This window comes from Musca autumnalis, unplaced genomic scaffold (genome assembly GCF_047663935.1).
Source record: "Musca autumnalis isolate F117 unplaced genomic scaffold, ASM4766393v1 scaffold_4, whole genome shotgun sequence".
Taxonomy (NCBI): Eukaryota; Metazoa; Arthropoda; class Insecta; order Diptera; family Muscidae; genus Musca; species Musca autumnalis.
This window is the reverse complement of record NW_027411977.1, coordinates 46,660,213-46,732,301: the sequence shown is the minus strand read 5'-3', so window position 1 is coordinate 46,732,301 and position 72,089 is coordinate 46,660,213. Positions and strand designations below refer to the sequence as shown.

The following is a 72,089-nucleotide window of genomic DNA, read 5'->3' as shown; positions in this document are numbered from 1 at the left end:
ATCCCCCATAGAACGGTACCCCCTCGAATTTCGGTATTTTGAAGGTTGTGGCCACAGCAACCCACGGAAGTGGTTGAACTTTGGTCTTTTGTCTTTGTTGGAGTTAAAAGCCTTTCTGACGGAAATTCGTCGGTATAGGTCAACGTTTCGATATAGCCCCCATAGAACGGTACCTCCCGATTTTCCTAATTCTGAAGGTTGTGACGTCAATATCCCACCGAAATGACTGAAATTTGGTCTTCATTTGGGGTTTTAAATCTTACATATGAAATTTATTTGTATAGGTCCACGCCTTAGTACAGCCCCCTTAGAACAGTACCTCCCTACTTCCCGTATTTTGAAGGTTGTTGCCTCAATATTCCTCAGAAATGGCTGAAATTTAGTATTTAGTCTTCGTTGGGGGTATAAAACTTTGCCTCAGATACTTGACGGTATAAATCCACGTCCTAGTATAGCCCCCATAGAACGGTACCTTCCTGTTTCCGGTATTTTGAAGTTTGTGGCCTCAATATTCCACCGAAATGGTTGAAATTTGGTATTTGTTCTTCATTTGGAGTATTAACCGTTCCATATGAAATTTGTCGGTATAGGTCCACGCCTTAGTATAGCCCCCTTAGAACGGTACCTCTCTATTTCCGGTATTTTGAAAAGTGTGGCCTCAATATCCCACCGAAATGATTGAAATTTGGTATTTGGTCTTCATTTGGAGGCTTTAAACCTTCCATATGAAATTTGTCGATATAGGTCCACGCCTCCTCCCACGGTCCTCCCTATTTCTCATATTTTGAAGGTTGTGGCCTCAATATTTCTCAGAAATGGCTGAAATTTGGTATTTACTCTTCGCTGGGTATAAAACTTTGCCCCAAAGACTCATCGGTACAGGTCCACGCCTTAGTATAGAACGGTGCCTCCCTATTTCCGGTATTTTGAAGGTTGTTTCCTCAATCTTCCAACGAAATGGCTGAAATTTGGTATTTGGTCTTCATTTCAGGTATTAAATTTCCCAAATGTAATTTGTCGGTATAGGTCCACGCGTTCATATAGCCAACATAGAACGGTACCACCCGAATTTCGGCATTTTGAAGGTTTTAGCCTCATTATCACACGGAAATGGCTGCAACTTGGTACATTCTGCCAGGAATTTTTCGGTATAGGTCCTCGCTTTATATAGCCCCCATAGAACGGTACGTCCCGAATTTCGGTATTTTGAAGGATTTTGTTGTTGTTAATGGTTGAAATTTGGCATTTAGCTTTTTTTAGAGGTGAAAGCTTTTCTGACTGAAATTCGTCGGTCATTTCGATATAGCCCCCATAGAACGGTACCTCCCGATGTTCCTAATTTTGAAGGTTGTGACGTCAATATCCCACCGAAAGACTGAAATTTGTTATTTAGTTTTCCATGTCTTCTCTTGATTTTCGGTATTTTGAAGGTTTTACCGAAATATCGGATTTTTCGTATTTAGTCTTCTTTGAGTCTAAAAACTTTTCGCCAGAAATTTGTATGTACAGATCGACATTTTGATATAGCCCCTATGGAACGGTATCTCCCGAATTTCGGTATTTTTAAGGTTAGTCACATTGTTTTACCGAAATTGCTGAAATTTGGTATTAAGTCTTGTTCATAAACGAAATAAAAATAATTGTTCTATTTTATTTCAATAAATCTTGTGGTGCAGGGTATAAAAAGTTCGACCCGGTCGAACTTACCGCTTTTTTACTTGTTTCACAATAAATTGGTCTATCCGTTTTCTTTATTCACCCGACTGTCGATACTAAGATAACAAACACAACTGGCCGGTGTAATGGACAATTCATAAATTCTCTTCAAAATATCAAGAATACTAACAAATAAAAACAATGGTCATGACACTATGCTTTTTATTTATGAGAGAATAAATTGCTCAATCTCAAAATCGTAGAGCTCTCTGTTTATTGAATACCGCCAATGCAGTGGGTATTTCCCCATAATTTTAATATGTAAATGAAGTTCATCTTATGGACATCAATTAAATCTCGATATGTGTGATGCATTCATTGATAAATGTAATTAAAAATGTGTTGTTGTAAAATCCAGTTTTCATAATTCCTGATTTTTTAACAAAAGGAAATTATTCTGTACGAAACGTACCGTGTCGCACGTAAGCATACACACAAAATTACGCTTCACGTTCTTGTAAAGTCAAAAATGATCTGCTTGAGGCTGAGCGAAACCAAGGTAGTTAAGAATGAATTGTTAGCGGCTAACCAAGAGGCAGAATGCGAAGACAAGGCTATGAAGGTAGAATTAATAAAATTAAAAAAATGGCTATCTTAGAGGGACAGAAAGCGGGTCGTTCAGCTGAACGTTAGTGGTTGATGAGGATGGAGCGATAAAAGTGAAAATCTTGGAAGCTGAAGGGTATTAAAACAAAATATATTCAGCTCGGAGAATACCCACCATCCAATCCAGCCTGAACGTGAAAACTTAGTCGATGATGCTGGTCGAACAACAGGAAAATCTATTGACCAATAAGGTGTCCGAAATCTGAAAAGCGAAAAGGATAGAATCAGAGAACATTAAAACGAAAGAGCCTGACAAGGATGACTTTCTTCTACGTGGGTAGCAGAAGATGCCCACAGAGCTGGTTTTAAAATTCAATATCGAGAGATAGTTTTGTCTATCGATATTGTCGGATTAAAATTTTTTATACATTTTTTGTGTCGAATATTTAAATTTTAATATCGAATGATTCGGCAATATTTAAGAAATACGGTCGCTATTCCAACTGACACAATGATTGAATTGTGTTCCCAGAGCCGTTGATATCATGACTTTAGAAATTCGATGAGGAAGTTAGAATCGGGGATTTATATAATCGAAGGAAAACTAATTGAATTGAATTTATAATCCTTCGTTACATTTTCCAAAAAAAACAAGTAAAAAAAGTATCAGTCGGCTTTGCCGACAGAGATATACCCTCAGCCTGTGTATATTGAAAAAATGTTTTCCCAAAATACGTATGTACTTAGGGGGTTTTAAGAATTTTGGTTGTTTGAACCGACAAAAATGTTGATTAGGATCGGTGCCATAGGGTGTTTTTACACTCTTCGGGCTGTTTGCTCAAGAAGTATGGACTTGCCCCTAAAAAAACTTTTGCCATCGTAATTGAGGCAGCGAATGCAAGTTGCTTCAACAAAAATCAAAGTGATTCGATAGCAGGTCTTAAAGTGAACTTATCCGAAATTTTGTGTGGGAGGTACCGGATGGAGTGGACAAATATAGTCCATATTTGAACCTGATCTATATCTGGTAGATATATTAGGATGTGTAAAGTATACACCAATTCGGCCACTCCCTTCAAGAGTTACCGAACGAACAATTTTTCCGAACATTATTGAACTTTTGTGGGGGAGGTACCTGAAGGAGTGGACCGATATGGCTTATCTTCAAACTTAATATATGTTTGGACAAAATATTACTAAGACCATATTTTGGACCGAATCGGCAGATCTGTTCGAGAGTTATCTTGCGCTCCAACCACCCCACACGGTGTCATACGGGTTTTTTGCAACTTTCATGCTATTTTCTCAGGAAGTATGGACTTGCCCCTGATGAAACTTGTACCGTCGTATAGAGGGCGGGGAATACAAGTTGCTAAAATCAAAGCGATTCGAGAGATGGCCCTAAACTGAACTTTTCCGAAATTTTGTGTGGGAGGTACCCGAAGGAGTGGACCTATTGAGACCATATTGGAACCTCATATTACTCTGGTAGAAAGTTTTCGCTATACAAAGTTTGGACCAAATCGGTCACTCCCTTCAAGAATTATCGTGCGCACAAACTTTCCGAATATTTTATAACTTCTGTGGGGGAGGTACCGGAAGGAGTGGACCGATGTAGCTCATCTTCGAACTTAAACTAAGTTTGGGCAAAATATTACGAAAGCCAAAACTTAAACCGAATCGGTTCATCCGTTCGAGAGTTATCGTGCGCTCCAGCCAGCAGGACAGACAGACAGACAGACAGACAGACGGACGGACATGGCTAGATCGACTCCAAATTGTCTGAAACACATTTCGTCCAAACATACTTGGGGTCTAAAACCATTATTTCGATGAGGCACATTTTCAACGTATCAAAGTGTATATACCCTCCTTAGCCTAAAGGCTGAGGGTATAAAAAAATGATTTTTAGCGTTCCATAGAAAGAAAACCAAAACTATGTAGGAAAAAGTTAATGGCGATTGATTTGATTTGGTCTAATGTGGACAATAATTGAACTATAATAAAACCATACTTGATGTTGAGATGGTTGAAATGCTTTACGATTTACATACCCTCCAAAATCTGATGGTTATCATCGAAATAATTGTGGGACCATAAACAGAAGACATTAGGGCTAAAAACACATCAGAACTACGTGGGAATTTTTGCCCTAATAACAGAAGTGCGTGTTTAAGGTAGTTTGAGTGATAATGTTGCCTCACCGAAAACGATTTTTAAAGGTCTTATGATATTTTCGTCTGATTAAATATTTAAGTTTAGAGTGAAAAAATTGAGGTATATTTAAGTTAATTAAATTAAAGTAAACGCGGTTAGTTAAAAAATTTAACTTTGATTAATGTAGAATGATCCCGTATAAACAAATAGGTTATGGTTCTATAAAAATAGGTTTTATTAACTGCAATGGAAAACTTTCATGAATCGGTGCGGGAACTTTTTTAATACAGTTAAAAGTGACACCAAATTTCATAATAATTTTCCATACTCTAACCTCCATTATTATAAGTATATTTATACCCTACACCACTATGTGGTAAGGGGTATTATGTGTTAGTGCATTTGTATGTAACATACAAAAGGAAGCGAGATAGACCCATAGTTCCTTCTAGGGATATACATAGAATCACTTTCTGAGTCGATTTATGCATGTCCGTCCGTCCGTCCGTTCGCAACATACAGGTCGCATTTGTTGACCGATTTCGCTGAAAATTGGGGAATACCATTTTTTTAGCCGTCGGAAGATCAAGTTCGAAGATGGGATATATCGGTCCACGTTTTGGTATAGCCCCCATATAACGGTACCCCCCGATTTACGGTATTTTGACGTTTTCAGCTACATTTTCAGACCGATTTGGCTATAATTTGACATTTAGGGTTCTTAAGTGTCAATAAACATATATAACAAAACTTGTGGACATAGGTCCACGTTTTGGTATAGCCCCCATATAACGGTACCCCCCGATTTGCGGTATTTTGACGTTTTTAGCTACAATTTCAGACCGATTTAGCTATAACTTGACATTTAGGGTTTTTAAGTATCAATAAACTTATATAACAAAAGTTGTGGACATAGGTCCACGTTTTGGTATAGCCCCCATATAACGGTACCCCCCAATTTACGGTATTTTGACGTTTTTAGCTACATTTTCAGACCGATGTAGCTATAATTTAACATTTAGGGTTCTTAAGTTTCAATAAACTTATATAACAAAAGTTGTGGACATAGGTCCCCGTTTTGGTATAGCCCCCATATAACGGTGCCCCCCGATTTACGGTGTTTTGATGTTTTTAGCTACATTTTCAGACCGATATTGCTATAATTTGACATTTAGGGTTCTTAACTGTCAATAAACTTATATAACAAAAGTTGTGGACATAGGTCCACGTTTTGGTATAGCCTCCATATAACGGTACCCTCCGATTTGCGGTATTTTGACGTTTTTAGCTACATTTTCAGACCGATGTAGCTATAATTTGACATTTAGGGTTCTTAAATGTCAATAAACTTATATAACAAAAGTTGTGGACATAGGTCCACGTTTCGGTATAGCCCCCATATAACGGTACCCCCCGATTTACGGTATTTTGACAGTTTTAGCTACATTTTCAGACCGATTTAGCTATATTTTGACACTTAGAGTTCATAAGTGTCAATAAACTTATATAACCAAACTTGTGGACATAGGTCCGCGTTTTGGTATAGCCCCCATATAACGGTACCCCCGATTTGCGGTGTTTTGACGTTTGTAGCTACATTTTCAGACCGATGTAGCTATAATTTGACATTTAAATTTATTAGGTCTATAAATAAATGTACCAAATTATATCGAAATCGGTTCAGATTTGGATATAGCTCCCATATATTTTTCCGCCGATTTGGCGTATTTGCTGCACCAAACACGCTATATACGTCCGATTTTACGTGCAATTTTGATGAAATTTGGAATGTGTGACTGAATTTAGTCTAGAAATAAGTGTAACAACTTATATCGAAATCGGTTCAGATTTGGATATAGCTCCTATGTATATTTTCGCCCGCTCTGTCTAATTTTGATGAAATTTGGGATGTGTATATATATGTATATAAATCAGTTCAAATTGATACATATCTCCTATATTTTACATATTCACAGTGGTGTAGGGTATCATATAGTCGGCCCTGCCCGACTATGATCCTTTCCTTACTGGTTTTGTTATAGTTTGGATTTACCGAACAGATTTATAGCGTTCCGGTTAACTTAAAGCTTAAAGTGATCATTGAATTTCAAGGAGGAGCTTCTTGGAATTAGCTTTCAATGTAAAAATTATATTTTTAATGCCTCCAAATTTGTTTATTTTGCGTTTTCAAATCCATCAGATAGTAAAAGAACATATGTAATAATGGCTCTAAGAGTTGGTATTTTTTATGTTTGCACAAAATACCATAAACCTACATATTAATAATCAGCATAAAATGCTAACTCGACGTAATAAAACGATGTCCATCAGTCTGTTGAAATGAAGATAAAGTTCACAAAATTTAAGATAGAGCTTTCAAAGAACATTATACAACACCAAGGACTTAAAACCTATGTAACTTCTACATGCAGAAAAATATATGTTAGATATTCATATGTTTGGATCCAAACAAATATTTGTTTGGGACTGGTTGCAAACAAATATAAGTTTGGATCCAAACATAATTTGTTTGTGACCAAACATAATTTGTTTGTGACCAAACAAATATATGTTTGTAACATTTTGTAACATATCTCAATTTTATTTGTTTGTGTACCAACATATTTTTTATGTTAGAACATATTTTTTGTGGGTGGAGAGAGGATTTTTGTCATAGAGAGTAACAAAAGGGCTCTCGCGGATCCGGAATGCTGTTTTATAACAAAGAGCTGTGAGTAGGGTGTAATAGGAGACGCAGAAGCATTGGTCAAACACGTGTGTTTGGTGCTTTGTTGGTGTTGGAACGCATTAGTAATTATGAAGGACTTGGGCCTCAATTTCTTTCACCCTAAATGCGCACGACAAAGTACAAAGGAGTTGGAAAACATGCATTTCCAGTAGTGAGAAGCATTTTTGGATATCCGGAGTGGTAATTTCATCACGATTTTATAACTTGTGTACACTTTGAGTCATCAAAACTTAAATTTTTTAAAAGAAATGCGGTTAAACTGTATGGTCCGCCTTATTAAATATTATCTAAAATGTACGGAAATGACTTTTGCGTAAAATATACGATTCTTGCGACAATACGCTTCCAAAAATAAACTTGTTGAAAGAAAAAAGCAAGCTTTGTTAGGCGTTTCAATCGATTATTTAAAGAATCCTTCCCAATGCAGGATATACGGGTGTATCCTTAATCAGGAGGGATATACTTTTACTGAATATTACTTAAAGTACTTCGTTTTCAATATAGAGTGAATATGCATCGATATTCTAATACAATCTTTCTGTAGTTTCAAGTTTTAAAGGGGGGTTCTATTCAAATGAGCTTCATTTTGTTTTCCTTGTATAATCTATATATATAAAAGAGTAGTGAGGTGAGTGACTGACTGACTGACTGATTGACTGACTGATTCATCAACGCCCAGACGAAACCGCTGAAGCTAGAAAGTTGAAATTTTGGGTGTAGGTTGCTGTTGGTGTGTAGGGGTGAGATAAGGCTGGGTTTTTGGAAATTCGACCTAGAAGTATACGAAAAGTACTAAAAGGTACTAAATATGGTACCCTTTGTATTAGGCAAACGGTAAGAGCTAGAATTCTGAAATTTGGAATGAGGGTCACTTATGAAGAGTTAGAAAGATGTACCAAAGGGTTTTTGGAAATTCGAACTACAGGGGTACGAAAAGTACTAAATGGTACTAATTTTAGTACAATTTGGATTTGTGTGAAAGGATAGAGCTGGAATCCTGAAATTTGAAATTAGGGTCACTGATGAAGAGTAACAAAAAAGGTTTTTGGAAATTCGAACTATAAGTGCACGAATAGTACTAAATGGTACTAAATTTAGTACAATTTTGATTTGGGTGAACGGATAGGGCTGGAATCCTGAAATTTGGAATGAGGGTCACTGATGGAGAGTAAAAAAGAAAGGTTTTAAGAAATTCGAACTATAAGTGAACGAAAAGTACTAAATGGTACTAAATTTAGTACAATTTGGATTTGGGTGAACGGATAGGGCTGGAATCCTGAAATTTGGAATGCGGATCACTGATGAAGAGTAAAAATGAAAGGTTTTTGGAACTCGAACTATAAGTGTACGAAAAGTAATAAATGGTACTAAATTTAGTACAATTTGGGTTTGGGTGAACGAATAGAGCTGGAATTCTGAAATTTGGAATTAAGGTCACTGATGGAGAGTAAAAAAGGAAGGTTTTTGGAAATTCGAATTATAAGGGTACGAACAGTACTAAGTGGTACTAAATTTAGTACAATTTTGATTTGGGTGAACGGATGGAGCTAGAATCCTGAAATTTGAAATTAGGGTCACTGGTGGAGAGTAACAAAGAAAGGTTTTTGGAAATTCGAACTATAAGTACATGAAAAGTTTTAAATGGTACTAAATTTAGTACAATTTGGATTTGGGTGAATAGATTGAGCTGGAATCCTGAAATTTGTAATGAGGGTTACTGATGGAGAGTAACAAAGAAAGGTTTTTAGAAATTTGAACTATAAGTGCATGAAAAATACTAAATGGTACTAAATTTAGTACAATTTGGGTTTGGGTGAACGAATAGAGCTGGAATCCTGAAATTTGGAATGGGGGTCACTGATGAAGAGTAAGAAAGATGTGCCAAAGGTCGAAAAGTCGTAAATGGTAGTGAGTTTAGTATGATTTGGATTTGAAGAGCTGGAATCCTGAAATTTGGAATTAAGATTACTGTTGGAATATAGAATTGAGATATAGAGGTAGCCTTGGAAAATCGTACTAATGTGCACGAAGTAGTACTAAATGGTACGAAATTCGCTATAATTTGTATTTGCGTGAACAGATTATTGTTGGAGTGTAGGATTGACGTAGTTTTGGAAATTCGTACTTATGGAAAAGTGCTAAATGGAACTACATTCGCTATAATTTGCGTTTAGGTGAACGGATATAGCTGAGATATGAAAATACATTTTGGAAAATCGTGTACGAAAAGTGCTAAATGGTACAACATTTGGTACCTTTTGGTAGTTGCTATATGGTATAGAATTTTGTACAATTTGTGATTTTGTAAAGGGTAGAACTGGAATTTTGAAATTCGGTATTAGGGTAGCAATTGGTGTTTAGAGTAGAGGTAGGAAGGACGTTTTGAAAATTCGTACTTATTTATACAAAAACTACTAAATAGTCCTCAAATGGGTTTCAGGGGAACTGGTAAGACTGGAAAAGTGAATTAGGGTTAGGATATGTGTTGAAGTAATTTTTGAAACGTTTACCTATGTGTACGAAAAGTTGGGTACCTATTTGTACAAAAAATACGAAATGGAAAAATATTTGTTATGAAGGTCAATCTAAAATTTGAGACAAAGTTCTGAGTTTGAAAAATTGTACTGAATATTGTTCCATTGATTTGATGTTAACGCCAAGGAGATTCTAAATAATGTACTGAGATTAAGTAGTCAAACGTAAAGTATCTTTTCAAAAAATGTTTATTGTTCTGACCGCTTTGGTATGTAAATTTGAAAACGTGGTCCAATGCGACAATTTTGTTAACTAGAAGGTATTTACCCCCTGATATTAAAAAATCCTAAATTGAAATGCCTCCAAAAAATTTTCCGTTATATACGGTTGACTTACCCGTTCACATTAACTACAATTTTTTGTAAAGAAGTTTTCTAGCCCTTCATGCCACAAATTCCGAATTTCGGTTGGAAAATGTGCAGAAGATCTTCAAAATACTCTAAATCTTCAAAATATCTTTTCTAATAAACGTGGATTGAAGTGGAGATTTTTTAAATTAAACTTTTATATCCTCTGAGTATTCAAGGTCCAAATTTAAAGAAAATTGGACAATATAGATTTGTTCTTCTTTTAAAATACACTAAGTCGAGAGGTACCGTTATACGGGGATATACGAAAACGTGGATTTTTATGACCATTTTGAATGCCGAAAATTTAACGGACCTATTCGGGTTCTGGGCGAAAGGGTGAGATAAAGTTTAGTGTTTGGAAATTCGTACTGGAAGGGAATGCTGTGTTAGTGAAGGGTTAAAACCAGGAGTCAAATCTGAAATTTGCAATATGATACTTAGTTTTGGAAATTCGAAATAAAAAATATGGTAGTTGTGTAGGGATGCGATACGGCAGATTTTTTTTTTTGTAAATTCTGACTACAATCGAAAAAAATATTGGTAATAAAAATAGGTCTTAGTACAACAGAATCTGCAGTATTCACCATTCCGGTATTAAATATTGTTTATATATATTTCTTTTCCTTTCCGCATACGAAGTAGCGGGCATTTGCTAGTTCTTATATAAATTGGATTTGAATGGAAATGAATGACTAACGCTAGGGCCACGTTAGGCAAATATTTGCTCTAGCGACCGGCAATGTGCGCTAACTGAGAGCAAATGAGCGTAAATAATGCATTGAAATTTATGCTCAATTGGTCTCAGTAAACACACACTTCTTTCCTTTTTTAACTGAGGATCTCGTGTCTGTTAAAGTCATTTTACAAAGCAGGGTGAGCTTTGCGGGGATACCAAATTCAGACATGACTTGGAATACCTTTCAACGCAGTGGGCTGTCGAAGGCTGCTTTGTAATCGCAAAAAAATGCAGCAGGGTAAATATCTGTTCAATGGTGGACTTGCTAGGTCTAAAGCCGCATACATATGTATGTAAAAATTGGTATATAGCACCGAAGTTGACAAACATTGATGTGTGATCTCGACGAACAACATATTTGGAGATTCATGAAAATTTCCGAAATGAAGTAAAATTGTTTGCACAATAAATGAAAAATGTAATATTATTTATTTTAGAAAACTAACAAAGCGCAAACAGCACATTCAGTAATAAAATTTTATACGTTTCTCTTAATATCCTTATAATATATTTTCACTTCATTTACACGGTGTGCCTTAACCAAATTTAAATGGAAGGTGCTTACACCTGGGAAGTTTTTGCAGATTTTGAAACTACAATGCTCATAGATGAGAAATATCAAGAAACAAAAAAATCGCCGGAGGGATTTTCAAATAAAACGAGATTTAAGTTCACATTTTTAAGTGATCTTTAGTTTTTTACGATTTTGCTTGGAAACCTCGAGTCCTCTTTAAATGGGGCTAAAGAAAATGTTGTAGATGTGAAGATTCTCCACAAGATTGGCCTTTATGATATTTTCGTAGGTTTACCGTTTTTGAGATATAGAGGTTCAGTTAAAATTTTTAGGTTTTTATCTTAAGTCTTCAAGACTTTGCTTGGAAACCACAAGTCATATCAAATGGGACTTGAGAAAATGTTGAAGCTGTGAAAATTTTTCACAAGATTGGATGATTTATTTTTTCCTAGGTTGTACTATTTTCAACATATATAAGTTTAATTTGGGAAATTGCAGTAATGACATTGTTTTATAAGGAGGCGATACAGTCAGTGCATTGTCTCAATTTGAACTTTTATATCTCAAAAACGGTATAACCTACGAAAATATCATTAAGGTCAATCTAGTGGAGAATTTTCACAGCTACAATATTTTCTTTAGCTCCATATAAATAGGACTCGAGGTTTCCAAGCAAAATCGCAAAAACCTAACGAACCCCTAAAAATGTGGACATAAATCGCGGGTTATTTGAAAATCCCTCCGGCGATTTTTTTGGTTTCTTGATATTTCTCATCTATGAGCATTGTAGTTTCAGAATCTGCAAAAACTTCCCAGGTGTAAGCACCATCCATTTAAAATTAGTTAAGGCGCACCGTGTTGAATAATATTTCTAAATCATATACAAAACACTCACATACATATTTCAATAAAAAAAACTATTTTTAATCTGTATTGATTATCCGTTTTTCTTGTACCATTAACCGTCAGTATTAAGTTATTGAATTGATTCAATTGCGTATTAAGAACTAGCAATCAAATAAATAAAATGTAATGGTCAAGTCATGTTGGGATATTTATGAAAGATGAAATGTATCAATCTCAGAATAACAATCTTATTGAGCTCTTTGTAGAAAATACATTTCCATGCCTAGGATAGATAGTTCACCCTAATTATACCCTACACCACAATGTGAGTTCGTTTTTGTTCAATATTGTAAAAACCTCCTAATTATGAAACTACATAGCTTTTTATCTTGGGCTTTCATTATTCATTTGCAAAAATCCTTGATCATTCAACTCAATTCCAAGGAGAAATGAATAAAATTTTATATTAAATAATATTTGCCCTATTAGGATAAATTACGAACAAATAATAGTTTTTGAACGGTAACAGATTAACCGATGATTATTTAAGATGACCCCCCACCTACTCCAACCTACTTTGGACCATTGAATGTCCCAAACCAAAGCTGTGATATTCGTCATTAAAATTAAAATCGCAAAAATGAAAAGTTGGATTTTATTTGCGACTATTGGATATCTTCGTTGTTTGACCACCTACGACAACCTACTTTACATAGTTGCAAATGAGATGTTTTCTACTTTCAGGTTTTGCTTTTGGTATATCCCTTATAGAAGCTGAGATATTCGCTTTGGAAAAAAACATTGAATTTTTCTCCAAATAAGTTTTTTGCCCATTCCGACCCCTAAATATTATCCGACCATCACCAAAATAAAAAAGTCCCCTCCAGGACCCCCATCATCGCCCAAAAATTGGTGACGATCCGATCAATATTGCGACCTGTAGCGTGATTACAAGGTTTCGATGGACAGACGGAAGGACGGAGGGAGGGACACACATAGCCAGATCGACTCAGCTCGTCGAGACATTCATTTTGGTATATATAAATATGGGTCTACTACCATTATTTCGATGCGTTACAAACTTTTTGGCCAAACCATTTTATAATACCCTTCCCACATAGTGGTGTAGGGTATACAAATCGCGGTGCTAAGTGGGTTAATATGTAAACGAAGTTCGGTTTATGGACATCAATTAAATCTAGATACATATGTGTATACCAGATGCTAATTATTACGAAGTAACTGTTAATATGTAAGTACGGGTATGTACATATGTGTGTTTTCGTTGATAAATGTAATGAAAAATTGATTATGACAGTAAAAATGCAAATAAAATAGAAATAAAGAACGCTGACGAACATGATTTTTATTACATTTTATTATATGACTAGCAGACCCCGGTCCGCGTTTCTGGCCCGTCGTAATGTGTCGGATTCTTACGCCCATTGATACTGTTTAGGATTTATTATCGTCTATGTCCCCTGCCATTATTCTAAAGCGATCTAATTATAAAAGTTAAAAAAATGGTTAAGGGGTTGTAGCCACATATTGAGCACGAAAAATTAAATTTTTCATTAATTTTTTACAAGAAATCTACCAATTATTTTCTGAAGATTTTGTTTTCATCAGATAGATCACACCTTGAGCTACTTTCTGATTTTTTTGTTGAAAAATAGTGCACAATTTTCCGACAAATGGCCGCCTACGAAACGCTGTTTTTACTAAAGCAGTTTGTGGTGCCCACTGTAGCTCAAAAAAAAAATCAGCATATGTTTTTATGGGATCATTAAGAACCTAATAGCCTTGTACTTAAGCGAAGCGGAATAAAAAATATTAATTTTTAAAAAATTGTGAACAATCAAAGTCAAACTATTTTTTTAACTAAAAATTTACAGGTTTTTCGCCATAAATCCGTCAAAAAATTTTGTTTAAAAATTTTCTCGCTTAAGTACAAGCAAAACCGTTTGAAGTTCGGATCCTTCGTTTTCGAGATACAGTGGGCACCGCATTCCAAAATATCATTTTGAGAAAACCGCGTTTCAAACTTCGATGTTACATACAAATCACAATAAATTTTCTCTTTCTAACGCTCATGTCTCAGCTAATTTTTGTTCGATCGACTCGAAATTGCAACATAATCTATTCTTTGCAACATATTCTCTTCGACCTGTACTTTAAAATGAGCCAAAAAAAAATTTTTCGAATTTGTAAAATTTGTAAGTGGCCATAACCCCTTAAAGCGGAACTTTGTTCCAAATAGTTCCCCCAAATATTCTAGTGCACTAAACTTGGAATTTAACCAAAATTTAGTACCTGAGGAAAATAAAATAGCTCACTTCGTGTAAACAAAAAACAATGAACACAATATCTGTAAAAAGAAATTTGCAAAAATTATTTATTTTCCAAATTTGGGCAACATTTTCATCTTTAGGAAAACGCCACACACACTTACTTACTTAGCTGACCCCTTACAGAACATTTGTTCCATAGACCGAACTATGAAGCGTTTTGTATAGTGTTATTTTTGTTTGACGAGACGTGGCTTTGTTTTTAAATTGCTTACTTAAACCATAGTAGCATCTGTTGGCTAATACAATTCTTCTTCTTATTTCACAACTGATGTTGTTTGTTGTGTTTATGGCAGTGCCGAGGTAGACGAAGTCTTTAACTACCTCAAATTATAGGTACCAAGTTTCACAGTTGGTCCGAGCTGTATGGACGCTTTGCGCGTCGACACCATCAATTTGGTCTTTTCGGCAGACCCAGACCCACTTTCGCAGATTCTGCTTCGACCTTTCTAAAGGTATCACTTACTTCCTTTACTGATCCTCCCATGATGTCTATGCCATCAGCATAAGCAAGTTACATGTGGCTATTGGTGTAAATTGTGCCATTTCTTTTGACATTTGCATCTCGTATTGCCTTTTCCAGCAAAATGTTGAATAGGTCACACGAAAGGCTGTCTCCTTGTCTGAAACCTCTTTTGGTACTGAACAGTTCGGAGAGGTTCTTTCCAATTTTAACTGTGGACCTAGTATCAGTTAAAGTCATCTTACAAAGCCGGATGAGCTTTGCGGGGATACCAAATTCAGACATGGCTTGGAATACCTTTGAACGTAGCGGGCTGTCGAATGCTGCTTTATAATCGACAAAAAGGTGATATGTGTCGATCTGCATCTCTTGGGTCTTCTCCAGGATTTGCCGCAGGGTAAATATCTGGTCAATGGTGGACTTGCCAGGTCTAAAGCCACATTGGTATGGTCCAATTATTTCGTTGACCATTGGCTTTAGTCGTTCGCACAATATCCCTGACACTATCTTATAGGCTACAGGGAGAAGCCTTATGCCCCTATAGTTGGAGCATACAGTCTTATCTCCTTTCTTGTGGACGGGACATAGGATGCTCAGGTTCCAATCGCCGGGTACGCGTTCTTCCTGCCAGAAGGTGCTAACTAGCTGATGCATACACCTTATCAGCGTGTCGCCTCCGGTTTTAAACAGCTCGGCTGGTAGGCCATCAGCTCCTGCTGCCTTATTATTCTTCAGCCGGTTTATTGCTGTCTTTACCTCATCTTGGCCGGGTGGTATACATTCAATACCATCTTCTGGGATTGGATCTGTGGTATCTTCGTCGACTTCGCTGCTATTGGATACCAACAGTTTTGAAAAATGTTCTTTCCATATCCTGAATACACTATCTGTATCAGTTACCAAATTACCTTGCTGGTCTCTACAGGAGGATGTGCCTGTACCAAAGCCATCAGTTTGATGATTGACTCTTTGGTAGAATTTTCGGTAGCAGCACGACACTCCTGGTCATACCATGGATTCCTTGATGGAGGTCTCTGGTATCCAAGTACTGATTTTGCGGCTGTTTGCATGGAGTGGGCAATCTTTTGCCATTGTCCTGATCAGGGTTTCGGAGTTGAGGTATTTTTGGCTCGACTCCGACTCCAGGCGAGTTTTTTTCACGACTCCGGCTCCGACTCCGGGTCGACTCCGAGAGTGAATTCCTATACCACTAAAAATTAATAAAATGTGCACAAAATTGTAATTTTTTTCCTATATTTTGGCCTATATAGGCTAATGTGTTAGTTTTTCCTTACATATTCATTAGAAAGGGTATTTGTTCGAATACATTCGAAGATATCAATGCTGTTTCTGTCGAATCTTACATTGACAAATAGCAAAGTTAAAAAGTTTTTGTCGGTTTTCCTTATTTTGCACAAGTATATTCTGGACGGAATTCTTCCGCGTGAGAAAATCTTTAAGTCTTCAAATATGTGAAAATTATGGGGCAATACAAATCGTAAGGACTACATGCAATAAAAACTATAAGTGTGCTTAGCCTCACAAGGAGACCCCCAGTTGCAAAACTACGTATTGACAGATTTTTTTCTTCATCTGAAAGAGAAAAATATTACCAAGTTTTGAGGTCGTCTACGAAACCTTGTTTTTATTATACCCTCAGCCTTTAGGCTATGAAGGGTATATACACTTTGATACGACGAAAATGTGCCTCATCGAAATAATGGTTTTAGACCCCAAGTATGTTTGGACGAAATATGTTTCAGACAATTTGGAGTCGATCTAGCCATGTCCGTCCGTCTGTCTGTCTGTCCTGCTGGTTGGAGCGCACGATAACTCTCGAACGGATGAACCGATTCGGTTCAAATTTTGGCTTTCGTAATATTTTGCCCAAACTTAGTTTAAGTTCGAAGATGAGCTACATCGGTCCACTCCTTCCGGTACCTCCCCCACAAAAGTTCGAAAATGTTCGGAAAGTTTGTGCGCACGATTACTCTTGATGGGAGTGACCGATTTGGTCCATACTTTGTATAGCGTAAACTTTCTACCAGAGTTCCAATATGGTCTCAATAGGTCCACTCCGTCGGGTACCTGCCACACAAAATTTGGGAGAAGTTCAGTTTAGGGCCGTCTCTCGAATCGCTTTGATTTTTGTTTTAACAACTTGTATTCACTGCCCTCTATACGACGGTACAAGTTTCATCAAGGGCAAGTTCGTACTTCCTGAGAAAATAGCACGAAAGTTACAAAAAACCCCTATGACACCGTGTGAGGTGGTTGGAGCGCAAGATTACTCTTGAACGGATCTGCCGATTTGGTCCAAAATATGGCCTTAGTAATATTTTGTCCAAATATAGTTTAAGTTTGAAGATAAGCCATATCGGTCCACTCCTTCAGGTACCTCCCCTACAAAAGTTCAAAAATGTTCGGAAAAATTGTTCGTACGGTAACTCTTGAGGGGAGTGGCCGAATTGGTCTACACTTTAAACATCCTAATATATCTACCAGATATAGATCAGGTTCAAATATGGACTATATTTGTCAACTCCATCCGGTACCTCCCACACAAAATTTCGGATAAGTTCACTTTAAGACCTGCTCTCGAATCACTTTGATTTTTGTTGAAGCAACTTATATTCGCTGCCTCAATTACGATGGTAATAGTTTTTTAAGGGCAAGTCCATACTTCTTGAGCAAACAGCCCGAATAGTGTAAAAACACTCTATGGCATCATATGTTGTGGCTGGAGATCCACTTCCATAACGGTCAATGTCGATCCATTCCTTTTAGTATATCCTCCGCAAAACTTTTGATCTTTAATCCTAATCAAACGCCCAAAAGTTTTAAAACCACCTAAATACATACGTGTTTTGGGAAAAAAATGTTTCAATATACACAGGCTGAGGGTATATCTCTGTCGGCAAAGCCAACTGATACTTTTTTACTTGTTAATAATGCATTTTGCGGTGCCAACTCTATCTCGAAAACCAATAAACCAATTGTCATATATGTTTGTGGCCAATTGTCATATATTTTTGTGGCCGATTTCGAGAATAACACAGTTTATGTGCTGCATACAAAATAAAATAAATTGTTCCCATCCAACGCTCATACTGAGGCAATATTGTTCCGATCGACTTAAAAATTTGACCACATATTCTATGCTACTTATACTTTCTACTTTTTTCTGGAATTTGTAAGTTGGGATCACCCCTTAAACTAAAATTCAGTGCTCACATTTTGAACTTTGGTGTGGTGTGAATAATTTTATTGACATATTTGAGATATATTATGTACACCACTCAGCACGTAGGCAGATGGATGTTTTCTGGAACTGAAAAATTAGCAAACGATGAGATGTCGTGCATGAAAATACTCTACAAAAATGTTGCTAGGAAAATTTTATGTAGGGTCGGATCACTAGGACAAGAAATCGATATTGTCATGTTTTCATTGTCCTTTATCACTTTTACCCGATCCTTTCTCATGAAAACTTTATGATTATGTATTTCATTGGATTTCGTATATGCAATTGATTGTGTAGAAAACTCGGATACACATGAAATATATCTGTTCCTGGCGGACAGATCCGGCTATTTGAATGTCTACATCTAAAGCTTTCATTGAGTATATAATGAATCCTAGAAGAAAGATTCGCCGTTTGCCAGACTTCTGAATTATGGCGGGATGAATCTGTCGTTGACCAACAACCCTAATTCAGAAGCGTAACCATCCGAATTTCATATATAGTTAATAGCTTATGCGAAATTTACCGAAATACATAAAAATACGGGTTTTTTGAGAAAGTAACGGGTAAAACTGATAAAGGACAATGAAAACGTGACAATGTCGATTTCTTGGATATGGGAAATCTATAATAATTTTCGGTGGAACATTTTTGCAGAAAACTTAATTTTGTTTTACTTTTTGGGCTCAATAACAAAAAGGACATGGAAGAAACTTTGCTAGAAGGACAGCATATTTGACAGAAAGGTTCCTCATTCCATTTAACTGAAAACATGTCATCTAAAAATGATGAAACAATATCTCCAAACAGAGATATAAAACTATTTTCTCAATGATTGATGGGGGGCAATCAAAAAATCATTATGTCATGACTCAGAAATGTCAGCTATGGTATCCTTTGGGGTTCTCAATTGGGGCTTTCATTCCCAAAAGGAATTTTCCTCCCCCAGATCTTAACTTCCATTTTTTGTCACAGGGTATTCAGTAAAATTTCCCATAGAGACCACAATATCTTAAATAGAAGACAAGGATGACTTCTCATAAAAAACAAGATGAGAATACCAATAGACCTTTGTGAGAAGACCAGTAAGACTACTGACGAAAGAGGCTAAAGGTCCAATCTTAATTCGATTGTAATAGAACTTTACTTGGGTTTGCAAAAATGTAACGAATCAATTGGATCAACAAAATAGGGATGAATAGACTACACTTCAAAGGATAGTAAATATCCTTTGAATTGTCCTTTAAGTTAGTATAATATATAATTTGCATATATATTTTCTTATACCTTTCTTTTAAAATAAATAATGATTTTTAAAAAAGTTCTTGTTCCAAATTTAATGTTATATTTCTATAACGTGGAAAAAATTTTGCCCGGAGTCGGAGTCGAGTTATTTTTTTGCGACTCAGACTCCGACTCCAGCAAAAATTGCTCGACTCCGACTCCGAAACCCTGGTCCTGATATGTTATCGGGACGAGGAGTGCTATCTGTTGTGTTTGCAGCCTATCGATGTCCAACTTCCGCGTTCGTGCTTTATTTGCAACGTTTATACGGGTACGTACCTTTGCTGCAACAAGGTAGTGGTCCGAATCAATGTTTGCGCCTCGGAACGATCGTACATCCAACACGCTCGATGAATGTCTTCCATCTATCACAACATGATCAATTTGATTACTTGTTCTTTGATCTGGAGAAAGCCAGGTGCCCTTATGAACATCGAGATGATTAAATCTGGTACTGCTAACTACCATGTTTTTTGCAGCTGCAAAGTCTATCAGCCTCATACCATTGTCAGATGTTTCGACTGTTGGGCCAAAGATATTCTCCTTTCCAATTTTGGCATTAAAATCGCCTAGAATGACTTTAATGTCATGCTTTACGTCATGGCAGCTATAATACAGTGCGTCACCTTTAGGTGTTGTTGTGACGCCTTTCCCAATCCATCCTATTTCCTGTATGGCAGTAATATCGGCCTTGTACTTTTCAAGTACGTCTGCCAATGAGAAGACTGCACCTTTTCTATAAAGAGTGCGAACATTCCAGGTGCAGATCATGGTCCTTAAAACGTTTGCGGGGTTCGTCAACTTTAGAGGGGTTTGTTTTTCTTTTCTTTCGTTTTTCATAGTAGGCTGTTTTTAATAGGGGACGCACACCTTGCAATATTTTGATCTAATTTTTTGCTTTCCTTATTTTCAATATGTTTACTATCGAATCCCATATAGAAATTAACAATAGGTGACAACAAAAAATGGGAGTTTTGGCCAGGAAAATCGATTTCTGAACCACTGTGCGCCGCTTGCTGAGATGGGTTTTCAAATGACTAACTAAATTCCACAGAAAATGTACTCGACAATATGTCGACAACGTGGTGTCCTTGAATATCCTTTCTTATTTTAGAAAGAATTGATTTCTAGCCAACTTTTTTGCCTTCCTATCAAAGATGTTAAAAAAAAAACATTATCGCTTAATCGACTCTATACCATAAATCATTTTAAGGCAATAAATCGAAATCTAGCGTGTAGACATAAAAGTGCAGTATTCATCCCTCTTTTGTAAGTGGCGTTGATGTTAGGCTAAAACGAAGTTAATAGCTCTATTATTAAAAAGCAATCAACTGTTATACCACGCATTTACAAATTCATTTAATTCGATTAATAAATACACACCATATGTTGTAACAGAGGGGTTTTCGAACACACAACCTATGATTATCCATTTTTGTAAAGTGATAATTTCAACAAATTTCACACCTTACCATTAAAAGTCTATAACCCTCAACAACAACTATAAAAACGAACGGATTGCCTGAAATTAAATGCAATCGTATCCTTTCGTTGTGCCGTAACGTTCAGTAAAGATGATTTACAAAATCAAAAGATTTATTCGAGATGTGTTTCCCTCAAATGTAGAAGACGGAAAAATCGGCTCAGTTAAATTGAATATTTGGTTGGCTCAAATCACCGGAGTGCCTATCGTTGGTCTTAAAGATGAATCGAATATTGTCAAGAATGTGATATTGTTATATGGCATATTTATCACATCCGCTATGACATTCATTTATACGGGTTTTGAAATGTATGATTTGTATGTAAATTGGCATGATTTGGATAGTCTAACACAAAATACTTGTTTATCTCTAACCCACCTATCGGGAGCCATAAAGGTATGTAGTTGGAATTGCATTTGTCTGAAGTAAAAAATGAATTAAAAATTATTTCACGGGATTTAGACAGTAAATCTAATCTTCAGATTGCCACGTCTTAGAGAAGTTATGCGTAAATTAAAACATGTTACCAAAACCTATATTAAATCGGAGAAACAAGTAAGGATATAGAAGATATTTATATGATTTGTTGTTATTTTATTCATTTTTATTTCATTTTAGTTGCTTGTATTTTATGATGGCGAGGTGGAGAATAAACTTGTTCTCAGTATTTATATTGGTATTGTGGCCTTTACAGGATTCATGGGCATGATAATGTTGTATATGAGTAAGTAATATAATTATTAGAAATCTTAGATTCACAGTGGCAGTTAATCCGAAATTATAATCTTTTCTGATTTACATGAAAGCAAAGCGATTTACCATCAACTTTAAAAATTTGATTAATTCTCTTTCGAGTTCTGCTGTTATGACCTAAGGGGTACCTTGACAAATTAGGAATCCACTGAAGTCACACACATTCAACCATTAAGGGTTGCTAAGTCCGATCATCAGGTATATTAGAATGTAATTTTCAGTGTTTGGACGAAGGATAAGGCTAGTTTCCAATACCATTTATAAGTAAATCATTCGAAAATTGTATATACGAATTAATTTAATTCCAAACCTTTCCTATAGTCTGACTTGGCTGGTAACACTATTTTTCAATGCTTATCACAAAGCGGTAGCTTTTTAACACCGTTATTTGTGTTTGTCCTTCTGTATCAGAAGACTTAATCACCAATATTTGTCATCGGAAGCTTTGACAAGTTGATGGCTGCTTAGAACACAGGCAACCGTGTCACTTGGTTGTCGGAGACCCAGGTTTGAGTCCCAGCCTGGTTCATGCTGAAATCATTTTATTATACCCTCAGCCTTTAGGCTAAAGAGGGTATGTACACTTTGATACGACCAAAAATGTGCCTCATCGAAATAATGGTTTTAGACCCCAAGTATGTTTGTACGATATCCGTTTCAGACAATTTTGAGTTGATCTAGCAATGTCCGTCCGTCTGTCTGTCTGGCAGGCTGGTGCGCACGATAACTCTCGAACGGATCAATCGATTCGGTTCAAATTTTAGGTATCGAAAGATTTTGTCCAGATTCGATTTAAGTTCGAAGATGGGCCATATAGGTCCACTCCTTCAGGTACCTCCCCCACAAATGTTCAAAAATTATCGCAAAACTTGTGCGCACGATAACTCTTGTAGGGAATAACCGATTTGGTCTATACTTTGCGCATCGTTTTATTTCTATCAAACTTATATGAGGTTCCAATATGGACTCAATCGGTCCACTCCTTCGGGTACCTCCCACACAAAATTTCGGAAAAGTTCAGTTTAGGACCTGGTCTCGAATCGCTTTGATTTTTGTTTACGCAAGTTGTATTCGCTGTCCTCTATGCGACACTGTAAGTTTCATTAGGGGCAAGTCCATACTTCCTGAGAAAATAGCCTGAAAGTTACAAAAAACCATATGACACCGTGTGTAGTTGTTGGAGCGCAAGATAACTCTCGAACGGATCTGCCGATTTGGTCCAAAATGTGGCTTTCGTAATACTTTGTCCAAACTTAGTTCAAGTCCAAAGATGGATTATATCGGTCCACTCCTTTCGGTACCTCCCCCACAAAGTTTCGAAAATATTCGGAAAAATTTTGCACACGTTAACTCTTGATGGGAGTAACCGATTTGGTCCATACTTTGCACATTATGAAATTTCTACCAGACTTAGATCAGGTTCCAATATAGACTCACAATCGGTAAACTCCTTCGAATACCTCCCACACAAAATTTCGGAAAAGTTCAGTTTAGGACCTGCCTTGGTTTTTGTTGTAACATCTTGTATTCACTGTCCCCTATACGATGGTACACGTTTCCTCAGGGGCAAGTTCATACTTCCTGAAAAAATAGCCTGAAAGTTGAAAAACAAACCCTATGACCCCGTGTGTAGTGGTGGAAGCGCCAGATAATTCTCGAACGGAAAGGCCAAAATTTGGACTTCGTAATATTGTTTCCAAACTTACTTTAAGTTCGTAGATAAGCCATATCGGTCCACTCCTTCAGGTACGTACCCCACAAAAGTTCGAAAATATTCGGAAAAATTGTGCGCACGATAACTCTTGATGGGAGTGACCGATTTGGTCCACATTCTCATAATATCTACCAGATATAAATCAGGTTCGAATATGGACTATATTTGTCCACTCCATCCCGTACCTCCCACACAAAATTTTGGATAAGTTCACTTTAAGACCTGCTATTGAATCACTTTGATTTTTGTTGAAGCAACTTGCATTCGCTGCCTCAATTACGATGGAAAAAGTTGTTTCAGGGGCAAGTCCATACTTCTTGAGAAAACAGCCCGATGGGTGTAAAAACCCCCTATGGCACCCCCATGGTCTATGTCGGTCCTTTCCTTTAAGTACCTTTTCCGCAAAATTTTTGAACTTTAATCCTAATCAACATTTTTGTCGGTTCATACGACCAAAATTTTGAAACCCCCTAAATACATAAGTTTTTTGTGAAAAAAGTGTTTCAATTTGCACAGGCTGAGGGTATATCTCTGTCGGCAAAGCCGACTGATACTTTTTTACTTGTTTTTACCTTATTAAGGCGAAGGTCATTTAATAGTGATATTTGAATTAAATCATTCGAGTTGAGCTGTTATGATCAAATCCTACAAAAAATGGTGAAAATCGAATGCGAAATTTGTCGGTATAGGTCCACGTTTTCATATTGTCCCATGTGGTTTCAATATCCCACAGTAGTTGTAGTTAGTCTTCATTGGGGGTATTAAACTTTCCATCCTAAACTTGTCGGTATAAGCCCACGTCTGCATATAGCCCTCATAGAACGTTACCTCCCGATTTTCAGTATTTTCAAGGTTTTATCCCCAATATCACACCGTGATATTTGGTATTTAGCCCTCACTTTCATATACTTTTCACTCACTTTTATATAGGCTTGATACAAAGGTACCTCCCGATTTTAGGTATTTTCAAGGTTTTAGCCTCAATATCCTAGCGAAATGGCTGAAATTTGGTATTTAATCCTCGTTAGGGGCATACAACTTTATATAGCCCCCATAGAACGGTCCCTCCCGATTTTCGGTATTTTTAAGATTGTGGCCTCAATATCCCAAAAAATGGCTTAGTAGTTACTAATTGTTCATATTTACTTCAATACAGTTCGTGGTGGAGGGTCAAGTCAAGTTCGAAGAAGGGCTACATCGGGTCACGTTTTTTTTTGCTGTATTTTTGCCCAAACTAGCTTTAATTTGACATTTAAAATTCTCAATGGTCACAAAACTTCTACACTAAAAATTGTCAACATAGGTCCATGTTTTGGTATATGCCCCATATAACGGTACCTTACGATTTTCGGTATTTTGAAGATTTTAGCTATAACTTCTAATCGAAATAACTGTAATTTTCCATTTGAGGATCCTTAAAGTCAAACTACTTCTCCACTAAAAATTTTCAGTATAGGACCATGTTTTGGCATAGGCCCCGTATAACGATACCTTGGAATTTAAGGTTTTTTTTGCAGAATTTTTGTCCAAACTAGCTGCAATTTGACATTTGAAGTTCCCAGTGGCCACAAAACTTCTCCACTAAAAATTGTCAACATTGGTCCATGTATTGGTATAGCCCCCATGCAGCGGTACCTTCCGATTTTCGATATATTGAGGATAATAGCTACATTTGTTAAACCAACTACCTGTAATTTGGCAGTTGAGGTTTCTAGTGGTCACAAAACTTCTCCACTACAAATTGTCAACATGTTTTGGTATACCTCCATATAACGGTATCTCCCAATTTTAATATGTGGACATAGGTCCACACTTTTATATAGGCCCCATATAAATGTGGCACCCTATTGAAGACATTTTTAGATACACTTTTTGACTTAATTTAGGTATTTCGTGTACCATATATTTCCACCATAAATTTTGGACAGGAGAGAAAAGTAACACTGTGCCACAAATTGGAACTCAAGGTCTGTGCGGTGGAAAATTCCTTTTGGAGATGAAAGCCCTTAGTGAGTATATTAAGAACTTAAAAGGAAATTTTCCCCATAGGTCAAGTTTCTGAGATATCGCGCGATGAATTTTTTGAATTTTCGTCTGTGATGCTTGAGAAAATAGCTTTATATCTCTGTTTGCCGTTATTGTAGCTTCATTTTGAGATTACATGTCTTCAGTCAAATCGAATGGCGAATCTTTTTGTAGAACATTTCATTCTTCTAACTCAATTCCTTTCATGTCCTTTTCGTCCTTTCTTTCTTGAACCGTAGTAAAAGTACCACAAGATGAGATTTTACAGCATCCAAATATTCCACAAAAATGTTGCTCAGAGAATTTTAGGTATGGTTCTCATTGACAACTAATCGATATTGTCACGTTTTCATTGTCTTTTTTGACATTTACCCGATTTTTGTTCAGAAAAAAACCTATGTTTTGTTTTTCTGTATATTCGTTATTTGTTATGTATTGGTAGGTAGACATACCCATTGGTTATCGCTTATATTGACATCTGGGATGTATCTGAAATATTTACCATATATAGCTCCCGATATGCTGAACACGTTAATGACAAATTTTCTTGGAGAATAGATCCGGTTATCTAATATTTTGAACCGGATATAGGGATATAAAACCCGGATTTTTTACCGATTTTAAGTAACCGATTAAGGTTATATGTATACCATTAGAAAGCTAATAAAATTGCCAATCAGGGAAAATAAATTTTTTGACAGCATCTTACCTGAGTTCGGTGCTAAAACAAAAAACCCGTATTCTTGAACCGTTTTTAAGGAAAAATATCACTGCGCGTAAATAAGAAGATCAAAGCTTGGTGGGTGAAATATTCTTTTTGCCGATGAAAGTGGATGAAGTTAATATTATGAACCCGGAAGGACAGTTATGCCGTAGGTCAAACTTCTGAGTTATAGCAACATGGAATTTATGTTACGGGTTTATTGTCGTGCTCTTAAAGGTCATCAAGAATGTATGCATCACGCCATAACTCAGAAGTTTGACCTACGGCATAACTGTCCTTCCGGGTTCATAATATTAACTTCATCCACTTTCATCGGCAAAAAGAATATTTCACCCACCAAGCTTTGATCTTCTTATTTACGCGCAGTGATATTTTTCCTTAAAAACGGTTCAAGAATACGGGTTTTTTGTTTTAGCACCGAACTCAGGTAAGATGCTGTCAAAAAATTTATTTTCCCTGATTGGCAATTTTATTAGCTTTCTAATGGTATACATATAACCTTAATCGGTTACTTAAAATCGGTAAAAAATCCGGGTTTTATATCCCTATATCCGGTTCAAAATATTAGATAACCGGATCTATTCTCCAAGAAAATTTGTCATTAACGTGTTCAGCATATCGGGAGCTATATATGGTAAATATTTCAGATACATCCCAGATGTCAATATAAGCGATAACCAATGGGTATGTCTACCTACCAATACATAACAAATAACGAATATACAGAAAAACAAAACATAGGTTTTTTCTGAACAAAAATCGGTTAAATGTCAAAAAAGACAATGAAAACGTGACAATATCGATTAGTTGTCAATGAGAACCATACCTAAAATTCTCTGAGCAACATTTTTGTGGAATATTTGGATGCTGTAAAATCTCATCTTGTGGTACTTTTACTACGGTTCAAGAAAGAAAGGACGAAAAGGACATGAAAGGAATTGAGTTAGAAGAATGAAATGTTCTATGACTGAAGACATGTAATCTCAAAATGAAGCTACAATAACGGCAAACAGAGATATAAAGCTATTTTCTCAAGCATCACAGGCGAAAATTCAAAAAATTCATCGCGCGATATCTCAGAAACTTGACCTATGGGGAAAATTTCCTTTTGGGTTCTTAATATACTCACTAAGGGCTTTCATCTCCAAAAGGAATTTTCCACCGCACAGAAACCTTGTTGCACAGTGTAATTATTCCTTTTTAGTTCAGAATATTTTATTGTTGGGATTTTTTACTTGTTTAATCTAACGTGATAGCAAGTTGGGGTGTTTGAAATGCGAGGAGGAAATACTACTTATACGAAATTTAACATTATTCAGCCACAGGGCCACCAGCCACCATAGCGTAGTAGATGCGCCTATATGGCATAATTCAAAATATCGATTTGCTCAGCTTTGGTTAAGATAAAGGACTTGTAGCAGTTGTAACTGACAGCTACTGCACTCGGAGACCTAATGGTCAGTTGTGTTCATCCTGGAAATTGCTGAAATAGAAGTTAGAAAACATAAATTAATATTTATATTCTCTTTAATATCCATTATAGAGAAGAGAAAGCGTTGGCCGAGTAACGTGGTGCTGTAATTTCTTTTTGCCGTTTTATACCCTTGGCAAAAAGAAATAGACTTTTTGGCTCGGCTTAGGAAAAGGTAGTAAGAGATTGGATCGTATGTGCATTCATGATTCGCAGTCATATGGTCATCATCGCATAGCCTGTAATAGTCATCATTTTCATCTCTTTTCCATTTGCAAGACATAGATCTAATATTGCAGTAACCCGTGATTATTCCCATTGCTAATTTCAGGTCGGACTTTTTCCGATTTCCGGCATTTTGTAGGTAGTGGTCTCAATAACCCAACGAAATGGCTTAAATTTTGTGTTTAGTCTTCGTTGGTGGTGTAAAACTTTCCACCAGAAATTTGTGGGTATATGTCTCCACATAGCCCCCATAGAACCGCACTCACGGTTGGTAGAAAACCTCTACACAGAAAATTTTCAGTATAAAGTGATAATTATCAGTTAAAATATTATTCTCCTCCAAGGAATTAGATTGAACGTAGATGAAGATCTTAGTAGTTACTAATTGTTCATATTTACTTCAATACAGATCGTGGTGGAGGGTTCGGCCCGGTCGAACCTAACTCCGTTCTTACTTGTTTTCCATAGTCAAGTCAAGTTCGAAGATGGGCTACATCGTTTTTTTGCCCTTCATATAACGGTACCTCCGGATTTTAGGTATTTGGAGGATTTTAGCTGCATTTTCTGCCCAAAACATCTTCGCATAGCCTGCAGTAGTCATCAATTTCATCTCTTTTCCATTTGCATGACATAGATCAAGTATTGCTACAGCTAATTTCCGGTCGGACTTATTCAGGGAAATTAGAGAGGTGGTTCCTGGTTTAGAAGGGATTTACCAGATTGCCTTGGTAGCTTAACCAAGTTATCAATTGCAACATCCATTTCATTTCCTTTGATGTTGCAATAAACTGGAACAAACATAAAGTAACGATAGATTTTAGGGTCCCCAAGGCCAAAGAATTGAAATTTTTGCTAGAGACCCTGTAAGCCATCAGGAATTAGCGTTATATCTTTGTTCACTGTTGCTTTAGCTTATTTTTGATATGACATGTCTTCAGTTAAATCGAATGAGGATTATTTTCATAGAGCGCCCTGACTTTCTAACTCGCTTCCTTCAATGTCCTTTTCGTCCTTTATTTAAGAGCCGCTATAAAAGCACCACAAGATGACGTTTTTCAATTTCGAAATGTTCTGCAAAAATGTCGCTCAGAAAATTTTAGGTTCGCCTCTCATTGGCAACTAATCGATTTTGTTGCGTTTTCATAGTACTTTTACATTTACCCCGTTTTTGTTCAGAAAAAGACGAAAAGGACACTGAAGAAAGCGAGTTAGAAGGTCGAAGTGTTCAACGAAAATGATCCTCATTCGATTTGACTGAAGACAAGTCATCTCAAAAATAAGCTAAAAAACAGTGAACAAAGATATAACGCTAATTCCTGATGGCTTACAGGGTCTCTAGCAAAAATTTCATCACGCAATAACGGAGAAGTTCGACTCACGGCGGATCTGTCCTTCGGGATTCTCAATATACTCACCAAAGCCTTTCTTCCCCAAGAGAAATTTTCCGTGAACCAGACTTTCACCTCCATTTTGTTGCATAGTGTTATAGATCAGCCTTCGCAAACCTTTTACGTTCTTAAACGTATTCCAATCCATGTGATACCAGGTCCCCAGCAAAAATAGGTAAGAACCTCTCCGAACAGTTTAGTACCAAAAAAGAGGTTTTAGACAGGGTGACATCCTTTCCTGGAATCTCTTCAACATCCTGCTGAAAAAAGGTTATACGAGACGCAAACGTTAAAATAAATACATTATACACAAATAGCCACATGATACTGCTTATACCGACGACATTTACATAATGGGTCGATTAGTAAAAGAGGTATCTGATAAAAACAAATCCACATCTCGTCCAACTACATTGTACTTGGTGAAATCGCTTTCATGCCCACATTGAAGTTGAGCACTGTAGTCAAGCGTCTGTTGTACTGTACACACAATTGGCTCTGCACAAACAATTCACCGTTAGTGGTTGTTGATTAAAATAAAGCGAATAGCGAAGAAATCGATGTGGCATCACAGTCATGAAGCAGTGTCGTGACTGGTTGTTGTCTGCAATGAATGTTGAGGAGGAAAACATAGATGTGGCATTTCTAAAATTAACTTTAACTTTAGATAAAGCAAGCTGGTTAGCAATTTTTGCTCCACAGTTAGCAGCACAAACAGTATCAAATAGTATCACGAACATGACGTGAAAGAAATAGCTGATATCTACCCATAATCGGTGTATTTTTATGTGCAGCAAGGGACACTTGCAAAGTATACTTTTGACAGTCTCTATTTATTTTGCAACTACAGTAGAATCGCGATAATTAGTACCTCGATAAAGCGAAAATCTCGATAATTCGTATAATCTGTCGGTACGTGGAACCCATTTCCTTCGAATTAAAAAAAAAATTGCCGTTCCCTTGGATTACGAAAGGGATTGAAAAAAGCAACCACCAAATTATGTTTTTTGTCGGTTTTTATACCCTACACCACTATGTGGTAAGGGGTATTATGTGTTAGTGCATTTGTATGTAACATACAAAAGGAAGCGAGATAGACCCATAGTTTCTTCTAGGGATATACATAGAATCACTTTCTGAGTCGATTTATGCATGTCCGTCCGTCCGTCCGTCCGTTCGCAACATACAGGTCGCATTTGTTGACCGATTTCGCTGAAAATTGGGGAATACCATTTTTTTAGCCGTCGGAAGATCAAGTTCGAAGATGGGATATATCGGTCCACGTTTTGGTATAGCCCCCATATAACGGTACCCCCCGATTTACGGTATTTTGACGTTTTCAGCTACATTTTCAGACCGATTTGGCTATAATTTGACATTTAGCGTTCTTAAGTGTCAATAAACATATATAACAAAACTTGTGGACATAGGTCCACGTTTTGGTATAGCCCCCATATAACGGTACCCCCCGATTTGCGGTATTTTGACGTTTTCAACTACATTTTCAGACCGATTTAGCTATAACTTGACATTTAGGGTTCTTAAGTATCAATAAACTTATATAACAAAAGTTGTGGACATAGGTCCACGTTTTGGTATAGCCCCCATATAACGGTACCCCCCAATTTACGGTGTTTTGATGTTTTTAGCTACATTTTCAGACCGATATAGCTATAATTTGACATTTAGGGTTCTTAAGTGTCAATAAACTTATATAACAAAAGTTGTGGACATAGGTCCACGTTTTGGTATAGCCCCCATATAACGGTACCCTCCGATTTGCGGTATTTTGACGTTTTTAGCTACATTTTCAGACCGATGTAGCTATAATTTGACATTTAGTGTTCTTAAATGTCAATAAACTTATATAACAAAAGTTGTGGACATAGGTCCACGTTTCGGTATAGCCCCCATATAACGGTACCCCCCGATTTACGGTATTTTGACAGTTTTAGCTACATTTTCAGACCGATTTAGCTATATTTTGACACTTAGGGTTCTTAAGTGTCAATAAACTTATATAACAAAACTTGTGGACATAGGTCCACGTTTTGGTATAGCCCCCATATAACGGTTCATTTAAGTTCATATTTTCGTATAGCCCAGATACTTCCGAACTAGCTGTTAATGACATTTGAAGTTCCCATGATATGTACCGATTTTCGATATTTTGAAGATTCTAGCTAAATTTTTTAACCGAATTAGAAGTTATTTGACATTAAAGGCTCCCATCAAAAACTGTCAACATAGGCCCATGTTTTATTATAACCCCTATATAACAGTACCTCCCAATTTCTAGCCCACCAAAAATTGTCAACATACATAGTTAGATATAGGCACCATAAAAAAGGGCCTCCCGAATGAAGCATAAATGTACATAAACATTATCTGACAGTTTAACGTACCCACTTAAAGTTGGGGACAGGAATGAAAAGTAATTATTCCATTTTAGTTCAGAATATTTTATGGTGGAGGGTATGAAAAGTTCGGCCCGGCCGAACTTAATGCTTTTTTACTTGTTTTTTCTTGAGGTCTACTGTAGACAGGACACCTCTTGAGGTCTACTGTAGACAGGAGACCTTTTGAGATCTTCTATAGACTGAAGACCTCCTGAGGTCTTCTATAGACAAGAGACCTCTTGAGGTCTTCTATAGACAGAAGACCTTTTGAGGTATTCTATAGACAGAACACCTCTTAAGGTCTTCTATAGACAGAAGACCTTTTGAGGTATTCTATAGACAGAACACCTCTTAAGGTCTTCTATATATAGACCTCTAGAGGCCTTCTATAGACAGAAGACCTCTTGAGGTCTTCTATAGACAGAAGACCTCTTGAGGTCTTCTGTACACAGAAGACCTCTTGAGGTCCTCTATAGGAAGAAGACCTCTTGCGGTCTTCCATAGACAGAAGACCTCTTGCGGTCTTCTATAGACAGAAGACCTCTTGAGTTCTTCTACAGACAGAAGACCTCTTGAGTTCTTCTATAGACAGAAGACCTCTTGAGGTCTTCTAGAGACAGAAGAACTCTTGAGGTCTTCTAGGGACAGAAGACTTCTTGAGGTCTTCTATAGACAGAAGACCTTTTGGGGTCTTCTATACACAGAAGACCTCTTGAGGTTCTCTATAGACAGAAGACCTCTTGTGGTCCTCTTTAGACAGAAGACCTCTTGTGGTCCTCTATAGACAGAAGACCTCTTACGGTCTTCTATAGACAGAAGACCTCTTGCGGTCTTCTATAGACTGAAGACCTCTTGAGGTCTTCTATAGGCAGAAGACCTCTTGAGGTTTTCTATAGACAGTAGACCTCTTGAGGTCTTCTATAGACAGAAGACCTCTTGAGATCTTCTATAGACAGAAGACCTCTTGAGATCTTCTATAGACAGATGACCTCTTGAGGTCTTTTACAGACAGAAGACCTCTTGAGTTCTTCTATAGGCAGAAAACCTCTTGAGTTCTTCTATAGACAGAAGACCTCTTGAGGTCTTCTAGAGACAGAAGAACTCTTGAGGTCTTCTAGAGAAAGAAGACTTCTTGAGGTCTTCAATAGACAGAAGACCTTTTGGGGTCTTATATACACAGAATACCTCTTGAGGCCCTCTATAGACAGAAGACATCTTGTGGTCCTCCTTAGACAGAAGACCTCTTACGGTCTTCTAGAGACAGAAGAACTCTTGAGGTCTTCTAGGGACAGAAGACTTCTTGAGGTATTCTATAGACAGAAGACCTCTTGAGTTCTTCTATAGGCAGAAGACCTCTTGAGTTCTTCTATAGACAGAAGACCTCTTGAGGTCTTCTAGAGACAGAAGAAATCTTGAGGTCTTCTAGAGACAGAAGACTTCTTGAGGTCTTCTATAGACAGAAGACCTTTTGGGGTCTTCTATACACAGAAGACCTCTTGAGGCCCTCTATAGACAGAAGACCTCTTGTGGTCCTCTATAGACAGAAGACCTCTTACGGTCTTCTCTAGACAGAAGACCTTTAGACAGGACACCTCTTGAGGTCTACTGTAGACAGGAGACCTTTTGAGGTCTACTGTAGACAGGAGACCTTTTGAGGTCTTCTATAGACTGAAGACCTCCTGAGGTCTTCTATAGACAAAAGACCTCTTGAGGTTTTCTATAGACAGAAGACCTTTTGAGGTATTCTATAGACAGAACACCTCTTAAGGTCTTCTATAGACAGAAGGCCTTTTGAGGTCTTCTATATACAGAAGACCTTTTGAGGTATTCTATAGACAGAACACCTCTTAAGGGCTTCTATATATAGATCTCTAGAGGCCTTCTATAGACAGAAGACCTCTTGAGGTCTTCTATAGACAGAAGACCTCTTGAGGTCTTCTGTACACAGAAGACCTCTTGAGGTCCTCTATAGGAAGAAGACCTCTTGCGGTCTTCCATAGACAGGAGACCTCTTGCGGTCTTCTATATACAGAAGACCTTTTGAGGTATTCTATAGACAGAACACCTCTTAAGGTCTTCTATACATAGATCTCTAGAGGCCTTCTATAGACAGAAGACCTCTTGAGGTCTTCTATAGACAGAAGACCTCTTGAGGTCTTCTGTACACAGAAGACCTCTTGAGGTCCTCTATAGGAAGAAGACCTCTTGCGGTCTTCCATAGACAGGAGACCTCTTGCGGTCTTCTATAGACAGAAGACCTCTTGAGTTCTTCTATAGACAGAAGACCTCTTGAGTTCTTCTATAGACAGAAGACCTCTTGAGGTCTTCTAGAGACAGAAGAACTCTTGAGGTCTTCTAGGGACAGAAGACTTCTTGAGGTCTTCTATAGACAGAAGACCTTTTGGGGTCTTCTATACACAGACGACCTCTTGAGGTTCTCTATAGACAGAAGACCTCTTGTGGTCCTCTATAGACAGAAGACCTCTTGTTGTCCTCTATAGACAGAAGACCTCTTACGGTCTTCTATAGACAGAAGACCTCTTGCGGTCTTCTATAGACTGAAGACCTCTTGAGGTATTCTATAGGCAGAAGACCTCTTGAGGTTTTCTATAGACAGAAGACCTCTTGAGGTCTTCTATAGACAGAAGACCTCTTGAGGTCTTCTATAGACAGAAGACCTCTTGAGGTCTTCTATAGACAGAAGACCTCTTGAGGTCTTCTAGAGACAGAAGAACTCTTGAGGTCTTCTAGGGACAGAAGACTTCTTTAGGTCTTCTATAGACAGAAGACCTTTTGGGGTCTTCTATACACAGAAGACCTCTTGAGGTTCTCTATAGACAGAAGACCTCTTGTGGTCCTCTATAGACAGAAGACCTCTTACGGTCTTCTATAGACAGAAGACCTCTTGCGGTCTTCTATAGACCGAAGACCTCTTGAGGTATTCTATAGGCAGAAGACCTCTTGAGGTCTTCTATAGACAGAAGACCTCTTGAGTTCTTCTATAGACAGAAGACCTCTTGAGTTCTTCTATAGACAGAAGACCTCTTGAGGTCTTCTAGAGACAGAAGAACTCTTGAGGTCTTCTAGGGACAGAAGACTTCTTGAGGTCTTCTATAGACAGAAGACCTTTTGGGTCTTCTATACACAGAAGACCTCTTGAGGTTCTCTATAGACAGAAGACCTCTTGTGGTCCTCTATAGACAGAAGACCTCTTGTGGTCCTCTATAGACAGAAGACCTCTTACGGTCTTCTATAGACAGAAGACCTCTTGCGGTCTTCTATAGACTGAAGACCTCTTGAGGTATTCTATAGGCAGAAGACCTCTTGAGGTTTTCTATAGACAGAAGACCTCTTGAGGTCTTCTATAGACAGAAGACCTCGTGAGGTCTTCTATAGACAGATGACCTCTTGAGGTCTTCTACAGACAGAAGACCTCTTGAGTTCTTCTATAGGCAGAAGACCTCTTGAGTTCTTCTATAGACAGAAGACCTCTTGAGGTCTTCTAGAGACAGAAGAACTCTTGAGGTCTTCTAGAGACAGAAGACTTCTTGATGTCTTCAATAGACAGAAGACCTTTTGGGGTCTTCAATACACAGAAGACCTCTTGAGGCCCTCTATAGACAGAAGACATCTTGTGGTCCTCCTTAGACAGAAGACCACTTACGGTCTTCTAGAGACAGAAGAACTCTTGAGGTCTTCTAGGGACAGAAGACTTCTTGAGGTATTCTATAGACAGAAGACCTCTTGAGTTCTTCTATAGGCAGAAGACCTCTTGAGTTCTTCTATAGACAGAAGACCTCTTGAGGTCTTCTAGAGACAGAAGAACTCTTGAGGTCTTCTAGAGACAGAAGACTTCTTGAGGTCTTCTATAGACGGAAGACCTTTTGGGGTCTTCTATACACAGAAGACCTCTTGAGGCCCTCTATAGACAGAAGACCTCTTGTGGTCCTCTATAGACAGAAGACCTCTTACGGTCTTCTATAGACAGAAGACCTGTTGAGGTATTCTATAGACAGAAGACCTCTTGAGGTCTTCTATAGACAGAAGACCTTTTGAGGTATTCTATAGACAGAAAACCTCTTGAGGTCTTCTATAGACAGAAGACCTCTTGAGGTCTTCTATAGACAGGAGACCTCTTGAAGTCTTCTATAGACAGAAGACATCTTGAGGTCTTCTATAGACACAAGACCTCTTGAGGTCTTCTATAGACAGAAGGTCTCTTGAAGTCTTCAATAGACAGAAGACCTCTTGAAGTCCTCTATAAAGAAAAGACTTCTTGAGGTCTTCTATAAAGAAAAGACCTCTTGAGGTCTTCTATAAAGAGAAGACCTCTTCAGGTCTTCTATAAGGAGAATACCTCTGGAGATGTTCTAAAGATAGAAGACCTCTTCAGTTTTTCTGTAATCAGAAAACTTTTTCCGTTTTTGCTGTGACAGAGAGAAGTCTTATTGAGATCTTCTGTAGACAGAAGACTTCGTGAGGTCTTCTATAGCCAGAAGATTTATTGCAGTTTTCTTTATACAGAAGACCTCTTGACCTTTTCTTTAGATCGAATATCTCTTGAGCCCTTCTAATAGAAATAAGTCCGCTTGAGGTCTTCTTTAGACAAAAGACCTCTTGAGGTCTTCTATAGGCAGAAGACCTCTTCTATGGACAGAAGGCCTATGGAGGTATTTTGTAGACAGAAATGAGTATTTCTATAGACCCTAGACCACTTGAGGTCTTTCATTGCTTGATTTCGAATAGATAGAAGACGTCTTGAGCTCTTCTTTAGACAGAAAAGTTTTCTATAGATAGAAGGCCTCTTTTGATCTTTAATAGAAAGAGCACTTTTGAGGACAACAATCAACTGAGGGTCTCCTAAGGTATTCTAGAAACAGAAGATCTTTTGAGGTTTCTTCTTGACAGGTCTTTAATGGACATAAGACCTTTTGAGCTCTTCTATATGCAGAAAACCTCTTCAGGTTTTCTATAGTAAGAATATCTCTTTAGGTTCGTACATGGGCGTAGCCAGGAGTAGCTAGGGAGGGGCAGCTGGCCCCCTAGATTCTACAAAACAGTTCATTTGTATGTAAAAAAATATAAATATTACGAAAAAACAAGCTTTTGCCACCCCCCTAGAACGACCAAAAAGTATTGGGTACGTAATAGACAGAGGCTTTTTGAGGTCTTGAATAAACAGAGAAACTCGTGAGATCTTTTATAGACAGAAGATCTTTTGAGGTTCCCTATAGACATAAGAAGTATTCTCTGGTCAAAAAAAAAAAAAAAACTCTTAAGATCTTCTTCTATATGCATGCGATCTCTTTAGGTTTCTCTGTGGACGAAGATCTTGAGGAGAAATCCTCTGGGGGATTTCTTGAGTTATTCTATATATATATATATAGAAGAACTTTTGAGTTCTTAAATAGACAGAAGAACTCTCATCGGATATGCGTTTACCTTGGCAGGTGGTGCTTGCATTTTATCAGCGTTTCGCCTCTGGCCTTAATCAGTACAGCAATTGGCAATTGTTACCTATTTATTCTTCACTTGACTTGGAAAAACAAGGATAAAATGCTTGGTTGCCATCTTACGATCCCTCTATAGATGTTTGACATAGACATTTACATATTGATAGATGTAAAGGCCCTCTTCTTTAAGGAAAAGTTTATACCAAGTTATATTTGTCCTTACCTTTTTATTTTCAGATCCTGAAGCAGTTGCTGGTAAAATATTCCCCTATCGTGTTATATTACCCGCTTGGATGCCACAACAGCTACAACTACTCTATATGGGCTTGAGCGTTATTATCTTTGCCATACAAATCATTGCTGTGGATTATTTAAACGTAACGATCATCAATCAAATTCGTTTTCAGTTGAATATTTTGAATTTGTCATTCGATGAATTAATTATTGAGACACAAGCCAATCCCAAACAAACGAACAGTCTGGTCTTGTACAAAGATGATCCTGTAAGGAGAATGGATTCCATAGTGGAGCATCATTGTCTACTAAGAGAGTGAGTCACGTAAACACCTAAAGTGTGGGAGTAGAAACTTCCTTCCTTCCTATCTGTCTGTTGGCATTGCATTATCTTGAATTATGTTTTGACTTATATTCCAGACTACGTCAAGATACTGAGGATATTTTTAGCAAACCTATATTGTGGCAGTTCATGACATCCGTTATTATCTTTGCCATGACCGGTTTCCAGGCCACCGTACGGTCGAGTGGCAGCAGTGCGGCTGTACTTATTTATGCCTATTGCGGTTGTATTTTTTGTGAACTTTTTGTATACTGCTGGTTTGGCAATGAAGTTTCGGAGCAGGTAAGTTAAGCTGGGGGTGGGGGATAGGCAAGGAATGGCTATGGATACAATGGGATGGATGTTAACGATTTGTGACTTGAACATACAACAAACAACAAGGTCTGGCCAAGAACATTGCACTGAGTTCAATATGTTTATGTTGGAAACAGGGACTGGATACCTACATCAGTGACTTCATGGCTTACTTGGCTATGATGGACACGTGATAAACACAAAAAGAAACAAGTTTCCTGTGCCAAACCTGTTTTTGAAGGAGGAATCACATTAAGACGAATAACCACAACGCTCCGTTTGAAGTCAATGAATGCGCTTACTAAGGTTAAGATAAACTTTGATTTTTTGTTTCTCAGCGAAAAAGAAGAAAACGAGGAACACGTCTATGAACAAGCAAAGAAAGGTTAAATAACACATTTAACATATTTTACTGTAGTCTGATAGGCTGGTAGTGGTGGTAGAATTTGTTGTTGACAACTGTGATATTAATTTCTTTTGTTGTAATCTTTTTTTTTCGATTCAGAAAAGGTGAGAAATGTGTAGCAAGATTTGTAATTTGTAAAAAAATAATGATGGATGGTTGGAAAGGCACACGCGCATTCAGTTATAAACAAGTATGGATGAGGTAAAACAGTGGTGCTGTGGGATATTATGACTATTGTGGGAGATGTATGAAGCCGAAAAAGGAAATATGAACATGAAATGGTCAGAATGATAAAAAATGTGTTAGAAATGTTCAGCTGTTCGGTGTGTGGCCCCAATCTCCCTTCAAAATACTGAAAATCCGGACGTACTGTTCTATGGGGGCTATATAAAAACGTGGACCTATACCGACAAATTTCAGTTGGGAAGTTTTACAGAGAAGACTAAATACCAAAGTTCAGCTATTTCGGGGTGCTAATGAAGCTAAAACCTTAAAAATACCGCAAATCGGGAGGTCCGTTTTATGTTCGCTATATGAAGACGTAGACCTATACCGACAAATTTCAGGTGAGAAGTTTTATAAGTCCAACGAGGACTAAATACCAAATTTCAGCCATTTTGGTGAGATATTGAGGCTACAACCTTGAAAATTCGGAAAATCGGGAGGTACTGCTCTATGGGGCTATATAACATCGTGGACCTAAACCGACAAATTTCAGTTGGAAAGTTTTACACCCTCAACGAAGACCAAATACTAAATTTCAGCTATTTCGGTATGTGAATGAGGGTAAAACCTTCAAAATACCAAAATTGGGAGGTACTGTTATATGGGGCTATATGAAGGCGTGGACCTATACCGCCAAATTTCAGTTGGATAGTTTTACAAACAACAAAGACTTAATACAAAGTTTCAGGCATTTCGGTGGGATAGTGAGGCTAAAACCTTTAAAATACCGAAAATCGTGAGGTGCTTTTTTTTGGAGGCTATATGAAAAAGTGGACCGATATAGCCCATTTTCAATACAAAACATCATAGGAGTAACAGAAACTTCTATACCAAATTTCAAAACTATATCTTAAAAGTTTGCGAGGTGTATCTTGATTTCAAAAGACGGACAGTCGGACGGACGTGCTTATATCCACCGACGAAGCCGGGTGTTGGCCCGTGCCCCCTCTGAAACTGTCAATTTTAGAAATTTTTTAGAAATTTTATTTGCAAATTTTGTCAGTGGTGCAGGGTATAAAAAAGGAACCTTCCACTCCCTACCTTTACATAGAATGAAGTAGTCAAAATCTGGGTAATGGAGTCTGAGTCTGGGTTAAATAAAACAAGTGTAACTACGATTGAACAATAGCTCAAATGACTGATGCAAAGTTCTGCTCTACAGATGGTTCATTGCTAGGGAAGGGGCGGAACTATTTCTTAAAGTACCAGAAACCAAACTCTCATAGGATCATAACATGATCCTTTAGGAGGTGGGGGTTCAAGCAATTACAGAGTGTCTGAACTGGGTTAAAGATAACTTGAGACCAACTACTACCAACGTCCTTTAGGAGAGTAAAATAACAGTAAAATCTGTAACAGCCAAAGCAGTGAAATCAGAAAGTGTACTGGACTCCATAAATGCAATTAAGGACAGCTATCAAAACGGCTTGAGCAGAGATTAGATGTATGGAGATAGCTTATTTTTTTGCAAATAATGCCAAGGAACTTCGACACCTTGAATTATCAAATTATTACAAGCGAATGCAGGACATGAGGAGAGGACGACGAAACAATGCATTCTCTTGGGAAACGACAACAGGCAGGAACTTAACAAGATCTAAACTGCTTACTTAGACCAAAGTAGTATCTGTTGGCCAATACTTTCAGTCTTCTTATATCATATCAGATGTAGAGGAAGACTTTAATTATCTCCAAATTGTAGGTACCAACTCCCACAGTTGGTCCGAGTTCTATGGACGCATTTCGTCGATATCATCAGCTTGGTTTTGTGTCTTTTGGTACTAAAATGTTCGGAGAGGTTTTTTATTCCCTCCACCATAATATGGAGGGTATAATTAAATTTGTCATTCCGTTTGTTTTTTAAATGGTTTTATTTAGCTCACCCCGTTTGTTTTATTTATTATTTATTCTTGGGTCAAATTTAGTAATTCAAATTTCACCCTCTTCCTGTCAACCGATTAATCTGAAATTATGTATACACTTTGGATTTTGGTGACAATACAATTATATTTATTCATTATCATTATAAATTCAAGATGGCGGCCGCTACAAAATGGCGGATAACGTAGGTTTTATCAATCCCATCAATATGGGTATCAAATGAAAGGGCTCAACAAGCAGAATACAATATACTATAAACAAGTGAGCAAAGGCTATAGTCGGGACGGGGCCGACCATGTGATACCCTACACCACTACCCCTGTGCATAAGCTTTTCACTGGTAAACATTTCTTTTAGGGAATATAAACCGACTACCACCAAAAATAATATGCCTCTTTGTCTCTGGGACCCCCATAAGCAACCAAAATTTCGTGACCATCCGATTAAAATTGCGACCTGTAGCGTGATTACAAACAAATCGGAAAATGGGATGCATTACCGACTATTGAGATATCTCTGTTGTTTGAGCAGCTACGACAACCTACTTTACATCGTTGTAAAGGTGATATTTTCTACTTTCCTTGCCAGACTTTGCTTTTGATATACCTCTTAAAAAAAACAGAGATATTGGCTTTGAAATAAAACGTTGACCTTTCTCCAAATAAGTGTTTGCCCATTCCGACCCCTGAATATTATCCGACCATCATCAAAATCAATAGACTTCTTTCTTTTTGGGACCTCCATTAACCCCCAAAATTTCGTGACCATCCGATCAAAATTGAGACCTGTAGCGTGATTACAAAAAATCGGAAAATGGGATGCATTATCGGCTATTGCCATATCATTGCTATTTGACCACCTACGACAACCTGCTTTACACCGTTGTAAAGGTGATATTTTCTACTTTCCTTTCCAGGTTTTGCTTTTGATATACCTCTTAAAGAAACAGAGATATTAGCTTTGAAATAAAATGTTGACTTTTCTCCAAATAAGTGTTTGCCCATTCCGACCCCTAAATATTATCCCACTATCACCAAAATCAATATGCTTCTTCATCTGTGAGACCCCCATTAACTCTGAAATTTTCGTGACGATCCGATCAATATTGCGACCTGTAGCGTGATTTCCAAAAAATAGAGAAATTGGATGTATTACCGGCTATTGCGATATCTCCGTTATTTGGTTACCTACGCAGACCTAGTTTGCATCATTGTAAAGACGGGATCTTCTACTTTCATAGTCAGGCTTTGCTTTTGGAAATTTTTCAACCAAAGCTGTGATATTTGTCAATATAATTAAAATTGCAAAAATGAAAATTGGGGTTTTATTTGCTACTATTGCGATATCTTCGTTGTTTGATCACCTACGAGCACCTACTTTACATCATTAGAAAGGTGATATTTTCTGCTTTCATTGTCAGGTTTTGCTTTTGGTATACCCCATATAGAAGCTGAGATATTGGCTTTGGAAAAAAACGTTGTCTTTTTATCCACCTAAGTTTTTTGTCCTTTCCGACCCCTAAATATTATCCGACCATCACCAAAATCAATAGGCTTCTTCCCCTCCTGGACCATCAACGTCCAAAATTTCGTGACGATCCGATCAAAATTGCGGCCTGTAGCGTGATTACAAGGTTTAGATGGACAGACGGACGGACTGACGGACGGACACACATAGCCAGATCGACTCAGCTCGTCGAGACATTCATTTTGATATATATAAGTATGGGTCTACGACCATTATTTCGATGCGTTACAAACTTTTTGGCCAAAACCAACTTATAATACCCTCCCCACATAGTGGTGTAGGGTATAAAAATTGAAATCCAAGATGGCGGCCGCTACAAAATGGCGGATAACGTAGGTTTTATCAATCCCATCAATATGGGTATCAAATGAAAGGGCTCAACAAGCTCAACAACAATATACCATAAAAAATTGAAATCCAAGATGGCGGCCGCTACAAAATGGCGGATACGTAGGTTTTATCAATCCCATCAATATGGGTATCAAATGAAAGGGCTCAACAAGCAGAATACAATATACTATAAAAAATTGAAATCCAAGATGGCGGCCGCTACAAAATGGCGGATAACGTAGGTTTTATCAATCCCATCAATATGGGTATCAAATGAAAGGGCTCAACAAGCTCAACAACAATATACTATAAAAAATTGAAATCCAAGATGGCGGCCTCTACAAAATGGCGGATAACTTAGGTTTTATCAATCCCCTCAAAATGGGTATCAAATGAAAGGTCTCAACAAGTAGAATACAATTTACTATGCAAAATTGAAATCTAAGATGGCCGCCGCTACCAAATGGCTGATAACAATTTTTTATCAATCCCACCAATATGGGTATCAAATAAAAGGGCTTGACAAGAAGAATACAGTGCACTATACAGTACATCTTATACACCCGAAAGCCATACAGTTTCCAGCTAAGTACAATTACGGGACGGCTGAAAGAAGAATGTTGCCTTTAATACTATCATGGGCTTCTACTATACATAAAATGCAGGGCAGCACTGTGGATCACGCAGTCGTATACTTAGGTGCGAAACTGTTTGAAGAAGGTCAAGCCTACGTGGCTCTTAGTAGAGTAAGATCTTTGCAGGGACTACGTATAGAGGAGTTGGACTGCAATAAACTAACGGGCAAGAAACCTTGCAATAATGAAGCACTAAACGAATTAAACGGAATGCGAAATAAAAACAAAAACTAGAAAATAAAAATAGGTAAAAAACTTTTTAAGTTAAACGGTTTTATGTTAAACAAACATTGCAATGTTTAAGATAAATGTACTAAAAACCAAAAAATAATAAAATAGATACAGTCGTGGGAATTATAAACATATGCATAGACTAGACTAAAATAAAACCGTGGGGCACGTCAATTGTCTACAAATTATCGACTTAATGTGCGATAGAAGAATAGTTTAATTCGTCGTTAGGCAGTTGGCCCGCAGACGGTGAGGAAATTACTTACTATTTCTTGCTCATGGAAATTCCAATAGTTATACACTCCATGTAAATAAAAGAGATGTTTCAACTAGTTTATCGTTGGACATTCACACTGCTGCCTGGTGAGAAAGCGTTTCACTGCTCGTAGTTTGTCTTTAATCGACAAAGTACTACTCGCTCACCACTATGAAACCCTAAAACTCGCTTATAATCGAGCTTGCTAGCTTGTTTCCACATTCTAGCCCTACTTATCACACGTCCATCGTTGTCGGTTGAACAACTGCCTAATTAAAGTGTAACATTACAAAACAAACATTTTAATCAACGATGGTAGACAATTGACGTGCCCCACGGTTTTATTTTAGTCTAGTCTATGCATATGTTTATAATTCCCACGACTGTATCTATTTTATTATTTTTTGGTTTTTAGTACATTTATCTTAAACATTGCAATGTTTGTTTAACATAAAACCGTTTAACTTAAAAAGTTTTTTACCTATTTTTATTTTTTAACAATTTTAATAAATCGGAGACCCTATAAAGTATATATTTCTTGATCAGCATAAAATTCTAAGTCGATATAACCATATCCGTCCGTCTGTTGAAATAAAGATACAGCTCGCAATTTTTAAGACAGAGCTTTGTAATTTGGTGCAGTAGTTTCTATTACACCTAGGATGTTTGGTATTGAAAATGGGCTATTATCGGTCCACGTTTTTATATAGCCCCCATAGAACGGTACCTTCCTATTTTCGGTATTTTGAAAATGTTAGCTTCACTATTACACTGAAATGGCTGAAATTTGGTACATAGTACTTTCCCCCAGGATTTTGTCGGTATAGATCCTCGCCTTCATATAGCCCCCACAGAACGGTATCTTCCGATTTTCGGTATTTTGAAGGTTGTGGCCACAATAATGCACCGAAATGGCTGAAATTTGGTATTTGGCCTTCATTTGGGGTATAAAACTGTCCATATGAAATTTGAAGTTATAGGTCCGCGCCCCAAAGAACGGTACCTCCCGATTTCCGGTAGTTTGAAGTCTGTGGTCTCAATATTCCATCGAAATGGCTGAAATTTGGTATTTAGTCTTCGTTGGGGGTATTCAACTTTCACCATTAAATTTGACTTTATAGGTCCACGCCTTTATATAGCCCCCATAGAAAGGAACCTCCGGATTTTCGGTATTTTGAGGGTTGCGGCCACAATAACCCACCGAAATGGCTGAAATTTGTGATTTAGTTTTTATTGGGGGTATAATGCTTTCCATATGAAATTTGTCGCTATAGCTGTACGCCTTCATATGTATAGCCCCAATAGAACGGTGCATCCCAGTTTTCGGTATTTTGAAGGTTGTGGTTTCAATGTTCCACCGAAATGACTGAAATTTGGTACTTCGTTGGTGGTATACAACTTTCCCCCAGAAATTTGTCCGTACAGGTTCACTCCTTCATATAGCATTCGTACAAAGGTACCTCCTGATTTTCGGTATTTTGAAACCTTCAACCTTCAAAATACACAAAATCAGCCACCGAAAGGGCTGACATTTGTATTAAGTCTACGTTGGAAGTAAAAACCTTTCATACTGAAATTCTTCGGTATAGGTCCACGTTTCGGTATAGCCCCCATAGAACGGTACCTTCCAATTTTCGTAATTCTGAGGATTGTCCATGAGGTTATAAAATATTCCAGAAGTGAATTATCAGTATAGGTCCACGTCTTTTATTTCCTCCATAGAAGCGTACCTCTTGATTTGCGGTATTTTGAAGGTTTTAGCCACATTATCTTAACGAGATATCGAAAATTTGGCATTTAGAGTCTTCTTTGAGTCTAAAAACGTTCAGCCAGAAATTTGCCGGTATAGATCGACGTTTTGATATAGCCCCCATAGAACGGCCACATTGTTTTACCGAAATTGCTGAAATTTGGTATTTAGGTAGAGGGTATAACAAGTGCGGTCCGGCCTATTTTAACTGATGACTCGGTATAAGTTAGAGTCATTTTATAAAGCCAAATGAGCTTTGCGGGGATACCAGATTCAAACATGGCTTGGAATACCTTTGAACGTAAGGGGCTGTCGATTGCTACTCTATAATCGATAAAAAATGCATCTGTTGGGTCTTTTTCAGGATTTGCCCTAAGGTCAATGGGCGATTTCCAGGTCTAACGCTGCATTTAAATTATTACCTTCGTTGAAAATTTTTGGTTCAATTAATATTTTGTAAATATTTTTTTATTAATACATAATATCTGCCATAGCCTTTTTATTTGGTTAAAAGTTGCATGGATTTGAGTGACCTTTAAACTTCTTTTTTCTGTGGTAGTATCATTATACAGCTATCAAACCGATCAAATTTGAAGCAAACAACCAACTACAAAAATAAGTAGAGAGAGAAAAAAGTATAAAAATCGGATATTTTCAAAAGATTTTTGCTATTTTTACCATTACGAACCGTTCATAGACATTTCGTATGTTCCAGAAAGTTGTTTATTGGTGCCTTTGCTAAAATATTTTGGTTGATTCTTTTCTTGAATTTTGATACTAATATGGAGCAGAAGCCGAGAAAAGAGCATAAAAATCGGAATTGTTTTGCTATTTTGACCATTAAGATCCTTTTCTACAGAGTTCGTATATTCTAGAAAGATGTTTATTGAGATATGAGGTATATTTTTGTAGTTGGTTGTTAGCTTCAAATATGGTCGGTTTGATAGCTGTATAACAGAACTTGAGAAAAAAATTTTCAAAGAAATTTGACTATGGCGATTTTGTCCTTGCAGATGAAGTTTGATGGATTATATGTGTTCACAATTTTTGTGCTTTAAGACAAGAGCTACAACTTTGCCTCTGAGATAAATTCAAATTTCCTAACGGTTTAGAAGATATAGTCCTGACTATATTACCCTTTTTACATCAAAGCCTCAAACCTTTAGAGGCCTATAACCGCGAAAGTTGATGAGATACGAAAAAACGGCGGGACACGTGTCTTCTCTATTTTGGTCTTCTATCACGCTGCGGTGTCAGAATATGGTTAATAATTTTCGTGTTGCACAGTGTAATCATTTGCGACCCTATAAAGTATATATGTACATATATTCTTGATCTGGTAAAATTCTGAGTCGATCTAGGCATGTCGCTCTGTTGTAATCACTTTAGCGTACCCAAAAATCGAGCTAGAGGCAGGTCAAGGCAGGTCAAGTTCTAAGATGGGCTATATCCGCCCATTTTTTGGTATAGCCCCCATACAACGGTACCTCCCGATTTTCCGGTATTTTGAGGGCTTGCTACAATTTTTAACCGAGTAAGCTGTGGGTGCCGCCGTGGTGCAATATGCATACCCGCCTTGCACGCTGAAGGGCGTGGGATCGGTTCCCCGGCCAAGCGACATTAAACAATTTTCAACGGTGGCAAAATACCCCTCTGTAATGTTGGCGACATTTCCTGAGTATTTCAGTCATGTAAAACTTCTCTACAAGTGGTGTCTTTAGACACTCCGTTCGGACTCGGCGATAAACTGTAGGTCCGAGGTAATATGAATCAGGGTGCACTCATTGATATGAGAGAAGTCTCCCTTGTCCCATCTGGGATGTTTGTGGAACAATCTTTATATTATTAAGCTGTAATTTGACATTTGAGGTTCATAGGGGTCATAATACTACTCCAACAAAAACTGTCAATATAGGTCCATGTTAAGGTATAGCCCCCATACAACCGTACCTCCCGATTTTCGGTATTTTGATGGTTTTGGCTACAATTTTTAACCGAACAAGTTGTAATTGGACATTTATGGGTTCTAGGGATCATAACACTACTCCACCAAAAGCTGTAAATATAGGTTCATGTTTAGGTATAGCCCCCATATAGCTGTACCACCCGATTTCGGTATTTTGAGGATTTTAGCTACATTTTTTGAACGAACTTCCTGTAAATTGACTTTTGAGGTTCCCAGTGATCACAAAACGTCTCCACTAAAAACCATCACATAGGTCCACGTTTTGTCGGTATATTTAGAATTTTAGCTACATTTTTGGCCGAACTACCTGGAATTTGACAATTGAGGTGCCTAGTGATTACAAAACATCTCCACCAAAAATTGTCAACATAGGTGCACACTTTGATCTAGCCCCATATAAAGGTGCCGACAGATTGAATATATTTTTATATGCATTTTTTACCTTATTTGTTCAAAAAATATCTCCGCCTAAAATTGTGGACAGGAAAGAAAATAATTAGTAGATTGTCCCAATTTGAACTTCTATATCTCAAAAATGGTAATACCTATGAAAACATCATAAAGAACAATCTGGTAGAGAATTTTCACTGCTACAACACTTTCTTCCATCCCATTTCCATAAGGCTTGCGGTTTCCAAGTAAAGTCGTGAAAACCTAAAAAAGCGCTAAAAATGTGAACCTTGACCGCGATTTACTTGAAAATGCCTCCGGCGATTTTTTTTTTTTTGGTTTTTCTCATCTATGAACATTGTAGCTTCAGAAACCGCAAAAACTTTCCAGGTAAAAGCACCTTTCATTTAAATTAAGTTAAGGCCACCGTGATATTTTATGGTGAAGGGTAAAAAATGTTCGGCCCGGCCGAACTTAACGCTTTTTTACTAGTTATTAATAGTATCTTCTATAGCCTTTTTATTTGGTTGCATTGATTTGAGTGACCTTAAACTTCTTCTTTCTGTGGTAGCATCATTTGACTTCGCGAGATTCAAAGCCACATACATACATATATTATTTTTTATAACGCAAATCGAATTAGTAACACAAATCGAAACAAAATATTTTGTTGTTACCTTATGGATGGCTATATCGATACTAAATTGTATGAAAGCAATTTTGTCTTAAAATATGTGCGGTATTAAACAAAAGGCTGATAATTATTTACCCATGTCCGAAAATAAAGTTTTCATATTCCGCATCATGCATGTCTTATAGTGTACAATTATCATTTGAAACAATATTATTTTGGCAGCATTGTTGGTTGCACAGCTTGTAACGATCAGCGCCGCACAATAAAGTGATGACATCATTTCTTTCATTTTTGAATTGTTTCTGTTTTTATGGATGTTTGAATATTTCTGCCAAAATTTTGTGGCGTCCGTCGACTGTCAATGAACTTTTTTCATTACATTTGGAGATGAATGAGAACTTTGCACCCATATAAAGCAACGCCATGGTGTTGAAAATAAACTCTAATAACACCAAATTGCAAATTTAAAAAAAAAAATATGGTCGACGAAGTGTTACCCTACTCCACTATTCAAGTGCATTTAGCTTTTCAAAAAAATCGCATTTATGGTTCAAAAAGAAAATAAATGAACTGGTCATTGTTGTGGGATAAAAGACGAATCCGACAAAAATGTGTGAAAATCGGATTGGTTTTTATTTTTGGGCACCAAAAAACCTAAAATCGACCATATTGGAGCAATATCAAAATATCTTCACAAATTTTTTGTAGGATTCGTTTTTTTAGCCGCAACAATGAACTGGTACAATTTTTTCATCGATTGGATCATAAATGCGGCCTTTAGAGAATTTTCGAGAAAATGCACCTTTAACCCCATACAAACAAAGATTACCAGGTTCGCACGGGTTAACGTTAACCGATAACCATAAAATTTCATTTATAACGTTTTTGCACGCAGAAAAATATATGTTAGAAATATGTTTGGATCCAAACAAATATATGTTTACGACTGGTTGCAAACAAATATATGCTTGCAACATTTTGTAACATATCCCAATTTCATTTGTCTGGGTACCAACATATTTTTTATCGGTGGAGAGAGGATTTTTGTCAAAGACTCAGGGCTCTCGTTAGTTTCATAATAAAGAGCTGTGTGTATAACAGGTATCGGCACAAATACATACGCATTGTTTGCGGTCTCACGCATACGACTCTCGCTCTCTCCACAAACCGCGTGTGCGTTAATGCATTGCTAAAACTAAAAATCATTGAAACAAGCGACAGCAGAACATTCTTCATTGACTTCTAAACGAAGACTGAGTGGTTGTTGTTCTGTTGTTCTTCTCATCAAGGGCACGTGGGCTGTATGGTGCAATAGAAGACGTAGAAGCGACGACGGGTGGATGAAAAAGTTTTATCCATGGATAAACTATAAAAAAATTACCTGGTACACGTTAGGAAAATTTTTGGGTCTCTCTAATGTGCATAGTAACTTACCTAAAATTTCGAATGATTTTTAAGGACAAAGTCAAATGTAATTTGTTAAAGGTTTTCAGGCGTTTTAATTTTGATAGTCAGAACTTGTTATACCCTCCATCACGAACTCTATAGAAGTATATGAGAACAATTAGTTTCCTTCCATTTATGAACGTACTAAGCTTGACCTCCATGTTGAGGCTTATTTCTTGGAAGAGTAGAATATCTTAACTGATAAAAATTACTTTATATTGATAATAACTTTCTGAGTGGTAGTTTTCAAACCATTGAGAAACCAAACTACTAAATTAAATCCACTTCAGTGGACCTATTTTCTAACCTTTTAACGATCGTCGATATTGTTATTCTTTGGAGAACAACTTTAACAATTTTTGTTAAAAATGTCGTTATAGAAACAACACCAAAATTGTCGTAGTTTAAAAATCGACATAAAATTTCTATATTGGATTTGCATTTGGTTTGTGTGTATGTTTAGTTTTGGAATACATTCAAAATTGAAAGCTTTTGAAAGTCTATCGTCAGTCTGTCAACATTTTAACAGAATAGCACAATCGTTCCTGCAAACGATGTTTAGTGTCGACAACGTCGTCGATTGTCGGGTTGTTAAAAAGTTACAGAATAGGTCTACTGAAGGAAAATCCTTTAAAAGAGCTCGCATGGAAAAATGTGTCTACAAATTGGAATGATGTATGCCCCATCGACGACCAGTATTTGAATGCTAATACTTACTTACTTACTTCGGTGGCTCTGCTTGCGCACAGAACATTTGTTCCATAAGCCGAACTAAGGATAGATTTCCATTTTCCCCGATCTCTAGCAATATCTTCCCAGTTAGTGGGAATACCACGATCTTCGATGTCATCTTGCACCTGTTCTTTCCATAGAAGTCTTGGCCTAATACTAATACTAATACTAATACTAATACTAATACTAATACTAATACTAATACTAATACTAATACTAATACTAATACTAATACTAATACTAATACTAATACTAATACTAATACTAATACTAATACTAATACTAATACTAATACTAATACTAATACTAATACTAATACTAATACTAATACTAATACTAATACTAATACTAATACTAATACTAATACTAATACTAATACTAATACTAATACTAATACTAATACTAATACTAATACTAATACTAATACTAATACTAATACTAATACTAATACTAATACTAATACTAATACTAATACTAATACTAATACTAATACTAATACTAATACTAATACTAATACTAATACTAATACTAATACTAATACTAATACTAATACTAATACTAATACTAATACTAATACTAATACTAATACTAATACTAATACTAATACTAATACTAATACTAATACTAATACTAATACTAATACTAATACTAATACTAATACTAATACTAATACTAATACTAATACTAATACTAATACTAATACTAATACTAATACTAATACTAATACTAATACTAATACTAATACTAATACTAATACTAATACTAATACTAATACTAATACTAATACTAATACTAATACTAATACTAATACTAATACTAATACTAATACTAATACTAATACTAATACTAATACTAATACTAATACTAATACTAATACTAATACTAATACTAATACTAATACTAATACTAATACTAATACTAATACTAATACTAATACTAATACTAATACTAATACTAATACTAATACTAATACTAATACTAATACTAATACTAATACTAATACTAATACTAATACTAATACTAATACTAATACTAATACTAATACTAATACTAATACTAATACTAATACTAATACTAATACTAATACTAATACTAATACTAATACTAATACTAATACTAATACTAATACTAATACTAATACTAATACTAATACTAATACTAATACTAATACTAATACTAATACTAATACTAATACTAATACTAATACTAATACTAATACTAATACTAATACTAATACTAATACTAATACTAATACTAATACTAATACTAATACTAATACTAATACTAATACTAATACTAATACTAATACTAATACTAATACTAATATCCTATAAAGTACATATACATATATACTACAAACTTCTCCACTAAAATTGTCAAGATAGGTCCACGCTTTCGTATAGGTCCCATTTCGTATAGCTCCATTTTTTGACCCAATTACCTGAAATTTGACACTTGAAGTTACCAATGACCAAAAACTTTTCCACTTAAAATTGCCAATAGAGGTCCATGTTTTGGTACAGCCGCCATATAACACTGTGCAACAAAATGGAGGTGAAAGTCTGTGGCACGGAAAATTTCTCTTGGGGAAGAAACGTCTTGATAAGTATATTAAGAACACCGAAGGACAGATCCGCCGTGAGTCGAACTTCCGAGTTATGGCGCGATGAAGTTTTTGCTAGAGACCCTGTAAGCCATCAAAAATTAGCGTTATATCTTTGTTCACTGTTGCTTTAGCTTATTTTTGAGATGACATGTCTGCAGTCAAATCGAATGAGGATTATTTTCGTAAAGCACTTCGACCTTCTAACTCGCTTCCTTCAATGTCATGTCGTCCTTTATTTTAAGAGCCGCTTTAAAAGTACCACAAGATGACGTTTTTCAGCTTCCAAATATTCTGCTAAAATGTCGCTCAGAAAATTTTAGGTACGGCTCTCATTGACATCTAAACGATTTTGTCGCGTTTTCATAGTACCGACCGACCGATCGGAGTATTTCATGGTGGAGGGTATAAAAAGTTCGGCCCGGCCGAACTTACCGCTTTTTACTTGTTTTAAATAAATGTTGTTCGATAAACGTTAATTAACAGTAGCGTTGGTGTAGGTTATCACATGATCGGTCCGTTACGATCCTTGCAACCCTTGCTTCATTGTCGTTTATAGTTTCTCAGCTCATTTCTTTCAGTTGGTATAGTGTGATTATATTTAAGGAAATGTTTAAATTATCAAGTACTTTGGAAATTTTTTAAAACTTTTATTGATATGATGGCCCGAAATAAATCATGTAAAAAATCGTGACACTGTGTTTTAAAATGTCTGTGTGCCCAAACTCCGCAAGTGTAGGCTGTTCCTTTTTAAGCATTTTTTTATTGCTGACAGGTGTTAACAATGCGTTTCATTGCCCAAATATAATTTGTAAATTTGTTTATATTAATTTCTTATATTTTTGGTCTTAATTTCATTGAAGTTATGCCTTGAATACTCGTTTTAAAATAAAAAAATGTCAAAGTCCAATAAGCTATATGTATCCTTTACTTTACACTATATTTGATCTATTATTAGCTTATTTTCAAAAACATTTTTTTAAGGGAAATTATGAAAATTTTTTCCCTCAATATGTTAAATGTTGACGGTTCACAATTTTTATTGAATGCATCCATTAAAGTGTCGTATAAAAATAACCGTTTAAAATCTTCCGGAAAATAAAGAAATTTATGCAGTATATAAATGGGGGAGCAAATATTGGTGGAGACAAAAGAAAAGAAATACATAAAAAGATTATTAATTGTCTGAAATATATGAACAAGGCGTAAAAAAATTAGTCTGTCGGCATTGTCAAAATAACATTGGACTATGTCTGTAAAAAATAACAACAGTAGTAAATGTAGGGACCGGAGCCCTCTTCGAACTTGGTCTGTGTTTGGAACAAATATTACAATGTACAAAGTTCGGACCAAATCGGTTACACCCTTTGAGAGTTATCGTGTTAGCCAGACGGACATACAATTCGACTCCCAATAGCCTAAAACGGATTTCGTTTTATCATATCGACACCTCCAAATAATAGTATGCTAAGTCTAACAAGTGAGTTTTGCAGGAAAAGCTCTCAAAGTGTGGACATTTTTTTGAACTCCAGTACTATGCTAAGTTCGGATTGACCGATCTTTACCAAAATTTGACAGAATTTAAGTTAAAGGACGTTCGACACCTCCAAATAATAGTTTGCTAATTCTGAATAGTGAGTTTTGCAGGACAAGCTCTAAAAGTTTGGAAATTTCTTTGACTTCCAGTACTATGCTAAGTAAACATTTGTTTATAACTTCTGTTCGGATTGTCCGATTATTACCAAAATTTGACAGAGTTTAAGTTAAAGGACGTTAAATACAAAAATGTAAAGAACTTGAAAACATGCTTAGTCGACTTAGCATACTATTGTTTGGAGGCGTCGATATGTGAGGGTCTAAAACATAATTTGAGTGAGATACTTTCTGAAAGTGACAAATTGTATATAGAGTATCGGCCAAAACCACAGCACCACCTGTAAATTTTTTTAAATGATATTTTTTTTTTATTTTGCTTTTCAAAATAGTCAGGCTTAATCCCATAGTCGTGGGTGCCACCGTAGTGCAATGGTATGCACACCCGCCTTGCACGCAGAAGGTCGAGGGTTCGATTGCCGGCCAGGCAACATCAAAATGTTCAACGGTGGCAGTAATGTTGGCGACCTTTTCTGAGTATTTCAGCCATGTAAAACTTCTCTATAAAGTGGTGTCGTAAGGCACGCCGTTCGGACTCGGCGATAAACAGTAGGTCATATTATTGAGCTAATATGAATCAAGTTGCACTCATTGATATGAGAGAAGTCTCCCTTGTCCCGTCTTGGATGTTTGTGGAAAAATTATTATTATTATAATCCCATAGTCGTTGTTTTAATATTTTATTAAAACAACTTTGATTTATTAGTGGGAAAAAATATTGTAATAAAATAATTTTTTAATAAAACAATATTGTCTATTTTGATTTGTTTTCCTTATATTTAATTATATTTTTATTATTGAAAAAAAAACACAAACTTAAAGAATTCTGAATTTAATAAAAAAAATTAAAATTCAAAAATCATTTTAAGTCCCAATTATAAGTATACAGTGCATCGTTATCTTCCTGGAATGTCCACCTAAGGCAAAATCACGCCTTCTAATACGTCACGATATTTGAAACGATCCATAATTCTATTAATTCTATGAATCGGTCTAATCCCTTGTCCCGAGAAAAATCCCAGACCATTATGTTCAGCCTCCATGTTTTACAGTGCCTTTGCAATATTTAGGATTTAACCGTTACCCATTTGGTCCACGCATTATGCTATTTGAATCCTTTACATTAAAGTTATATTCATCAGAAAAGAGTATAGTCCTCCAATTTTGAACACTACAGTTCAGATGGGTCTTGGCGAGTTCAAGTCTGGCGTTTTCATTTGTTTGTCGATATGAATGGTTTTTTTGCCGGTTGTCGACTGAATAAGCCGGCCTCTACCGCTTTTCTGTGAATCGTTCTTTTGATAATTTTAAAATCTAAGCGATTTTGTATTTGACCAAAAGATGAAGTAGTATGAAGTAGGAGATGAAAGACCGACTTTAATATGGCAAAGCCCAAGATTTATTTATATTTGTCGCTCTTTCATCTTAAGTGGACACTGACCTCCCCGTGGTGTCCCCTGGGGAACTACTTTTAACACCCGTTAAAGGTAGTGAGCTAACATGTGCCGCGCCTTCACCCATAAGAACGTTAAACACTTGGGTTTGGGCGCCCCCCCCCCTAGAAAAAAGCTGCCTATTATGAAAAAACTAAAGAAATGAAAAACAAATCCCTCTAAAGTTGATGGCCCGCAAACGTTTTAAGGACCATAATTTGCGAATCTGTACCTGGAATATTCGCACTCTTTATAGAGAAGGTGCAGTTGATGCTTTGACAGATGCACTTGAAAAGTACAAGGCCGACATTACTGCCATACAGGAAATAAGATGGAATGGGAAAGGCGTCACAATAACACCTAGAGGTGACGCACTGTATTATAGCTGCAACGATACAAAGCATGAGTTTGTTTGCGGATTTGTAGTTGGTCGCAGGTTAAAACACATGGTCTCCAGCTTCACCCCAGTGAATGAAAGACTTGCTACAATACGGATAAAAGCAAAATTCTTCAACATTAGCTTTATCTGCACTCATGCTCCAACCGAAGACAAGGACGAACAGACTAAATATATATTCTACGAGCGCTTAGAAGAAACTTATGACCGTTGTCCTGCCCATGACGTTAAAATTATTCTAGGCGATTTTAATGCCAAAATTGGAAAGGAGAATATCTTTGGCCCAACATTCGGGAAATTCAGTCTCCATAGTGAAACGTCGAACAATGGAATGAGGCTGATAGATGGAAGACATTCATCGAGCGTTTGGATGTGCGATCGTTCCGAGGAGCCAACAGAGACTCGGACCCCTACCTTGTTGCAGCAAATGTGCGTACCACATTAAACGTAGAAAATAAGGTACGAACAGACACAGCTCGGACATCGGTAAGCTGCAATCACAACAGATAGCCACAGCATATTCCACTCAACTGGCCCAATTGCTTAATCAAAGCACTCCTCGTCCCGATAACATATCAGCACAATGGAAAAGTATTGCCACTCCATACAAACAGCCGAAAATGCAGACTTGGATACCGGAGACCTCCACAAAGGAATTCATGGTATGCCCAGGAGTGTCGTGCTGATACCGAAGATAAAAATGCGGCATAGAGGGCTACTCTGCAATCAGTAGCAACGCGTAGCGCACGTGCGAGGTATCGGGAGAAAAGGAGAGAGGAGAAATGTCTTTTCCGTAAGAAAAAAGGTATATGGAAAAGCGGGAGTGTGAACAAATCGAGATGTACATGAACCAAAATGATGTCCGTAAATTGTAGCAAAAAATGAAACATCAAACTGATGGCTTTGGTACACATCCTCCTGTAGGGACCAGCAAGGTAAATTGGTAACTGATACAGATAGTGTGCTAAGGTTATGGAATGAGCACTTTTCCAAACTGTTGGTATCCAATAGTACCGAAGACGACGAAGATACCACAGATCCAATCCCAGAAGACGGTATTGAATGTATACCACCCCCGGCCAAGATGAGGTAAAGACAGCAATAAACCGGCTGAAGAATAATAACGCAGCAGGAGCCGATGACCTACCAACCGAGCTGTTCAAAACCAGAGGTGACACGCTGATAAGGTGTATGCATCTAGTTAGCACCATTTGGCTGGAAGAACACTTACCAGACGAGTGGAACCTGAGCATCCTGTACCCCGTCCACAAGAAAGGAGACAAGACTGCATGCTCTAACTATATGGGCATAAGTCTTCTTCTTATTGCCTACAAGATAGTGTCAGGGATATTGTGCGAACGACTAAAGCCTAAAAATTTACAAAATAATTGGACCGTACCAATGCGGCTTTGGACCTGACAAGTCCACCATTGACCAGATATTTACCCTACGGCAAATCCTAGAGAAGACGCAAGAGATGTAGATCGTCACCTACCACCTTTTTGTCGATTATAAAGCAGCCTTCGACAGTCCCCTACGTTCAAAGGTATTCCAAGCCATGTCTGAATTTGGTATCCCCGCAAAGCTCATAAGGCCTTGTAAAATGACTTTAACTGACACTCGAACTTCAGTTAAAATAGGAAAGAACCTCTCCGAACAGTTCTATACCAAAAGAGGTTTCAGACAAAGAGACAGCTTTTCGTATGATCTCTTCAACATACTACTGGAAAAGGTAATACGAGAGGCAAACGTTAAAAGAAATGGCACAATCTACACCAACAGCCACATGTTTCTTGCTTATGCTGGCGATATAGACATCATGGGACGATCAGTAAAAGAAGTAACAGATACCTTGATGAACGTCGAAGGAGAATCTGCTAAAGTGGGTCTGGCGGTAAACGGCGGGAAGACTAAGTTGATGGTGTCGACGCGCAATGCGTCCATCTGTTGACGTTGGTTCCTATAATTTTGAGGTAGTAAAAGACTTCGTCTACCTCGACACCGCCGTAAACACAACTAACGACATCAGTTGTGAAATAAAAAGAAGAATTATATTGGCCAACAGATGCTTCTTTGGCTTACGTAAGCAGTTTAAAAACAAAGTCACATCTTGTCAAACAGAAGTAACACTTTACAAAACACTGATACTACCAGTGCTGATGTATGGTTCCGAAGTATGGGTACTTGCACAAGCGGACAATGCAGTGCTTGGTGTGTTTGAGAGAAAAATTCTTCGAATGATCTACGGACCAATCCGCGTTCATGGTGAATATCGACGTCGTATGAACCACGAGCTGTAGCTGTTATACAACGACATCAGTATAGATAAATGTATCGAGATAGAACGATTGCGTTGGCTAGGCCATGTCATAAAAATGAGCGATGATGAACCCGCTAAAAAGGCGTATAAATACGGGCCACATGGCGGCACATGCAGAACTGGCAGGCCAAGGAATCAATGGAGCAAACGAGTGGAAGAAGAAATGGAAAGGCGCGGTATTCCAGAGAGCGAAACAACAAATAGAGAGAATGGAGATCTTTTCTTAGTGCGGTCTATGGAACAAATGTTCTGCAATGGGCCAGCTAAGTAATGAATGAACTTTTGCCTATTAATCACTAAAATAACGTGTATTCCATTGAAAAATAAAAAAATCAAATCGATTTTAAAAACAAGTAAGAAAAGTCTATAGTCGGACGGAGCCGACCATGGGTACCCTATACCATGCTCTCCACGGAACTTCTCTTCAATGATTGTGAACATTTAATTATCAAATATCAGATATGTAATGTATAATACTTATGACCAAAACCAAAAAGTTATCTAACATGACAAAGACATTTTTGCAGCAGGAAAGGAAAATTTAGTTCACGTAAAATGTAATGAAACCCACTTATATGGTACTACCTAGCAAAAATCCTCATTACAAACCTCCTTTCCCACCCATTATTTTAACAAGGGCATGTCGCGCGAAATATCTGGTTATTTTGTAACCACTGAAATAAGTAGTCGGAATCTACTCAGTATCTACTTATTTCAGTGGTTACCATCTACCTATTTCAGTGGTTACAAAATAACCAGATATTTCGCGCGACATGCCCTTGTTAAAATAATGGGTGGGAAAGGAGGTTTGTAATGAGGATTTTTGCTGGGTACTACTTCCGTTGTTTAACCGCTACGTTATTGAAATTTTTACCAATTTCACACAAAAGTTTCAGTCCATTTAAGCCGCTAAGTATTATCTGATCTTCACCTTGGTTTGTACGCTTCTTCTTCATCATAAACTCAAACTTTGTTTAAAATTTTGCGGGTTATTATTTTGACCTACAGAGCCGCTACAAAAGGGGTTAAAATTTTGTTTTTGGTCCATTTCATTCCCTGAACATGTCACGATCATCAGCAGAAACTAATCATTTCTATTCTGGCCCGAACCCAACGGAAGGACACACATCGCTAAATCGCTTTATCTCGTCGAGATATGAATTTCGGCATACCAAATAAGGGATCTAGGACGAATATTTCGTGGTGTTACATAAACTTTTGGAGAGACAATATGTAGCATGGGATAAAAATGTGGTTCTGTACACAGAACCCATTATATATTAGGCAGTAGGCCCGTTATCTAGCAAGCACTTTATTGCAATTTACATCAGAGGAAAGGTCAGTAGTTTTTTCCCATATGTAGGCTACTTTGCGAAATATATATGTCCTCAAGGAATTAAAATATCGACCAAAAATAAAATTTTTATATTTTTCATACAAAAGTAATGGTCCATTTCACCCGCTAAAGAATATCAGATCATCATTCAAAATTGTAGGCATCTTTTTCGACCCATACTCTTACCCGGTGCAAAATTTCGTGACTTTTGATGTATAATTGCGACTTCTAGCGAGTTTATTATTACACTACAAACAAATAACGGAATATATTAGGCTGTAACTCTGTTATCTGATCATGCACATCAACATAATTGGCATCAATTGAAAGGTCAAGCGTTCCACTTTCAAGTATATCTCACTTGTCCGGAATGTCACTTCCAGGAATTAAGATATAAGCTGTATATTAAACATTTTCACAATTTTCACACAAAAGTTTTGGTCCATTTAACCCTCTAAATATTATCCGATCGCCATCTCAAATTGCAAGCTTCTCCTATGTGATATACTCTTACCTTATTTTAAATCACGCGTTGATCGGACTATTATTGAGACCTACAGAGCCGCTAGAAAATTGGATAAATATTATGTTTTTGGTCCATTTCACCGGCTAAATATTTCACGATCATCACCAATAAGAATAGGGATCTATTCTGATCTGAACCCGACCTCCATACAAAATTTCGTGATGATCGGTCCATAATTGCGGCCTGGAGCGTGTTTACAATTTATAATGGACAGACGGACGGACAGACACACATCTCACAATCGCTTTATCTCGTCGAGATATGAAGATTGGTATACCACATTGGGGGTCTCCGACGAATATTTCGCGGTGTTACATGAATTTTTACCAAAACAAACTTATAATACCCTTTTCCACATTGTGGTATAGGGTATAAATATACAAACTATGTTCTCAAGGAAGTTCGGTTTCAACCAACTAAAATGAGAAAACAATCAACTTCGGCAGAGAAAATTTATGAACGATATATTCAAATCTAAACCGATCTCAATATGATGTCTCAATAATGTTTTCTAGATTCCGCCAGACACTTTAAATTTCATCACAATTGGACATATAAAGCGTGATTGCTGCACGAAATATCTAAATCGGGTGAAAATATATATGGGAGCTATATACAAATCTGAACCGATTTCGATATAATTTGGCATACTTTTTTCTAGACCGAATTCCGTCACACATTTAAAATTTCATCGAAATTGGACAGAATTTGCGTGTTTGTTGCACCAAATACCTCAAATCGGGCGAAAATATGTATATATGGGAGCTATATCCGAATCTGAACCGATTTCGATATAATTTGGCAAACATATTTCTAGAACGAATTCTGTCACACGTTTCAAATTTCATCGAAATTGGACAGAATTTGCGTGTTTATTGCACCAAATACCTCAAATCAGGCGAAAATATGTATATATGGGAGCTATTTCCGAATCTGAACCGATTTCAAAATAACTTGGCAAACTTATTTCCAGTCCGAATTCCGCCACATATTCCAAATACCATTATAATTGCACAGAATTTTCGTGTTTGGTCCATCAATTACTCGAAATCGGGCGAACATATATATGAGAGCTATAACCGATATCAACCGAATTTGGCAGATTAGTTTCTAGGCCGATTATAAACATCTGCACGAAATTTTGAAGGTCTAGCTTGCCCCTGTGATTTTTTGCCTCAAAAACCTGTCATCGGCCCCATCGTGCATTATTGCAAATTACATGGTGCTCTAGCGTATTAATTGTCCAATTGGATTTTTATACCCTCAGCCTTTAGGCTAGAAAGGGTATATACACTTTGATATGACCAAAAATGTGCCCCATCGAAATAACGGTTTTAGACCCCAAGTATGTTTGGACGAAATTCGTTTCAGACAATCCGTCCGTCTGTCTGTCTGGCTGGCTGGTGCGCACGATAACTCTCGAACGGATCAACCGATTCGAACCAAATTTTGTGTATCGTAAAATTTTTGGGGGCCACCGTGGTGCAATGGTTAGCACGTCCGCCTTGGAGGTCTGCGGTTCGAATCCCAGGCCAAGCAACATCAAATTTTCAACGGTGGCAAAATTCCCCCTCAGTAATTCTGGCGACATTTCCTGAGTATTTAAGCCATGAAAAACATCTCTACAAGTGACTCGGGACTCGGCAATAAAAAGTAGGTCCCATATCATTGAGCCAATATGAATCGGCGTGCACTCATTGATATGAGAGAAGTCTCCCCTTGTCCCATCTGGGATGTTTGTGGAACAATTAAAAAAAAAAAAATATTTTGTCCAAACTTAGTTTAAGTTCGAAGATGGGCTATATCGGTCCACTCCTTCGGGCACTTTCCCCACAGGTGTTCAAAATGTTTATGTAAAATGGTGTGAACTATAACTCTTGAAGGGAGCAATCGATTTGGTCCAAACTAGCCGCTTCGTATTATACCATCCAGATATAGATCGAGTTCGAATATGGACTATATTGGTCCACTTTTTCAAGTACCATCCACACAAAATTCGAAGAAAGTGAAGTTTAAGAGCTCCCCTCGGTTCGTTTTGAAATTTATTTCAGTAAGTTGTACTTGTGGCTCCCTTTACGACGGTACAATTTTTTCCTTCTTGAGAGTCTTGATTTTTTTCAGTAGGTTGTTCTCATTACAACGGTGCATTTTTTCCGGAGTAGGTCAATACTTCTTTAGATAATGGTCCAAGCTCCAAAACCCTCCCGGCTCATACTAAAAGGCTATTGTGGAAGATAACTCTAAAACTTTTTCAAAATTTTTTTCAAACTTAGTTTAACGTAATTTAATATTTCGATTCATTTATGAAGAAGTTTGGTTACTTAAAATTTTTGGTACGGTACATACAGCTTTTAAAGCAGACTCGTGATACAAAATCAATATATTTTATATTCGGCATAATTATTGTCTTTGTGTTTGTTTATTTTTTTTTTTTTTTTTTTTGTCAGTGGCTGACGGTATATCTCCGTCAGCACAGCTGACTGATACTTTCTTACTTGTTATACATACATTGTGGCATAAGTCGCTTTGCAATCTTCTTTCAAAACGATTCCCCAACCAGTCAACATCAAATGTTCAACGGTGGCAAAATATCCTTCAGTAATGTTGGCGAAATTTTCTGAGTATTTCAGCCATGTAAAACTTCTCTACAAGTGGTGTCTTAGGACACACCGCTCGAACTCGGAGATAAGCTGTGAGTCCCATATCATTGAGCGAATATGAATAGTGTAACACTCATTGATATAAGAGAAGTCTCATCTGGGATGTTTATGAAACAATTATTATATTATTATTTAAGCTTGGTGTGATACGGTGCCAGAATCCACAAAGTTATTTCTTACAATAAGTTTATTTGTTCCATAAAAAAATTTGATTTATGGAAAGCTAATTCCCAGGGGTAGTGGTGTAGGGTATCACATGGTCGGCCCCGTCCGAGTATAGCCTTGGCTTACTTGTTTTTTTAGTGTGCAACAAATGTTATGTTTGGTTTGGTTATCGCATGTGGCTCTAAAGATTATTTTCAAGTATATATATGCTTACTATACTGATAAATTCAAATTTTAAAATAATTTTGTGCGTGAGGTTTTTTCACCGAATCACCTTAATTAAGATTTTATATAGTCTTATGTAGAAACTCATCACGCTATGATAGAGGGATACGAGGTTGTAAAAAAGTCATAACCCTACTGTACATACTACTGTTTGTACGAATAATCCAGTATCGACAGATAACCCACCACAAATCCAGTGCCAAACTCGTCCCTACTTTCATGTCAGCTATTGTGTAGAGCAATATATTGTTGTGCCCCCTTACCTATTCCAAGTGCACTTCACATCTTTTGTGCACCACTGTCGCACGAGTAGACGAGAGAAAGATCCTAATATGACTTTACACACTGTATCTAGCCTCCGCCTTTAGCTGGAACATAACAACAAATTCAGTTCTTCTTAGACTAGTCTAAGGTGTGAAGTTTACAGACATAATGCATGAAAACGACGACATTCAAAATTTGTAACACGTAGCCAAGACACTATTTGAGGCGGGTCTCCCCCTACAACAACTGCAAGTTCACTCGACCGAAAATGGTGAAGTATAAATTATGAACGTGTAAAAGCTGTTGCCATGACGTTGATCTTTTTGACATTTGTCGTTGATTTATGAAGTCATTTAAGGAGACAGACAAGAAAGAAGTTGCCGTTTTGTGTGGATTAGATTGTGTCCACTCAATAGTTTGATATGCATGTAAAAATAGGCGTGATGTTGACAATTTTTTTCAGGTGACAGATTGAATTTTTATGCTGTTGTTGAGGGTGGGTACTTTGTAATAGACAAGTTAGAAGTTGTAAAGAAGACAGTTGCTAATATGGCATATGTTGTGAAATATTGACAGGCTAAGTTGCAATAAAAAAGGGGAGTTAAACACCAATGAACACCCCTACGGACCTACGGCTGTCGACCTCCATACAACAACGTAACAAGCGGGTTGTCCAGGGCGAAAGCTCAATCATATTTAAAATTGATCCCAAATGTCTTCAACGACACTTTTCTACTGTAAATAATCCAATAATTTCTTTCTCTTTACAGAGTAAAACTCTCGGAACGAGTGGCTTTCATTCGTCATGGTATTACTTCGATCAACGTTATGGAAAATCTCTTTTAATATTTCTGACAAATGCTCAGCGACCTTTTGTATTCACGGCTGGTGGTTTTATGGGTCTCTCTTTGCCCAGTTTTACGGGTATATTAAGTAAATCATACTCTTATATAGCATTGCTGCGACAAATCTATGGCGATTGAACAGAACAAAGAGAACCTTGGAAATGCTTATTAGAGATAAGAAAAAATAATATGAAGCGAGGCGACGACACAACACACTTAGACTGGGGTTCCAACGCTCTTTCCCCATTTTGCACATTCAGAGCCAGACATTAACCGATTAATGTTGTTTTAATTAAAATATAAACAAAAGAAAAAAACAAAATATTACAATGAGGGTAAAAAAGAAAACGAATAAAATAAATATAAATGAAAAATATATAAACAAATTAAAAGATAAACAAATAATGATTCATTGCAAACAAAAAAATATGTGTGTATGATTTCAAATGAAATACTATTTCATAATTGCTAAACAATAATGAGCGCAAGTATTTAGGTTTTCTTTCTGAAAATAAGATTTGTTTTAGTTTTCGTTTAGCTTATAATGTGCGAACAATTGGCATAAGAAATGAATTTAATAAAACAAACATAGCAGCCATGTAGGCTATTTATTGTAGGTCCGACTACAACTTCTCCACTTAATTTTTTTGCAGAGAAAATAATTAGTTTTTTAAGGGAAAATAAATTTAAGGCGAAGATCAATTTACGTCTTATGTTGACAAGTATGCTATTTCTCAAATATATCATAACGGACCACGTTTTCATGAATTTTAAAAATATCATTAAATTGCCTTACCGAAAATTATTTACATACTTGGGTTAATGCTTTCGTATAGCCCCTCATATATAGCGAATTTCCGTATTTGGCCGTACTGGCCAATATTTTGGTGTAGAACCCATTAATATAAAAATTTAGTTATAAGATATAAAATATAAAAATTAAAATGTAAAATATAAAAGATAAAATATAACATATAAAATTAAAAATATATAAAATTAAATATTTTATATAAAAAATAAAATATGAAATATAGAATATAAAATAAAAAAATATAAAAATACTAGCTGACCCGGCCCGCGTTGCTCGCCCGTTTTTGAGGTCCCGGTATAAACATTTACAACTACATTTTTTTTTTACAACGGATTTCTACTACCAACACACCAACCACCAATTACCAATAATAATATCTGAAATTTCACATTTTGGTCAAAACAGCTGTGGGGGAGGTCACCCGAGACCACTACTTCCCGTTATACTATGAGAATTTGCATTGAAAGCTGTTATTTCGATATTTTGAAGAACTTTGGCTGATTTCCCAATCGATTGTTTTGGAATTTTGGTCAAGTGCCATTTCAAATTATCGGAATTTTACTGTGAAAATTGTGAAGTTGACCGCAATGTCTAACTTATTGAAGTCAGTTTTTATAGCGCTTTTAAAGACACGCGTACTAACATTACGGATATTATGTGCAATTATACATTTTTGAGAAAAAAAAATTGTGGATTCGATTTTACGTTTTGTTAAAAAAATTTGTGTGGGAGGTACCCTGGTCACTCCATTGACCACTATAAAAAGTAGTTAAAAACCTATTCTCAGACCTACAAACTCCACATACAAAATTTCATCAAAATCGGTCCAGCCGTTTCGGAGGAGTTCAAAGCCGAACACCGTGACAGGAGAATTTTATATAGATATAGATAAAATATGGAATATAAAACATAAAATATAATATATAAAATATGAAATATAAAATATAAGAGTTAAATAAATAAAATATAAAACTTAAAATATAAACAAGTGAGCCAAGGCTATAGTCGGGTCCGGGCCGACTATGTGATACCCTACACCACTACCTCTGTACATAAGCTTTTGACTGGTAAAATTCAAAATATTAAAATTGGGATAGCTTTAGTGCCTTTGGTCTGAATGTCTTCATTAATACAGGTCAATTTTGTTGAATCGTCACTCAAATGTAAAATGGAAAAGTGGGATGTACGCCAACCATCAATAGGCTTTTTACTCTGTGAGACCCCCATCAACCCCCAAAATTTCGTGAGGATCCGATCAAAATTCCGACCTGTTACAGAAACATAAAAAATGCGATGTATTACCGACTATTGCGATATCTCCGTTATTTGGCCACCTACGCCAACCTACTTTGCATCATTGTAAAGGTGGGATTTTCTACTTTCATTGTCAGACTTTGTTTTTGGAAGGTCCCCAACCAAAGCTGTGATATCCGTCATTGTTATTAAAATCGGTTCTATTAGCGACTATTGCGACATCTTCGTTGTTTGACCACCTACGACAAACTACGTTACATCGTTGCAGAGGTGATATTTTCTACTTTCATTAGCACGTTTTTGGTATACCCCTTATAAAAAAACTTTGATTTTTCTCCAAATAAGTTTTTTGCTCATTCCGACCTCTTAATATTATCCGACCATCACCAAAATCTGGGAAAAATATTTCGATACCCAAAATTTGAACCGAATCGATTGATCCGTTCGAGAGTTGTCGTGCGCACTAGCTTCAAGAATTGGGAAAGCGTGATAAACTCCACATTTTTGAATACAGTACAACCCAAATAACGTTAAATGTCCCTTGACCGAAATTCCAAAAAATCGATTGAGAAATTGGGCAAAACATAATTTCAAAGATGGTTAAATAACAAGAACGTCTAAAAAATTTACATTGGTCACTAAAGCGATGGGTCAGCAAGCAATTCGGAGCATCTATAAACTATCTAAATGTATATAGGGTTCTTTAAGACTGACATGATTTTCTAAATTAAACTTCCGAATCGGCTGGACCGAATTGGGGTTTTAACAAATCGCTAAATATCAGATATATTTAGACGTATTGGTACCTAATACAATTGCAGTTGCGGCCTCCGCCATTAATGTGTGCTTTGGAAGCAGAATACCGCGATTGCGTCCAATTTTTGAAAGCTTTATTCTTACTGATTAGATTTACAAATTTAGTAAGTAAGACAGCAACCATGGCATGAACATTGACTTCAGTGCTTGGAATAACTCGATCAAGACCACGTTTTTTTAATACAGCAAAGTCTAGATAAACCCAGTAGCATTTTGAAGTCATTTTTTATGAATCACAGATGTTTCCATGTTTAGGAGTGCAAAATAATAACGTGTTCAATGAAACAGCTCTCAGTCAAAAAAAGTAAAAACGACGTTAAGTTCGACCGGCCCCAACTTTTATGTACACCACCATAAATTACATATATTGAAATCAGGTTTAAGCCATTCCGGTTGAATAATGTGGCTAAAATATTCAAAATCCCAAAAAAAATCGGTAGGTATCGTTTTATGAATGAAAACATGGATTTATACCGAAAATTCTCTGCTAAAATATTTGATACCTCCAAGGAATGCTAAATACCAAATATAGCCATTTCTGTTGAATAATGTCACTAAATTAAATAATAATAATTAAATAATTAAAAATTTCTACCGAATACTCTATGCGGGAATGTTTTATACCCACAATGAAGACAACACACCAAATTGCCATAGTCATTTCGGTAAGATAATGAGACTAAAAACTCCAAATTATCGAAACTCGGGAGGTACCGTCCTATATGCCGATAATTCTCTGCAGAAATGATTTATACCCCCAAGGGAGACTAAGTACAAATTGTAGCCATTTCGTATGAAAATACCGAAGATCGAGAGGTACCCCTCAACGAAGACTATTTAGAAACCTGGACCTGTACCGAATATTCTATGTTTTATACCCACACTGAATACTAAATACCAAGTTGCAGCCATTTCGGCGGGATAATGAGACTAAAACCTCCAAAATATCGACACTCGGGCGATACCGTTCTAGGGTAGTTTTATCAAAACGTGGACCTATGCTGATAATCCTTTGCAAAAATGCTTTATGCCTCTAAGGGAGACTAAATTCCAAATATTGTCATTTCGGTAGGATAATGCGGCTAAAACCTTGAAGATTCCGAAAATCGGGCTGTCAGTCGGTGCTATATCAAAATATGGACTGATATAACCAATTTTCAATACCAAACATGCTACGAGAAAAAAATTAAAACTTCTGTACCAAATTGAAAAGCTCTATGTTAAATATCGCGAGCTGTATCTTGATTTCAACAGATAGACGGACATCGTTATATTCAATTACATTTTATGTTGATCACGGGTATATATGTACTTTATAGGTTCTCCGACGAATATTCCGATGTGTTACAAACAGAATCATAAAGTTAATTATACCCTTCATATTATGGTGGAGGCTTCAATTAAAGTAATTTTCTATTTTACATCTGTAGATATCATTGCATGAGGGTTATACCAAAACGTCGATTTATCGTCAATTCGGTTCGAATATCTAGAGGTATAAATATTAGATAGATACATTGTAGATAGATTACTAAGCCTTACACGGAAATCCAAAACGACGGGCCAGCAACGCGGAACCGGGTCAGCTAGTATAAAGTATAAAATATAACATACAAAATCTATATAAATAAAAATCAAATTTCGTTCGTTGGTAATGTCATCAGTTGAGAACGGCTAGAACGATTTGGATAATTATACCCTACACCACCATGTGGTAAGGGTATTATGTGTTAGTGCATTTGTATGTAACATGCCTAAGGAAAAGAGATAGACCCATAGTTCCTCCTAGGGATATGCATAGAATAACTTTCTGAGTCGATTTATGCATGTCCGTCCGTCCGTTCGCAACGTACAGGTCGCATTTATTGTTCGATTTGGCTGAAAATTGGGGAAGATTATTTAGCCTTATGAAGAACGCTATTGCTTTTGGTGAAAATCGGCCGATTTGAGGTATTTAATGCACCAAACACGCTGTATCTGTTCAATTTTGATGAAATTTGGAATGTGTTATGGTATTAGGTCTGTAGATAAATATGCCAAATTATATCGAAATCGGTTCAGATTTGGATATAGCTCCCATATATATTTTCGGCCGATTTAAAGTATTTGATGCACCAAACACGCTGTATCTGTCCAATTTTGATGAAATTTGGAATGTGTGACGGTGTTTGGTCTAGAAATAAGTATGCCGAATTATATCAAAATCGGTTCAGATTTGGATATAGCTCCCATATATATTTTTGGCCGATTTTTGGTATTTGGTGCACGAAAAACGTTATATATGTATGTCCGATCTCAATGAAATATGGAATGTGTGACGGAATTTGGTCTATGAGTGCCAAATTTTATCGAAATCGGTTCGGATTTGGATATAGCTCCCATATATATTTTCGCCCGATTTAAGGTATTTGATGCACCAAAGACGCTATGTATGTCTAATTTTGATGAAATTTGGAATGTGTGACGGTGTTTGGTCTAGAAATATATGTGCCAAATTATATCTTAATCTGTTCACATTTGGATTTAGCTCCCATATATAGTATTTTATTTATTCACAGTGGTGTAGGGTATCATATAGTCGGCCCCGCCCGACTTTGATCCAAAGCAGACTTAGGTTTTATGCAAAGAAAAGTTGACCACGTCCACTTTGGGTATTGGGGAAGTACCCCGCCCCTTCCGAAATTCAACAAAATATGTAGCTTATTTTCACCGGGGGCCATCCCTGTATGTTCCATGACAATTTCAGGGAAATCAGTTTAGTAGTTATTGTAGAAAAGATTAAAATTGAAAAGTAGTGAAAATCTGGGTTTCTTATATTTTCAAATTTAAACGGACATATCTTATTTTTTCCACAACTGATTTCTTTCAATCTTTCTTCCTTTTAAAGGGGTGAATAGTGTCTTTTGAATAAGCTATTATTTTTTTTAAATCGGTTAACAAATGGCTAAGTTATATAGGTTTATGTCTGAAAAACCTCACAAAAAACCTATAACACGAAAATTATTAACCATATTCTGACTCCACAGTGTGATAAAACACCAAAAATGAGAAGACACGTGTCTCGCCGTTTTTCCCTATCTCATCAACTTTTGCGGTTATAGGCCTCCAAAGGTTTGAGGCTTTGATGTAAAAAGGGTCATATAGTCAGGACTATATCTTCCAAACCGTAAGGAAATTTGAATTTATCTCAGAGGCAAAGTTGTAGCTCTTGTGTTAAAGAACAAACATTGTGAACACATATAACCCATCACACTTCATCTGCAAGGTCAAAATCGCCATGGTCAAATTTCTTTTAAAATTGTTCTTAAGTTTTGTTATACAGCTATCAAACCGATCAAATTTGAAGCAAACAACCAACTACAAAAATGTACCTCAGATCTCAATAAACATCTTTCTAGAATATACGAACTCTGTAGAAACGGATCTTAATGGTCAAAATAGCAAAACAATTGCGATTTTTATCCTCTTTTCTACGATTATGCTCAATAGATATTAAACCGCCCAAAATTCAAGGATACAATCAACCACAATAACGTAGCAAAGGCATCAATAAACAACTTTCTGGAATATGCGAAATGTCTATGAACGGTTCTGAATGGTAAAAAAACAAAAATCTTTTGAAAATATCCAATTTTTATACTTTTTTCTCCGACTCTTGTCCAAAGATACGCAACCCCCCAAAAATTAAGGATACCGTCAACCACAAAAACGTAGCTAAGATTTCAAGAAACAACTTTTTAGAACATATTAAAATTCTAGGAAAAATTCTTAGGGCTGAAATTCACGAACAATGAAATTTTTTTAACATTCCCCCTGCTCAGGTTTGGAAACAACAAACAAAAAAACTCAAGGAAATTTGAAAGGTTTGTTATTTACGGACCTGAACAGGAAAGAATGATCTAAAATAATCGAATTTTGAGCTAGAAGAATCGTTCCTAGAATCTTGATTTGTTCTAGAAACTTCTTTGTTGAAATCAAAGGTACATTTTTGTAGTTGAATCTATACTTAATTTTTGGGCGGTTGCGTATCTTTTGACCAGAGTCGGAGAAAAAAGTATAAAAATTGGATATTTTCTAAAGATTTTTGCTATTTTTACCATTAAGAGCCCTTCATAGACATTTCGCATATTCCAGAAAGTTGTTTATTGAAGCCTTTGCTACAACATTGTGGTTGATTGTTTTCTTGAATTTTGAACGGTTTAATATCTATGGAGCAGAAGCCAAAAAAGCGGATAAAATCACAATTGTTTTGCTATATTGACCATTAAGATCCGTTTCTACAGAGTTCGTACATTCTAGAAAGATGTATATTGAGATCTGAGGTACATTTTTGTAGTTGGTTGTTTGCTCCAAATTTGATCGGTTTGATAGCTGTGTAACAAAACTTGAGAAAATTTTTAAAAGAAAATTTACCATGGCGATTTTGACATTGCAGATGAAGCTTGATGGATTATATGTGTTCACAATTTTCGTTCTTTAACACAAGAGCTACAACTTTGCCTCTGAGATAAATTCAAATTTCCTAACGGTTTGAAAGATATAGTCCTGACTAAATGACCCTTTCTACATCAAAGCCTCAAACCTTTGGAGGCCTATAACCGCGAAAGTTGATGAGATAGGGAAAAACGACGAGACACGTGTGTTCTCATTTTTGGTGTTCTATCACACTGCGGTGTCAGAATATGGTTAATAATTTTCGTGTTGCACAGTGTTATAAAACAATGTGATGACTGCAATTTCCCAACATAGACTTATATATCTAAAAAATTGGTACTACCTAGGAAAAAATACAGAAGCCAGTCTTGTAGAGAATTTTCACAGCTATAAGATTTTCTCAGGTCCCATGCCGATAAGATTTGCCGTATTCAAGCAAAATCGCGAAAACCTAACAAACAACCCTAAAAAATGTAAACTGAGCTTCCTTATCTCAAAAATGGTACAACCTAAGAACAAATCAAAAACGTCAATCCTGTAGAGAATTTTTTTCTTGTTTTTGGATTTTTCTCATCTATGAACATTGCTTTTTCAGAATTCACAAAAACTTCCCCTGTGTAAGCGGTTTTCATTAAAAGTTAGTTAAGGCGCACCCTTCATAACATTATTTTATAAGGGGGCGATACAGTCAGTGCATTGTCCCAATTTGTACTTCAATATCTAAAAATGGTAAAACCTACGAAAATACCGTAAAGATCAATCTTGTAGAGAATTTTTATAGCTACAACATTTTTTTCAGTCTCATTTTGATAGGACTTGCGGTTTCTAAGCAAAATCGTGAAAACCTAAACAACCCCTAAAAATGTCAACTTGAATCGCGATTTTTTTAAAAAGCGCTCCGGAGATTTTTTTGTTTTTTGATTTTTCTCATCTATGAACATTG

General features: G+C 36.7%; 2 protein-coding genes across 2 annotated transcripts in view; one reads left to right on the top strand and one right to left on the bottom strand.

The window, feature by feature from the left end:
- Window positions 1–1,792, bottom strand: part of LOC141403885 (G-protein coupled receptor Mth2-like) — a 12,286-nt gene extending 10,494 nt beyond the window's left edge. Inside the window, exon 1 of the mRNA XM_073986950.1 lies at window positions 1,708–1,792. The gene's annotated coding sequence lies outside the window, so the exon portion shown is untranslated. The remainder of the gene's footprint in view (window positions 1–1,707) is intronic.
- Window positions 1,793–20,999: 19,207 nt separating this feature from the next.
- LOC141403882 (odorant receptor 4-like) lies at window positions 21,000–64,153 on the top strand. Its single transcript, XM_073986947.1, has 6 exons — window positions 21,000–21,368; window positions 21,435–21,527; window positions 21,591–21,696; window positions 37,362–37,674; window positions 37,779–37,983; window positions 63,757–64,153. The coding sequence occupies exons 1-6, from the start codon at window positions 21,063–21,065 to the stop codon at window positions 63,967–63,969; spliced, it is 1,236 nt and encodes a 411-aa protein (XP_073843048.1). The 5' UTR covers window positions 21,000–21,062; the 3' UTR covers window positions 63,970–64,153.
- Window positions 64,154–72,089: the final 7,936 nt, after the last annotated feature.

What these genes read in the sequence shown, in the direction of transcription:
- LOC141403882 (XM_073986947.1), top strand. Translation starts at nt 21,063, where the DNA reads ATGATTTACAAAATCAAAAGATTTATTCGAGATGTGTTTCCCTCAAAT. An exon ending in ATATTAAATCGGAGAAACAA is followed by an intron (nt 21,528 to 21,590) that starts GTAAGGATATAG and finishes ATTTCATTTTAG; the next exon opens with TTGCTTGTATTTTATGATGG. An exon ending in CATGATAATGTTGTATATGA is followed by an intron (nt 21,697 to 37,361) that starts GTAAGTAATATA and finishes TTTTATTTTCAG; the next exon opens with ATCCTGAAGCAGTTGCTGGT.